We start from the raw sequence: 60,948 nt of genomic DNA, 5'->3' as shown, positions 1-60,948 counted from the left end.
AAAATTAAATCGTTTCTTAGAAGTAAGTAATTTAATTTACATTATTTGACATTTGATTTGACAAAAGTCGAGAAGTTGAAGTTTACAACAGTCAACACAACACAGCAGACAATTTTCTTGACTCGTGAGATCTTACAGACAGACTAAAAGCTAAAAACGACGTCGCTAATCTAAAAGGGAAACTTAACAAAATTATTCATATTTTGCTGTATGTATAGACTATCGATTTAATAAACAATTAAAACATTAAAAGTGTATACTGCCAAGCTCACAACTAGAATAAAACTCTGCTCTGAAGTAAAATAACAAAATGTGGAGTGATACAAAAAGTTTCAAATTTTGCAAATAAGGTTTACCTAAGCCATAGATTAAACATACTCTGTCTATGGTTATGTATGTTTTATCATGTTAAGTCAATATAATCAGTATGTTTTATCGGTTTTATCATAGATAAAACATACTCGTTTTATCTATGGTATGATTTAATTCTTCTGACATGTTATCTGGGACACTAATAATGAAATCTATTATTGTTAACGATTTTTGCATATTTTATGATCATAGCGATATTTACCTTGGACTGTAGTAGACTGGATCTAGTTAATTGATATTTATTAATTTTTCTTAAATGGAACTACCAAAATATGGTATATACGAATTGGTCTAATTTTCAGTATAGTACTATGCGGATAGTCGTAATTAATAACTTACTCACTGGTGCGTACGTTAATCCAAAAGCAGTGAATCAGTGGATCATGGATCGGCCAAAGCGCCTTGCAAAATTGAATTTTTTTTCAAAATCTTGAGAGAAATTAACTAATGTGTTATCTAAACAGGCATCGTTTCTTGTAAGGAATTTATTACTACATTTTAGGTAAAGTGATCGTAGTAGGTTCGTGAAATTAATTGAGATTTTGTTCCTCCATCTTGGCCATTTCAATGTTTAAGTCCCCACAGACTATTACTTTTTTCCCAAGGCGAAGAACATGACATAGCTCCACCAAAATTATTTAAAAAAAGTGGACATGTTGCCACCAACGAGCACTAACTATATAAACTATGGCTAACTATGGATCTATATAACTATGGTTTAACTATGGCTATTTAAACTAACTACTGTACAATCAGCTTTTCATTAACAAGATTAATACAACAAATAAAAAAAAAGAATTAAAAATTTAAACAAAAGTAGTCAGTTAAATCAGATTCTATTAATTAGCAACCAAACAAAACACTGTTAAGGTTTTTTCGATTACAATCCTAGTCATATTATGTTATGCTATTTTATTACATCACAAATTGTAACCAACACAATAATAATTTTTTTCACGTTTGTATCACTGTACTGTAAATTAATTGAAGCGATTCAACCAATGAGATAACAGGTTTTAAAATTACAGCAATAACCACTAACCAATCGGAATCAGAGTTTCTCCTCTCATAGGCCTACTTGCTCAACAATACTTTTCTAGCTAAGGATACGGTGTAACATGTTATCTTGGTGATATTAACGAGAAAATATATGTTTTAGCCGTATTTAGAAGCCAATCAATACATAAAAGCTATACAAGTACAATACAGGATACTGTAGAAGAATACATAAAAAGTAAACACCTGCCAGAAAGAAGTAAGTAAGTTAAAGCCCTAGATAAAACATACCTTCTTAGGGTTGGTTAGTCTATGGGTAAAGCCTTTAGGTTCTATTTTCTTTGGTAAAGCTAAGATCCTATTTAATTGAAATAAGCGTCTAGGCCTACTATTTTACTTACTACTAGCCTAACTTTTAACTAAAGTTCTTTCACTCATAGCATTTCTACCAAACACGTAAAGCTCTGATAGGCTAGTTGGCAAATACTAATTGTTATGACAAACCTAGGCCTAACTTACGGTACAGTTTTGCAGAGCACCTACAATATTATTACCGTAAGTTAGGCCTATTGAATGAAATACTATTTTGATATCTTTAAACGGAATCAGCCGTTTTTATCCAAAATATATAGGCCAATAAATTAAAATGTTTCTCTTAAATATTTTATAACATACTTTGTCCTAAAGGGCAGTTCAATCAATTTTCAAAATTAGCCCAAGAACTTCCTGTAAAGAATTTTCAGCTTTGAACTAGGTAATTGAACTTTGTCTTGCTTAAAGTTAAACATTCTTGAAACACTAAAAAAAAAGCTTCCCTACAAGCACAAGATTTTTCCCATAGCCTTTAGGCCTACCAAGTAATCAATAAATCAAGTATTTTATTGGTTGATGAATAATCACTGATTACAATAGAGTGGCTTGCAAGTAGTGCAAGGTCCGTCTCTAAACCAAAAATATTAAAAAAAAACTACCTAAGTTAGGTACATTACCGTACTTAAGGAATTCTATGTCCAATAATAGACTGAGAGATCTTACTTAGTTTAGTTAGTATAGAACATTAAAGAGCTTGTTCTTTAGAAGCATAAAAGTTAGCTAGACGGTTCCTAGAAACAAAAAGATGTAAGGTAGGGGCTCTGTCAGGGAATATAAATTGACGTACAGTGCTATCACTATGAGCTGCTGTAGGCAGCTGACTGCTGTAAAAATTGGATGATTGTACAACTTTCCATAGCGTAATATTGTTTTATTCGTTGTGCTATTGTCCACAAAGTTTATCTATGTGGAACTTAATACTACTCTTGTCTTAGCCTATTAAGTTTAATAAAAACTACATTGATGTCTGTTTTATGACATTGCGTGTTTTACGGACGAAATGTAGGCTGTTTAAATTTATTTTTCCAGGGTCCAAGGGGGACCTTAGCCCCTATAGCCCCCCCCCTTGGAACCACCACTGACTGCGAGAATGCATCATCTAGTAAAATTAATTAATTTTCTACAAACGGAATATGAACAATATATTGTAGCAGATATCATGGTATTCTGTATAGGGCACTGAATAAAAATAAAATGTTAAGTAAAGTAAGAAGTCGTCTAGATACTGTATTTGATTGTCCAAAAAAATAGGCTAGCCTACATTCATTAATTGTAAGTATGTAATGTGATCCTTACTTCAGTTATCTTATGGTGTTTGGAAATGTTTAGTAGGCCTAGCTTAATTTTATAATTTCAATAATTTTTATGAATTGTAACATAATTTTTTTTAAAGAATTACCTTAAAAATTATCGTAGGCCTACATGAAAAATTATATTTCTTTGAATAATCCTTCTCTAATTGGATAGAGCTTGTACAATGTCGTCTGTAGGTAGTGAAATAGTATCCGAAATGGCGTTGTTAGTTTTGTTGGAGGTGTTGTAGCAGGGGAGTATGAGTACAAATAGGGGCACACAGAGAATAGGCCTACTTTGCATTGGGGCGCAGTCTACCTAGTTACGCCACTGAATAGACCTCGTCAGAGACACATTACATATATAGGCTACTCAATAGCGATACATAAAAAAACACACACATAACAGTCACATTTTTTCATATAAAATAGATAGGCTAAATTACCTACGTTACAATTAAAGCCTAGTTCTACAGTTATATACTTATATTTAAATACATGCAAAGAGTTAAAAATAAATACACTAATATACATATATAATATATATATTTCGAAACAGCCTCAATCTCTAGATACCTAAGAACTCAACCGTTCCACAATAACAAAAATTCTGCTATAGGTCTACGTTTTTATAATAAGATTATGCTCTTCAATGCTTTTATCTAAAAATTAAGTCAAAACCGGTTATTTTTTAAAATAGATTATATCTAAATGCCATTACCATGTCAGAGTCTATTGCTGACGGGTAGTAATGGGCATAATGAGGGCATTTTCTAAGGAATGAAGTCCTACAGTCAATCCACGAGAGTCTGCAGTTAAGAGAGGAGCCTATTCACCGCATGTCTTCATAGAAGCTAATGAGGACAGTGCAGTGTTGCCAAATCTAATAACACCAGCTAATTTGAAAATATTTTGCTTAGCATATTTTAATTAGTGTCGGAAAGTAGTGAACGAGTGTTGCTGCAACGTAGCACTAGTCCAGTCCTGGTATTTGCTGCCGCCAACATCAGACTCTCGTGGTTCCTATTACATGTTAAAACACTGTAGCTTATGTGGAATAGAACACATAGAATTCATTTGATGTATTACTGTTATTATGGAGACAGGGCTGGTTTTAGACATTTTGTTATTGTATGCAAACAACATTCCGCCTCCCCGCCCCCATTAAACAACTATACGTTTTTATGAAGAGCACCAGTTCTTAGTAAAAACAGCTGATGCCACAGCTTTTTTACTAAGATAATTTATTAGAACAAATACTTAACCTACTTAAATTTTATAGAATTGTATAATTTACTAAGATTTCGGGCAACGATCTAGATGCTCTGCGATTGCAGGAGACATTCACGAGCAAATGCAGCGATGATGATGATGATGGCCCCGTGATTGCAGGGGAATTTTGCGATTTCACAGAAAATTGGCAATCGCAAGTGGCAATGATTGTTTCTTGATCATAGTCACGATGATCATGTTCACGATTTCATGTTGATCGCGGATAGTGATGATGATGATGTCCCCGTGATTGAGAGAGATTTTCATAATTTCATGGGTGGTGATGATGATGTCCACTTGACTTCCAGAGTTTTTCACAATTTCGCTGCGATCGCGGGGCTAATCAGGTCAATTTGGCCTAGATTTTGCAAGTAGGTCCTACCCTAAATACGAAACTGATATTACTAAGGACTAGAAATAATTTAGATGAATAAAAATGCTTAAGAATGTCCGACACGTTCAAACTTCTGCTGGACAATGTCCATTTGTTATTTTATTAATGTGGTTATTTTGGAAACAATAAATCAAGTACTGGGATTGTGCGTACATGTCTTACACCTTATAATATACGATTTACCATATCTACTTACTTCTACAGTCCTATTTGGCAATGTAAATCTACTTTTTATCTCTAGAACTGAATATATAACATATATATATATATTTATATCTTGACTCTAGTCTCCATCCTTAATACTGAACGTTGGAGAGTGCTCAGGCCCCCTTTTGCTTGGCTCCCTACCCTATACAGTTATGTGTCTGCATATTTCTCGCTTTATAGCTTATAGTGTTTTTGTATGGGAAACTGGTTGAACAAATGATTTATTGACTTAAGTTTGACATACAGTAGGCTAACTTATTTCAATTAATATTAACAATTAACAATTAATTAATTAAATTTACAATTAACAAATCATTGTTATTCCAAATTTTTCCAAATTTGTTTGGTAACCCTAAACTAAACAAATAGACCCTACCCTTCCTTTATTCAGTGTAAACGCCTTTTAGCGGATTTGACATTTAGCGAATAAGCTATTTGTTTTTTTATTTTTCCATTGCATATAGAAACGTTGATGGTCAAAATACAGTTAATGGTAAAAAAAAAATATATTATAGGCTATTTCAATTTTTCAGCTTTTAAACTAATTTGTGCCTCTTCATACAACGCAATAAATATTTTATAACATAATATGTAAATTTAACCCAAACATAATATTATCTGTTGGAATTATTAATACCTGCCATCATAAAAAAAGGGCATATTATATTGTCATAATGTAAACTGACTGTATTATATCCCTACAGGAATACTGTATTTAAATATTTTCAACATATTTTGAGGATTGCATTTAACAGAAAATAGAACGAAGGATACAGAAGAAAAATAAATAAAAATTCAAACTTGCCAGTAAGAGGTACCTACCGTAAGTAAAAATTATATGTTGTTACATGGAGCCGAAATTCATCCAAATCTGTAAGTATCTTAAGCCTAATTTTTAACTCTGATAACCTTTGTAACTGAAATTTTTCTTTGTTTATTAAGACATTAACACCTTTTAGGGAATTTGCATATAGTGAATAAGCTATTTGTTTTTATTTTTCCATTGCATTTAGGAACATTGATGGTCAAATACAGTTCTTAGTTCAAAAAAACTAATTATATCTCAATTTTTCAGCTGTTAAACTAATTTGTGCCTATTTATATAACTCAATAAATATTTTATAGTATAATTTGTAAATTTATCCTAACATAATATTGTCTATTGGAAATTATTTATACCTGCCATTATAAAACAAGGGCACATTATATTTTGTAATATCAATGATCAATATTTTAAAATTTAAGGTTTAAGAAATTAGTGTACAGTAAACTCTATGTTCCGTGCCTACATGTGTATTTAAGTTATTTTAAAACCTTAAACAGAAAAATGCCGAAACTTAAAAATAAAAGCAAAAATCAAAGACTTGCACAAACCAAATCTCTAATGCATACGCTTAGGTCTAATGATGTAGCAAAATGCATTTCAAAAGAGATTGATAAAAACTCTAAAGCAAGAAGGAGACAAGACCCCTTAGTACGCGCACATGATAATAACATAAACAAAATTTGTCAAAAAAAGAGATTGATCGATGAAGACAATGTAATTAAACAACGCAAAAGACTAAAAGCATGTCAGAAAAAGCGTTTGGTAAATCCTGAAATGAAAAAAATTCATCAACAGAGATCATTGATCTGTCTAAGAGAAAGAATGAAAATTAAAGAAAACAGACAAGTTCATAGACAAAGGTTAATACAATGTCAAGCAAAACGCTTAAAAATTCAGGGGAACCGAGAACACCATCGAGTGAGATTGTTAGCTTGTCAACAAAATCGTCTTAATAATGTTGTTAACAGAAAGATACATCAACAAAGATCGTTGCTCTGTCTTAGAAAACGTTTGAAAATTCAAGAATACAGAGAAATACATCGCCAACGATTAGTACAATGTCAAGCAAAACGCTTAACAATTAAGGAGAACCGAGAGATTCACAAACAAAGACTGACAGAATGTCAAGCAAAACGCTTGAAAACTCAGGAGAACCGAGAACGCCATCGAGTGAGAATGTTAGCATGTCAACAAAATCGTCTTAATAATGTTGTTAATAGAAAGATACATCAGCAAAGATCATTGATCTGTCTTAGAAAACGTTTAAAAATTCAAGAATACAGAGAAATACATAAGCAAAGGCTAATTAAGTGCCAAATGAATCGCCTCATGCTCAAACAACGCCGAGATGAACACTTGACGCGACTGAGCAACTGTCAAAAGAAACGTTTAAGTAATGAACTAATGCATAAGCTACACAGGAAAAGATTGTTGAAATCCCAAAACAAACGTTTGCAGGTTCCAGCATATCACAATCAGCACAAACAAAAGTGCAAACAATCTTACAATAAAAGAGTTACAAATAATAAAATAGAATCTCGAAAGAAGCTGTATAAAAAATATAATACCGAAATAAAAGATGGACCTTATTGGGAATGTGTGTCATGCTGTCGATTGTTCTTTAAATCTTCAGTTACGTTTTGCACAAGTGACATGTTTGGCAATGTACCTTCAACACATTTAGAGACATGTTGTCTGAAAATGATTTCAAACTCTGTTGTTGGATATTTGTGCTCAGCTTGTAAAAAAAGTTTAATGAAGAAGGAGAAACCACGGTTTTCCTTATGCCACAAGGGTTTGGTATTTCCAACCGTGTCAGAAGAAGTGAAAAAGCTGACTACTCTTGAAGAAAGGTTTCTTTGCCCTAGAATACCTTTTATGCAAATAAGAACATGTTTTGGGAACCAACAGTATTCTGTTAGAGGAAGAGTAGTAAATGTCCCCACTGATGTGTCAGAAAATATAGATGTTTTACCCCGATTACCACATCAAACAGATGTCATACCTGTTGTATTTAAAAAGAAAAAAACATACAAGAGTAATGTGTTGTTTCAAACGGTACGACCCAATGTGATTTTCCAAGCTTTGAAATGTTTAGAGAATTGTCCAGTTTATGAAAAGGCCGATGTAACAATAGATTATAATAAAATTAATGAACTGATAGAATTACAACAGCAAAATGAAAATGAAAATGATGAAAGTATATCAGATGTAAGTGATTCTGACTCTGATGCAGAAATAGAACCAATTAATGTTCCTGCAGATGAAACTGTGATAAGTTCAGAAGCTATTGTATTTACACCTGGAGAGAATTTCCAACCTATTCCATTATTTTTAGACACAGATGCTGAATCAATGAGCTTTATCAAAATATATGGTGGGGAAATCAAACAATACCCAAAGCATATGAGTTACCAAGAAATAACCAAGTCTGAAGTTATGAGATCTGATAAAAGAGTAGCGTCATCTATTGATAAACTATTTTTTTCTTGCACTTATTTAAGAGCTCAAAAAGTATCTAATAGTATTTCAATTTGCATGAGAAAAAGTAGTGGCAAGCATAATGCAACAGTGGGATCAGTGTTGGCAGACGATTTTATAAAAACTATTACAATACATGATAGTGGATATAAAATATTTGCTCCCGATAGAAACTCTCCTGCATATTGGGAACAAAAAAAGAAAGAACTTTTTGCTATGATAAGGCAACTTGGACCGCCAACTTTCTTTATAACACTCTCACCTGCTGAAACAAAGTGGGCAGAACTTTTAGTAATATTAAGTAAGGTTGTTGATGATATTGAAGTATCAGAAGAGGAGGCTTTGAATATGACTTATGAAGAAAAAGTCAGATTAATAAAACATGATCCTGTCACATGTAGTCTCTACTTTGATTACCGTATTCGAAAATTGTTCAATGTTTTGAAAACCAAAGATAGTGTTTTTCGAGAATACATACTTGTTGATAGTTACATTAGGATAGAATTCCAACAAAGGGGATCACCTCATGCTCATTGTTTAATTTGGTTGAAAGACGCTCCGAAGTTCAATCCTGACTGTTCTGAAAGCTACAAACAATGTGAGGATTTCATTGACCATTTTGTGTCATGTAGTAGCAACTGTTCAGGACTATCAAGTGAACTGATCAAGTTCCAAGAGCATAAACATACCTTCACATGTTGGAAGAAGAAAAAGAATGAAAAGAAATGTCGATTCGGCATTCCATCATTTCCAATGAAAGAAACCAAAATACTGGAGCCTTTGGATGAATCTGTACCAGAAAATGAACAAAATAAGCACAAGTCAAACTTTAAGAAGATTCGAGCATTACTGGATGAAATGTATCAAAAGGAACAAGATGGAACATTTGATGAGTTTCTTTTAAAGTTAAATTTATCAGAAAATGATTACATAATGTCTTTGAGGAGTTCGTTGAAAAGAGCTAAATGTTTCATCAAAAGGGAAATCAAAGACATTCAAATCAATGCATTTAACCCAGAAATACTATCCTTGCACAGATCAAACATGGACATTCAATTCATTACCGATGTATACTCCTGCGCCATGTACATCTTAAATTACATAAACAAGAGTACTAGTGGAATGTCAAAAATCATTCGTGATGCGGTAAAAGAAGTAAAAAAAGGAGATTTCACATTAAGAGAGAAACTTAAGTTCCTTGCAAATAAATTTCTAAATGCAAGTGAGTTTTCAGCACAAGAAGCAGTGTACTACCTACTTAGCTTACCTTTGTCAGTATGTTCACGTGGAACAATTTTTGTAAATACTTCGCCACCTGAAAAGCGAGTTTGCCTTCTTAAGTCAAAAAAAGAGCTGATTCAACTACCAAGTAACTCAACTGATGTATTCAAAAAAAGTGTCATAGATCACTATGCTCAAAGACCAGAGGAACTTAATGGCGTATGCCTTGCTGAATTTGCAGCTTCCTACACTATGTCAACTTGCAAAAAAGCCATAGGCATTGCAGAGGACAATGAATCAGACAACAATATTCTTAGTGAAACAGAATCAGTGGAGAATGAGCCAACATTTGAAACAAAATCTTTCAGTAGGCGAAAAAAACCAAAAATCTTAAGATATGTAAGATACAATGTTGAAAATGATGAGTGTAACTATTATCGAGAGCAGTTAATGCTATTTCTACCATGGAGAAATGAAGATGAAGAACTTATTAATGTAAACCACAAAAACAAATTTTCTAGTTTCAAGGACACTATTTTAAACAATAGATCTAAATTTATTTATGAAGACTCTGGAGATGATGTCCCAAATGATCCTATTGACACAGCAGTAATTGACCATGGTGCTGGTAATGAAAGTAGTGAAGATGAAACTGATGTAAATGGCAATGGTGACAATGAATTTGCAGTTTTAGATGGTGGTAATAATGAAGGTGATATCTTCTTTGATACCGGTATTGATGCAAATAAAAAGAAAACTGCAGATGAAATTTCTTTTCCAGTTCCACATTTAGTTGACGATGAGGATTATGAAAAAATGGTTCAATCATTGAATAGAGAGCAAAAGAAATATATGTTACACATTTTGAATTGTAATAAACTGCAAACAGGCCCTGTTTATGAATGTGTACTAGGAGGAGCAGGAGTTGGAAAGTCAAGACTGATAGAAACAATTCATCAAACACTTTTAAGACACTACAATGGTCAGGAAGGGACCAATCTAGAATCATTAAAAATTCTGATATGTGCTCCTACAGGAAAAGCAGCTTTTAATATCAAAGGTGTAACATTACATTCTGCATTTGTTCTACCTTTGAATCAATTTGGATCAGAAATGCCACCCCTAAGTAGTAGTGTTAGTAATTCTATACTGTCTAAACTACATGATTTAAAGCTCATCATCATTGATGAAATCAGTATGGTTGGCAGTAAAGTTCTTGGCCAAATAAACACCAGACTTCAACAAATTTATAGATCAAGTGAACCTTTTGCTGGTAAATCAATTATAATGTTTGGAGATTTTAACCAACTAGCACCAGTTGGTGATAAATATATTTTCAAACCAGACACAAGTAATGCATACAGTGAACTTGTTGGAAATCCACTTTGGGATAAATTTTCTTTCTTTCAACTAACAGAAATAATGAGACAAAAGGAAGATGCAAAATTTGCAGTAGCACTTAACAACTTAGCAGAAGGAACATTAACGGATGAAGAAGTTGCTATGTTTAATTCTAGAGTTAATGTCGCAGAACCTACTGATGTTATAAGACTCTTCAGAAGTAATGCCGAAGTTGATAGATTTAATGAGTCTGCATTTCAGAAGCAAACTGAAGTTGTGACTGTTAATGCATGTGACAAAGTTATTGGAAAAGTCCATGAAAATGTTAAAAAAGGTCTTCTTAAAGCAATTAAAGAATTTAAAGTGTCTGCTACGTATGGTTTGCCAAAATGTCTCAAAATCAGCATTGGGATCCATTATATGCTGACTAATAACATAAAAACTGATGATGGATTAGTAAATGGAGCTGTTGGGATATTGAAGTATGTTGAAAATAATGATGCAGGAAATGTGAAAAGGCTGTGGGTTTATTTCAGCGACCCAATTGTAGGAAAGAAAACTCGAACTGAACTCAAGCATGTTTCAATCGCTAAGAATATAGACTCAACGTTGACACCAATTGAAATGGTATCAAAAAATATTAAACCAAGACAAAATACATTAGCATTGGTTACAAGAAGACAGTTTCCTATGGTACCAGCAGAAGCCATAACTATATACAAAAGCCAAGGTGGCACATACGACTCTGCTGTAGTAAATTTAAAGCCTGGTATGAAACAAAATGAAATATATGTAGCCTTCAGTAGAGTAACTTCATTAAATGGCCTCTTTATTCGAGGAAATTTTGTAAAGCCTCAAAAAAGAAATGATGAAGTGAGCAGAGTAATCAAAAATGCTCTTAAAGAGAAACCAGTGACAATGGAATTGGTGTTTTTGGATACAATCTCATCTGATTTTTCTGTTGTCTTTCATAATATCCAATCATTAAGAAAGCACCACAAAGATTTAATAACTGATCACTTCTTAACTTGCGCAAGTGTAATAGCACTGGTTGAAACCTGGACATTGCCAAGTGATTGCATTGATATCAATGGCTACAAAGAAGTTTACCGAGTAGATGTTAACAAATCTGTTCGTCATGCTTATGGTTTAGTAGTATATTGCAAAACTGAACTTGAGAATCAAGCAGATGTACTATTTGAACATAATTGTGAAGAAAAAGGAAAAGCTTGCAACATGGTAACACTAGGAATTGGAGCATATAGTATTTGCATTACCTACAAACCCCCTTCAACTACTATTAAGACAATAAAATCAAAAGTTGAAGAAATGATTGATGCTGCCTTTGAAAACAGTGACAAAACAATAGTACTGGGGGATTTTAACATAAATTTAATGGATAAGAATGGAATGCACTTGGATAGATACCTAAATTCAAAATGTCTTCATAGTAAAATTAATAAGCAGCCATCTACTAATGGAATGACCCAAATAGACATTTGCTATTCTAACATAGAGTCTCTTTCCGCATCATATTTTGAGTCATACTTTAGCTACCATAAACCAATAATTGGTTTCATCAGTAAGGAAAAAGATACCAATCCAACAGAAAGTGATGTTGTTATTGGTGGTATAAACCCTTGCAGTTCTGAAGATATTGGAACAGAAACTAATGAAACTGAAAATACTATGATTGAACCAGTCGACAAAACCAATAAAGAAACTGTTAATGTTGTTGGCTTTAAAAATGTTGATGGTGTATCATGCTATGCAAATACTGTGTGTCAATGTATTCTTTTTATCCCAGTACTGCGAGAAGCAGTGGTAGCTCAACAAAATGATGTAATGATGGAATTATGTGAATCATATTTAAATCCCACTGGAAACCTCCTAAGTTCTTTGATGGTAAGACAATTAGTAGATACGATCAATGATATTGAACATTTTACCTTACCTGAACAACAAGATGTTCCTGAATTTATTGCTTACCTAATGAACTGTCTCCCAGAACTTGAGAAAATAGTTAAACATGAATTGACAATAGAATACAAATGTTTAAATTGCTCACATAATTACAAAGATGACAATGTTAATAAAAACTTGATTTTGCCAATTTATACATCACACAATACGAATTCTTTAAATCAATTATTTAAAAAATCTTATGGAAACTGGGAAAACATTACTAAAACATGTGGTATGTGTGGTTCCAACAACTCAATGACAAAAAGTACCGTTTCTCTAACTGAGCAATGCTCTGTTATTTTTGTACAACTAATGATTTTTGAAGTTAATGGAGGTAATTGGGTCAAAAATCTTAAAACCCTTACCAATCTACACAGTGAAACTGTTAAAATAGATGATGCTAATTTTAAAATATCTGGTATAATAGATCACCATGGAACAAATATTACTAGTGGCCACTACACATGTAAGCTTAGGTGTGGTAATACATGGTATCAAGCTGATGATAACAAAGTCACAAAATGTAACAAACCTGAAGTTGAAACTAACACTTATGTAATAGTACTGGAAAAATGTTAAAAAAATAAACAGAAAACAATGTTACAGAAATGTTACCTCACAATTATTAAACTGATACAATGCAATGTCCTCAACTGTTTATTACAAAAGGCAGTTAATTGTATATATGCTATGGCAATGTCACCTTACAAAGTTGAAATGATAAAAGGCAAGTCCTCGACTGTTCTTTACGAAAAACAGTTAATTAAATCTTTAAATACTGGCACAAAAGGTCAACATTACCCCCATATTTAAAATTTAAAAATATATACACATTTTTATATACATGTTCAGGTTTTTATGATTTCTTTGGTTACTTCGAACTTTTAAACTATTATTCATTACTTTCAATCACTTTTAAACAAATTTAAATATTCATTGTATATTTCTTTATTTGCGTAGTAATTTAAGTGTTTATATCCAATTTTCAATTCAAACATTCATCACAATTTGTTTCTTTTAAAATTTTGTGCCCAGAAAATAGCTCCGAAATCATAAAAACATTTAATACTATTGGAATTTAAACAATAGATATCATATATAATTTCTTAAGGTATTTTTTGTAAGAAAACAAAACCAAAATGAACCATGGACAACAACCTAGATACATAGATTTGTTAAATTTCCTAATTTGCACACCTTTACTAATATCCCCCAAAAGATATATGCTAGTTATGGCCTTGTTTACTCATAATTTAACTTCATTACTTTTATTAAAAAAAAACATTAAAAATTAAAAAAAATCACTTAAAAAATTAAATGTATGTAAAATGACAAAGTCACAAAATACTACTGGTTGTGCTAGAGTCAGGATGCACTAGGTCACTGAGCACTGTTGATTAACTGATATCTTAAATAGAAAACATAATGTACCAGTACTTAAAGGCTTACAAAAATGCTACAGCAATGTCACCTAGCGATTGGGTAGGTGAATCAAGGCAATTGGCCTTAACAAGTTCTTCATAAAAGACAGTTAATAAAAAAAGATGCTACGGCAATGTCACCTAGCGATTGGGTAGGTGAATCAAGGCAATTGGCCTTAACAAGTTCTTCATAAAAGACAGTTAATAAAAAAAGATGCTACGGCAATGTCACCTAGCGATTGGGTAGGTGAATCAAGGCAATTGGCCTTAACAGTTCTTCATAAAAGACAGTTAATAAAAAAAGATGCTACGGCAATGTCACCTAGCGATTGGGTAGGTGAATCATGGCAATTAGGCCTCAACTTCACAAAAGACAGTTAATAAAAAAAAGATGCTATGGCAATGTCACCTAGCGATTGGGTAGGTGAATCAAGGCAATTGGGCCTCACCTGTTCTTCACGAAAGACAATTAATAAAAAAAAAATTATTTCACCTAGCGATTGGGTAGGTGAATCAAGGCAATTGGCCTCAACTGTTCTTCACGAAAGACAGTTAATAAATAAAGATGCTACGGCAATGTCACCTAGCGATTGGGTAGGTGAATCAAGGCGATTGGCCTCAACTGTTCTTCACGAAAGACAGTTAATAAAAATAAAAAAAATGATTTCACCTAGCGATTGGGTAGGTGAATCAAGGCAATTGGCCTCAACTGTTCTTCACGAAAGACAGTTAAAAATATATATAAAAAAAATGCTACGGCAATGTCACCTAGCGATTGGGTAGGTGAATCAAGGCGATTGGCCTCAACTGTTCTTCACGAAAGACAGTTAATAAAAAAAGATGCTACGGCAATGTCACCTAGCGATTGGGTAGGTGAATCAAGGCGATTGGCCTCAACTGTTCTTCACGAAAGACAGTAAATAAAAAAAAATGATTTCACCTACCGATTGGGTAGGTGAATCAAGGCAATTGGCCTCAACTGTTCTTCACGAAAGACAGTTAATAAAAAAAGATGCTACGGCAATGTCACCTAGCGATTGGGTAGGTGAATCAAGGCGATTGGCCTCAACTGTTCTTCACGAAAGACAGTTAATAAAAAAAGATGCTACGGCAATGTCACCTAGCGATTGGGTAGGTGAAACAAGGCGATTGGCCTCAACTGTTCTTCACGAAAGACAGTTACGTGAACTGTCTTTTTCAAGACAGTTCTGTAGAAGGGTTTACTCCATACCACAGTCCTTGCTTGTGTGACCAAGGCTGTGGGAACCTCTTTCCCTTCAGTGGTTCTCAAAAATGATTAGGATTTTACAAACATTTAAATAGTATGACAACAACTTAAAATATTCCCAAATATTTTGAGTTATCAACTTCAATTTTTTCCCACTTAACTTTTTATTGTCTGCCTCTAAACAATAATCTATTAACTTAGTAGTTTATTTAACATCTAAATAGGACTGCAACAAAATTATACACATTTGGACATTGATGAGAATTTTAAAATATTGACTAGGAATATATCAAATATCTTGCATGAAATGGTAAAATAATAAAGGTACATATGAAAAATAAATAAAGGAACTTAATAAAATTAATAAATTCATTCTAATGTAATAGCATGAAACTTTTTATGAGAGTATTAAATAATTATTTTGTCATTTTCTCTAAACAATAATCTATTAACTTAATAGTTTATTTAACATCTAAATCATAATTGGACTGCAACAAAATTATAGACATTGGACATTGGTGAGAATGTAAAAATATTGACCAGGAAAATATAAAATGACTTGTATGAAATGCTAAAATAATAAAGGTTCGTATAAAAATAAATATCGCAACTTATTAAAATCTTTATAGGCTTACCTTCGTCAGTAGTCCAAAATTGTGTCTTAATTCAACTAATGTTGATCAAAGCTTTATTAAAATCACTAAATACTAATGTAATTGCATGGCACTTTTTATGTGAGTATTAAGTAATTATTTTGTCATTTTAAGATTTTTTCTATGGGTAAATTATTTTACTGAGAACCACTGTCTTAAAAAATAGAGTGACCTCCAAGATGGTGGAGAGGTTGACGTTCCTTTGGAGGCTTTTTTACTAACATCCACTAGTGACACATTAATCTACAACTTACTTATGTCGAAAGAAGTGCAAAATTATTTCTTTTAACAAAATCAAACAATAAATAAAAACTTAACTTCAATTTTAACCAGCTTCAAATAAACATAATCTGATATTGATGAAATTTCATAAAATTTTGAAAAATTTCATTTATTTAGGCGAACGAACATGACCGAACAATGGGAATGGTGTGAGATACTTAACTTAAATGAGGGTGAAAACATACTGTTATTAAATAAATACCAGAACTTGCCAATTCCCATCCAAATTGCCTACACCTGGGTCTAGGTGATAGCAATAGTTTAAACTTAACGAGCAATAGTGCAAAGTAACGAATACTCAAATACAATAAATTAAAAACACACTCCAACCATATTCATAACAGCACTTCAAGTCAATAAACCGACTAGATTATTTTACACTCCGAAATGATCAACTTATTTTACAAATATTTAATGGTTACAACATAAATATTAAATATAAAACATCACCCCCAAAAGCAATGTTTGTGGCCTCACAACGACTGGACCAAATTTTTTCGATAAGCTGTTAGCTAGTACTGTAGGCCTACTTTAATTCCCTGCGAGGAACGTGGAGGGTTTAATAAAAGCTATTTGTTTTGTGGTAGGATAAAAAAGCCAAGAATTTTCATTCCTACTCTGTCAAACAAGTTCAGGGACATCGTTATACGCTACTTACTCATCTCATGTATGTCGATCTTCAAAAATATATTCCAAAGTTTAATCCAATTCATAGTTTATGTTTGACTTTTACAAATTTCCCTATAGAGAAGTAGCTATTTCCGTAGGTGGCATGGTAAGACCTGGAGCCGGGACCAATATACTTTTTCATTTTAATGTCCCTAGAGGCCAAAAACACTATTCGTTCAAATTTCTATACATGTATGTGTACAAACGTCTGTGAACGTAAACGCGATAACTTGAGTAATTTTTGTCCGATTTTAATTAAATTTGGTTTGAAGGTGTAAGGGGGATAAACTTGAATGACTTCACGAACCAGCATGATCGGACCATGGGAACAGGGTTTAAGGGGGGGGGGGGGGGGGTTATGGGGTAAAATTTGTTTTTTCAAATTGTTGACCATCAAAACGCAAAGTTTCCCAATTTCTCTCTAGACCATTTTAAAGAACAAAAACAAATTATTTAGTATACCAAAGTGTTTTTGTACAGTTATTGGTTATGAGAAAAATTCAAATTCAAAATTCCCATGTTATTCTTAGAGAGTTTTGTAAAATGTTGTAGTTTTCTTGTTAGTGGAAATATTTTTGATAAAACTTGGCAAATTTATATATTTTATACTAAGCTACTAATATTTTACCGAAAACACTTTATATTAGCCTCCCTGTAGCAGCAAACCTAGGTACCCAATGGCTTAATGACTTAAAGTTTTTTTTTATAGATTTAATTAAAGACAATTCAGGCAAATGGAAATTCGCTTAGTCTGCAGGTTTGCTGCGGCGGGGGTATTTGTATTCCTAGGGTGAGTTTAAAACTAAATAAAAAGGCAAAGTTCTATTTTGAATAATTTATGGAGTTCAAATAGATCCATTTTGTCCAAGTTGAATTAGATCTATCAATTTTAAAAACACATTTTAACTTAAACAAGCAACAAGTTGGTTTAGTCTTGACACAATACAGATCAATGCATATGTGAACTATAAATGGTAAAGAATGTTAGACATTTTTAACTTTTACACTTCATAATCAGGACAACATCTAGGATATAAAAACAATGTTGTTGGCACACAAACATCTTTATTTCAAGATTTTCAAGATCAATCAAAGAATCACTGGTAAACATACAAAATCAGTTTCAGTCAAACTACTAGAAATCCTTAACGACGTTAGTTTTTCAAAAACTAGCTCCAAACTGCCCAAGACTTTTAGTCCTCATGATAAAAAAGCAGTTTTATAATGTTCGCTAAAAACGTAAGGCACACTTTAAAGTCTTATTTTCTTTGGAATGTTAGTGTACAGTTTAACAAATCAAAGGAACAATGTGATTTTCAACAAAGACAAACAACTAAATAAGTTAACTCACAAAGAGCATTAAAGCTAAGAAAATAAATAATAAGTTAATAACGAATAAATAATAACAAAATAAAGCACTAGCTACAAAATCAGATTGACTAAGAAAAACAAAAACCTATTCGTTCTTATTAAAAATTCGGTTGTTATTTTGTTTACTGTCATTTTACTCTTCCTAAACAGTTTCAGGAGTGTGATAAATTAATAAATATGTTGTGGTTGAGTTGAGCATAAAACCGTTTTGACACAAAAAATATAATCTTTAATAGGCAACACTGATCAAATTAGCATTAAATCAGTCAATTAGACTTCTCATCGCATTGTAAAGTCTGAGGCCTGTCTTATATGAGTAAAAACTGTAGGTTGAGATCTAATTCTCAATTCAACCAATTATCAATTGAGATGGGGACGCCACCTAGGTGCGTACTCTAACCCAAATATGAGTGAGGAAGAATGTACAGGGTGGTCGAAAAGTCCCTCTACACAATATTGCAGTATAGTACACTGTTGTTATAAACACAACTGATCAGCAAATATTCGTACAAGTAGTAAGGAAACAGTGGGGAAATAGAATAAAGCCTCTTTCTCCCTTACCCCACTGTCGCTTCGGCCCTAGAACACCAATTAAATTTATCTTTAGTGTAAAGGGACTTTTCGGCCACCCTGTAGAATGGTGTGAGATGCTGTGTAGCTTTGTTACTGACTAAGATCAGCTGATTCGTCAGTCTTGATCATTTATTTAAATCCCAAAGATCAGGAATTGTTTGGATTAAAACTACAGGATGTGTTATGAAACTAAAATTACTTACTGTATATCACTGGTAAAAAAATAAAAAATACATTTATTACTAGATTTTTTTTTTAAGGCACACTACATTATAAACAAATTCTAATCAGTTTGATCAGTCTTATTTGACATAAGTCTTTACAACATTCATCTTTAGCTTTCAAAAGAACAGCAGTGAGGAATCATATTCTTGCAACCAAATTATCCAACGAGCGACAAAATTAATCCTAAAACACAGACATACCCTCAACAATACACTAATGGATAAAGAGAACAACTAACAACATGCATGAATTATAATTGAGCAAAATTCACTTGCAACAATACAAATCAACAAATAAAGGCAAAAAATATCAGTCTTGTTCACTCAGTCATATAAATAACGTCAATGTAAAAAATCAAAACCACCAAATAGGAATAATCACAAAAAATACCTCTAAGCTATGAAATACCAAAACTTAACGATACTTAAGAATATTGTTTATCAAAAATAATCATAGACTTCATCGTTAAAATAGATCATTGTTAAAAGTGTATACATATTGATGTTTAACATTACATAGATTATAGAACTAGGCAATAAGAATACACGTTTGTCCAAATAGTTCAGATCATTAAAATTATAAAAAAATACCTATTTAAATTCATACGTATAAGTGAATTATCTACATTAAGGAAACATTCAATACAAATTTGAAAAAAGTGCGTCCAACCTTTCCAGAGTCTCATGCAAAAATATTTCTCTTTCAAAACTATGAATTTAACAATGTTTAAGAAACCTTTGGAGTATTGCCTCAGGACTGTTTTAACAAATAAATTAAGAAAGTCTGTATAGAACTAGAAAGTCAATATAACAAATAAGTTAAGAAAGAAAATTATGATGAAATCAGTCGAGAGGACGAATGTCAGATTCCACAGTCGATGGAGGATCCCAAGCATGAAGTTGGCGTCTCCATGCATGTATCATACCTAGAAAATCCAAAGATTTCTATTTTGATAAAAAAATCAAGAGAATGAACAGTTCAAATGCATGATGGGTAGTTGAATTGTTTGAACCTTGAAGTTTTGATTGTTTATGTACATCAGGTTAATCTATTACCTTTCTAAAACTTTATCAACAAATTTTATTTACATTGCGTTTTTAATTGTATATACTGTATCTTCAATAGACATATTTCTTGTAGACAGTATTGAATTTTTTTTAAAGAGGTAGGGCCGAGCCCAGAAATTTATTTTCAGGACGAGGGGTATTAATATTATTTTACGTTATTATTTTTTGCATCTTAACATACAGGAAAGTAAAGTCAGATTCAAAATACTACACCAAAAGGTTTTGAGCTTTCGGTTAAACATGTAATTTTCAAAACTTAATGGAGTGAAAACGGGAACAACTAATTGGCTTAAAAAGAGTGCTCTAAACAACAAAAAGGGAGTAATGAAGGTAAATCATTAGTGTTTACACAATTGGCTATTATTATAGGAGTTTAAGCACTTGTGGTTATGGAGTCTTTAAACCAGTACCTACATCAAAACAAAAATGAAGTTCATAGACAAATCGGCTAGATTTTTGGCATGTTATAAGGCCTAAGTGTAGAAATTCATATTTTTAACAGCTTTAACATTTTGAAGGGGGGGGGGTACACAAATTACCCATATTGGTTCCCCTGTGGAAGGATATTACCATAGAAGAATAAATACAAACTAAGAAAACATATCCACATAAAAAAATTCATTTCTCTCTTACAGAATGTCGATCAGTTCCCTTATATAAAAATACGAGACTAAAAATTACATTTTTTGCCATTAAAAACTCATTATTATATGTGCAGTTCATCTAATATCCTAATATTGGGTAAAGTTGAATTTTAGAAATCATAAGTAAAGTATGAGAGGGATAAATGCACTTAAATTTAATTTTAAAATGAAAACATGCATAACAAAATCTCTTTCCCGTTGTTTTGTTTTTTTGGAATCTGGAATTGATTGTCTTTACTCATTTATTTTTATGGTCTCAGTAAAAATGTAAAAATATGAATGTCTTTAAATGCCTTGTCAAGCTTTGTTACTGACTAAGATTCTGTCTTTCACACACTGTTTGCCAGCCTTAGAATGAAAATGAATGAATTCAAATACTTGAATACTTGTTTATCGAGGCGAACATTAGGACCACATGGTCTTTTCTTACAGTTAACCTCTTATGTGGATGGAGGAAGTTAAAGGAAGCTGTGAAAATGGAACTAGTAAGACAAGGTAAATCTTGGAAACCTTGAGAGAATACAAATGGAAAGCAGCACCTAGGTGTCTGACCTACCTTCCTAAAGTACCAGCATCTCATGATAGCATATGTGTTATGAGGAAAGCAAAACAGAACAAGGCCTCCCATTCCAATAAAATACAAAAGGTTGTACTAGAATGGTGCAGGAGAAAACACCGATTTTTTTGTGTGGAATCTCCACATACTTCAATTACGGACCCATCAGAGAGTCCAAAGAAAATCTTTTCCCTCCTACCGCAAAAAAAGTAAAAATTAAATAATCAAAAAGCTACTAACTTTTCTTAGGATCAAACCAGCTCTGATTTTTGGACAAGCACTCTAATAGCTCAGCCACCCTACAGTAGGCTATATACAGTGTGGCCAAAAAGTCCCTTTACACAATACTGCAGTAAGTTATGTATTACACTTGATCAGCAAGTTGATCAGCAAATATTTGTACGTGAGTAGTAAGGCAACAGTGAGGAAGAGAATGAAGCCTATCTCCCTTCCCAACCACCGCCACAGCCCTAGGACAAGACGACACCAAGTAGAAAGTAAGGGCGGCGTTTGCACTAGTCACCCCAGAAATGCTGAAACGAATGAGCCAACGAACTTGGCGTCGAGTCAAGCTTTGCTGAGACAATAGAGGCATGCATGCCGATGTTTTGGACAAAAAAATATGTTCACTTGGTGTATTCAACAATTAATTTCTGATTACAATAAATTGTTATCGGAAACAATTATTTTTAAAGGGACTTTTCGGCCACCCTGTACTTAAGAAAATGCACCAGAAAAATTTTGTTTAAGGAAAATCTATTAAATTTGTGTTTTAAAGCTTACCGTCCCAAGTACGCCGGCTACAACGGAGATGCCTAGGCGGTGTGACCGGATGGCCACAGCTTCTCTTGCGCCGAGGGACCAGACTGCAGTAGCGAGCGTATCCCGCTGTGTTCTTCCCGTACTCAATCTGTTTCTGTCGCCGCTTCAATACATCTTCACTAGTTTCCTCTTCAAACTTAACCAGACGGCCCCAACTGCCTACAGGCAGGGCTTTTGAGTTGTGGCTTTTTATTTTGTCACTGCCACCCTCAGAATCTTTTAAAGCCACGTTGTTGCTGTCTTCTTTGCCAAACACAAATACATTGTTTACTTTTCCTGTGATTGAATCTGCAATGGCCTAAAAAAATATACAAATATTTTTTAGATCTTGTGCTGCTACAAAAAATCAAATTGAAGTTGCACTGTTAGTCTTTTAATAAAATAAATAAACATTGGAGTAAATTTCTTACTTAATATTAAAAAAATAAAAGTTTGGATGAGTGCGAGTGTCACATGGTCAATCACATGAAAAGTACTAGACTAATTGAGTCAACAAATGTACACATCTGGAATAGAGCCAATAAAGGACAGATGGACATTATGAGTATATGGAATATTTTTTCATTCTACTGAGGTTATAAAATAAAAACCCCACTGGCTTCCAAAGTTGCCATGTTATTCTTATGAATAACCTTAATATTTTAATTATCTAATCTCATATATTAATAGGCAAGCATGTATCTTGGAAAACTTTTTTCTTAGCTCCTGTGCATCGTAGGAAAAATCTACGTATACGTAAACTGTTAAAAGAAAGATATTTTCCTGTAAATGTGTAAAATCCCTTTATAAACTAAAATAGGCTCAAAAATAAGCACACAAAATTAAATTTAAATTTAAAAAAAGTTAACATGGGTCTTATGGGTTGTCACGATAGTGACAAAATAACAACGAAATATAAACAGAAAACCAAAACAAATGGAAAGAAATTCCAATCACAAGTTTTATTTACAACATGGGGTGAAAATAGAGAAGTCTGTACATTACATATTTTTGTTGAGTTTTCGGCCACTGGACGACCTCTAGTTAGAAAATGTTTGAAAATGATTTTTTTGTAATGGCTAGAATTTACAATTTTACCAGGCCTATAACCACTTAGTGAATACCAAAATTGGTTGGATTGCAACTGGCTGACCAAATCAAGTGCAAGCAAAGGAACTTGAAACATTGAAAAATGGACTCCTTGAACGTGCGTTTTATAAAATAGAAGAATTGTATAACCATCCCTTGAGTTAATTTTTTCTTTTTAATTTTCTTAACTACCGTACTGTATTAACATTATTTGGCTAGGTATTTTTTTCCTGTTACTTTGTACTTTGTATTTTTCTAGTCTAGGCTCAATTTTGACAATGCACCTGTTCTATATGTTATCACATCTAAAAGAATGTTATGTGCAAATAAATAATGTCTAATGTCTTGAGTGAGGGCTTCTATTTCTGTGTTGCTTTCACACAAATCACATGGTTAAATTACAAACCTCACCTTTTATAGTCAAGAAAAAGGGGCCCAACACATTTGTGGCGGGATTGGTGCTACAGCAATGTCTGTGGACAGCTGTGGTTTGTCTTTGTTTGTATTTATTAGTATTTGGTTACTGAGGAAATCTATACTCATTTATGCCCAACTAATCCTCAGATTATTTATTACTGTTGAAGTATTTCTCAACACTCATTAGCGCAATTTACACACAATACAGTACAATACAACTAATCAACCACCTATGCGACCAAGACCATGGTCGGAACAATGAAAAGGGCAGATTTTTCGAGGAGTATTAAATGACCGAATTAGTTGATTAACTGACATTTAATGATCAAATGTGACATTTAATGAAGCGATTGTGGAAGACAATGACAATGTTCCTGTGACCGCGGGAGACGTTTAATGTTTTTCCTACAATCACGGGGACAACAACGACGTTTCCTTTACTGCAAGAGATATTCCACGATTGCAGATAGACCCCTAACAACGATGAAGTTTCCGTGATTGCTGGAAATGATGATATCACTGCAAGTTCAAGAGATATTTAATGTCTTGCCACGATCACCACAAAAGATGATGTTTTTACCATAACCTTGGGATTTGTCTAAGATTTTTCCACGATTGTGAAAGACGATTATAATATTACCGTGACTGTGGGAGACGTTTAATTTTTTGCCATCATCGCTAAAGGATGATAACTGATTCAAAAATAAGATTTTTGCTGCGATTGCGGAGACGATGATAATCTCCACTACGATGATAATCATGACAAAAACTCATAAATTACCGTGACTACATTGTCACCAATAGGCGATGGGACCAATAAAACGATGAAACGGACTAGCCAAGGTCAGGTTAGTGGAATTCTAATGTACTAAGTAGACTAGACATTTAAAGCCCTTACCTGAATTGAAAGAAAAAGAATTCCAAACCAAGCAATAAAATTAGCAGATCTAAAAAATCACGTTATTCTCTTTGGTGTCCTCTTCCTATTGCGAAGAACGAGTATTGTGGCAGTAATAGGTACATAGTAACAGACTATTAACTGTTCCTATGATTGGTTATCTCGTAAAATCTTACTTATCGTTCATTAGTAGCATTCTGTTATGATGGATATTGTGACTGAAGTTACACTGCATATGAGTTGTTGGGTAGCGAGTAGGCCTAAGTTTCAAATGACTTGGACAAGTTAGAACAACTTAACAACAACAAAAAGTTGTTTAGGTAACTGTCAGACTCAAGGGTATTTTGAGTTGTTACATGCTCATTTGTTGTATTAATAGATTCAACAGTTATTATAAGTTCCCATATAATTTGTTCATAAACAATTAACCGTTTTATAATTACGAAGCTATTACTAAATTTAAAACTGAAATTATTTAACTTACTTAAAAATCCTCCCCCCTTTTCTTCTTGAGGGAGTTTTTTTAATGACAAACAATAATAACAGTATCAAAAATATTTCTTTGAGTGAGTCTAGCGCTTAATAATATTTCCCATTCTTAACATTTTATGTGTTGTATGTTTATGTTAAAAACTATAGCTTCGTTGTTGATGAAAACTGTGAATAAAAACGAAGTATGTTATGAAATCAGTTTTGATTTAAATAAAATAAGGTGGGTGAGTTGTATTCATGTGTGAGTTAAATGAAAAAGAGAAAAAGACTTCCATTAATCTTTCAAAGTTGTTTAATCTCTGTAGTATTTTTACCTAAAGAATACAGTAAAATGTACATTAAGTGTTGATTTGAATAACTTTTCATTTTTATTATTAACATTAACATAAAAAAGTTAACAATTAATTTTTGAAAAACAAAATGTTAAAAATAAAAGTAGACCTACTTTTAAAATCTAAGTTTAGGAACATTTTTGAATTGGTCCTGTAGCTGACAAATAAACCTAAGTTAACATGGTTAAGGCACAATTAAATTAAAACTAATTAATAAATTATTTAAATTAATTCACATCACATTTTTGAATCTAAGACTTGAATTCTCTGCAGCTAGAAAAAAAAACAAATGATAAGGGTTTAGTAAAAAAAAAAAAACCAAAATTAAAATTGATTTTTTATTAAAGCTAGAGCTATAAAGTTTCCAAATTGACCAACGGCTAATGTAAAAATGGCTCTAAAATAAACTTAGCAAATCAAGAATAAAACAGATCAACATTTAAATGTAGGCTTAAATAAATATTGGTTCAACATTTGTAATCACATTATCATCAGGAAATACTTGGTCCAAAAGGTAAATGGACAGTTGGGTTTTATTAACTTTCAAGTCACTGAAATCAGACAAATAGAAATTCGTTTAGTTTGCAGGTTTGCTGCAGCAAGGGTATTTTCCAAGTTTCTAGGAAGTATACTGTAAATGGATTTTGTTTATAATATTCCAGAAATGCAATATAAAAAATACCCCCGCCGCAGCAAACCTGACGTCTAAGTGAATTTCCATTTGGCTGAATTGATTTTCCATTGATCTATTTAAATAACATTAGGTTTAACGAGTACCTAGGTTTGCTGCTACAAGGAAAATAATAAAGTGTATGTTTTAAGTAAAATAATTATTGCATAGTATAAAATGAATATATTTGCCAAGTTTGATCAAAAGATATCCATAAACAAGCAAACTACAACATTTTACAATATTCTCCATAAGAATAACATGGGAATTTTAAATTTACAATTTTTTTAGTTTTCTCCGTAACCAATAACCGTAAAAAAACACTTTGATATACTGAATTGTTTGTTTTTTAAAGCTCTTTAAGAAGGTTTAGGGAAAATTTGGGAAATTTGGTGTTTTGAGGGTCAAAAGTGAGAAAAACCAATTTTTACCCCATAAAACCCTGTTCCCATGGTCCGATCATGCTGGAACGCGAACTCATTCAAGTTTATCCCGCCTTACACCTTCAAACCAAATTTCATCAAAATCGGATAAAAATTACTCAAGTTATCGTGTTCACGGACACACACATATATATATATATATATATATATATATATACATATATAAAAATTTGAACGAATGGTGTTTTTGGCATCTGGAGACACCAAAATGAAAAAGTAAATCGGTCCCGGGCCTAAGTCTTACCATGAGACCTACGGTAAGAGCTACTTCCCTATAGGGAAATTCGCTAAAAGAAAAAGAAAAAAGAAAAGAAAAGAAACTAAAGGCTTTTTGTGTATGTGGGATATTAAAACAAATGGTGTGATTTTTCAGTACGTTTTAAAAGATAAATTTAACATAACATTTGCAAGTGTATTCATTATTATTGTTATATTATTTGTATATTATTATTATGAATATGATTTCATTAATAATAATGCATATACATGTGTTCTCGCATTAATTGTGACTAGGATTGGAAGGACAAGTAAACTGGGCCAAATATAAAAAAGATGGGGAGGAAAAGGCCTTAATAGACTGAAAAAAAAAACAAAAAAAAATTAGGCTAAATTATAAAAGTTGTTGACGATGGGGAAAAAAATAAATGTATGAAAAAAGAAGAATAAAATTATTAGTGTGTCTGAGTATGATTTTATGTTGTTAAAATTGAAGAAATAAGCACTTTTCAAAGGGTCAATTAGTAAAAATAAAAAAATTGAAATCGGCATTCGGAGGTTAGGAGATGTTTTGTTCACAACTACAGTATATCTTCTGGTTCAGCTGTCCCAAAGTTCTCGGAGTTCAGCTAAGGGCTTCATCGAAGCTACATCGCACTGACTAGCTGAAGATGTGGCTAGCAAAACATCATACATTGTGGCAAAACATGTCATAACCTCCAAATGCAAATAGTTTAACTGATCGACAGTTGGACATTGGAGATATTACTTCCTCCTATACTCACAGTTCAGGAGCCAAACCACACAGCTTATATCTTATCATTATACACATCTATAGATAAAATGAGACTAAGATCTCACCTCTTGTTTTTCATTCTGGCTGTCATTTTGATTCTGTCCTTCCTCAGATTTACTTCCAAGCACCTGCCCAAAAAGCATTGTGATAAAATTGTGGTAGTAAAGACATAAAGACAAGTAATGTTATGACCGAACACTTAGGTAAATTGTGGTGATCTTTGTCAATCAGTAAATCAATATATGACTTCCGCCCTTTTATTAGCAATGTATTGGGATTTTTTAGTAACGTGATTTGAAAAATGTTTAAAACACAAATAGTATGTTTAAACCCATAATAATAGACTTGATCATGACAGATCCTATAAACAACTTAATTGAAATTGAAGGAAGGTAAACTTTTTTGTTAGGTTAATTGTAGTAAAACTGTATATGTCAACCAGTAAATAATTACATGACTTCCATAACTATTATTTAACAATATATAGCAATATTTTCGGTTTTGTGATTTGAAAAATAAAAAACTAATAAAATGTGTTACACCATAATAATTGACTTGATGAGAACAGGTCTTATCATTAACTTAATTATTATTATTAGTTTTTTTTTTTTTTGTGTAGGCTTGGTATAAGGAGAGAACAAGTGAATGTGATGGGATTGTTAACAGAGATGACTAGATAAGAATACATAAAGTATATGGTTCAACACTTACATTCTCCTCACATGATTTTATTTCGTCTTCCGATGTTTTTTTCTCAGAATCCTTACTCATCAATCTTGAAAATTCATCAAAATTGAAGACTTTTGAATTTTTGGGCAACTTTTCCAAATTTTCCGGAAGCTCAAATAAAGATCTGGCGACATTAGGTGAAGTAGAAGCATCCTTTGTACTTTTTTGCTTCGTAGTGAAGCCTTCATGCCGTTTCCCCTTGAAGTGGTCCACTAAATTGTTTTCAAGAATATCCAGATCCAAAGACAATGGTATCAAGGTCTTGCATAGTTTACAGTAACAATGTTTTCCATCCACATTCTTGACGATGACTTTTTCATTGTTCTTAACCAATTGGTTTTCATCCAAAAGCAAAGAGTACAAATGATTGAGGACACTGGCCGGAATTGTTTCCATTCGACGACACTTGTATGTTCTAATACTGGTTGGTAGAGCTGTCAGAACTTTAAATGTGAAAGGATTTGTTGAAGAACAGCCCGGACAGTTTTTAAGCCATTCATTTTCTCTCTTCTTATGCTCACTGCTCATGAGATGCTCAGTCTCAAAACTATGACTGGGTCCTGAGAATTGACACAGCATACACATCACGGAAAAGTTATCCTTCTTCAAAACATAGCCAAACTTATTTGAAACAATAGATGCTATATTCATCGGCCTTGAAGGTACATTAGAGTTATGATCACCGTTTTTAGCTTCTAGTTTCGCGACTGGTCTAGATGCTTCAAACACAGCTTTGTTTGATTCTTTGTTTACTTTTGGAGCAGGTGCTCTCGTTTCCATGTTGGTTTTGTGTTTGCTTCCCAGAAGGTGTGTCCTGAGATTGTATGTGCTAGGAGGCACGACACGGTTACATATCAGACAAGTGACACTGCCCTTTTCATTTTCTATAACATAGTCAACGTCTCTAAGGGCAGGTGGCATGGTGCTAAGCAGTTCCTTCAGCCTACTACCCCCTAGCTTGGGTTGATCACCATCACCATCACCCTTATTTTTTAAAACAATAGATTTTGCTTCATTCATTATGTTTTCCTGCACAGTGCTCTTTTCTGAAACCTTGTTAAAATTTGAATTGATATTGAGCTTGAACAACACATTGGCTGCATGTTCCATTTCGTTCACATGAGATACCAACTGCTGCAAGTTGGTTTCAAACTCCTTATTGCAGTATGTACACATTATACTTCCGTTGACTACAACCCAGTTGTCTTTACCAGCGATGCTGGCTTCTCCGAATAGTCTGAGCACTTCAACAGCTTTTTGGTTCTTAATGTGACCCTGACTTTTCATGTGCATGACAAAGTTTTGGGATAGTACTTCTTGATTATCTTCAAACGGTATCTTTACTTTGCAAAGCTGGCATCTGAACTCTGGCACTACTCTGCTTTCAACAAAATGCAAATTTTCCTTGATGATATCAGAGGATGCAGAGAGTGCCTGTAAGACTGTCTCGGTACTGCTGCCTGTGTCATGGTTCACCTTCTTGCTGATGTGAGAGTCATCGTTGTTGTGAGCTATAATGTTCACAATCGTCTCATGTGGATTTAAGGACGACATAGGTATGTCGCAATGACATAAGTTACAGCATAAACTAGATCCATAAAAAGACACAAATTCCATGATATGATGGAGATGTGTGGGCATTTTAGTTTTAAAATACTCTATGGCTTTATCTTCGTGTTTCCTTGTTTTCAGATGATTCGAAAGGCTCAAAACAGAATCCAAATTCACCAAGCAGATGTTGCAATAGAACATTTTGTCATTAATAACAAAAAAACTCTTGTGGCTCTCAAAGCTTTTCGGGAAAGTTTTGAATATACAGTCAAAGATTTCTGAATTGTTTTCTACATTTTCTGAATTGTGATTGTCATTAACATCGAGATCGTTTGAATGTTGAACTTTCTTTTGAGCTTTGACAACAGATGCCCATCTTTTTACATCAGGTTTTTGTTTTTGCGATTTTGGTGTGACTGCTTGATCATTGATAACTTTTACGCCTATGTTGTCAGTGATGTTTAGAGATCCAATAAGATCTTTAGGTTTTAATTCATCTAATGCCTTACTCAACTTTTCCTGTAGGCCACAATTCTTTACTGGATTATCGGAGCTCGAAAACATAAGCCCAGGAAAACATTTTTCATATGATTTTTTACTTTCATCAATTTTGAAGACTAAGTGTCCAGGTGAGTTACTTAAAGCCATGTTTGTTTTTGTCAAATTCATTCCATTCCCAATCAAATAGCTTGAGCCGACCAATAGAATAAATAACCTGTAAAATAACACAAATAAGTAACTTTTAACTTACAATTATAATTGGAAAAAATATACTTAACTTAGACTAATAAGAATCAGTTGCATTTTACAGACTTCACTGTGTAAAGCTTCTGATCATTTATATGTAGGCCTACTTTACCTGTACATTTTACCTAAATATACAATTTTCCTTGAGGTTATAATAACAATTTTGGTTTTGTTACATGTAGGACTATAGTCGAATCCTTTAAAGATGCGCTCACAGCATTAGGGCCTACATCTATTCAGAGTGCTTAAAAATGCCTCTAAGGGCCGGTTTCGGAGCTCGGGACTAACGCCATTCCTGGACTAAAATCCAGTTCAAACCACTTTTTATTCTAGGACTAAAAAATCGGGTTTTGGAGCTCGAGGATTACGCTAGTCAACGACTAAGTCTATTCAGAGAGTTAACTAGTCCCGGACTTACTTTCATGGGTTTCGGAGTCACGGGTTACTTAATCCTCGAATTAAATTTTATTCGATCGGGTTTTGGAGCCAAATATTTTATCCACAACTGGGCAACAAAGACTAACTCGAGGAATAAGTATAATGAGCAATTTTTAGTCCAGGTGGAGGGTTAGAATCAGGGGTGCCCATCCCCCCTAAGGCTTATGACGCAAATTCCCCCCAAAAACTGATCAAGACAAACCTCCCCCAAATCAGTTGTAGGTTCACCCCATAAATCAAGTGACACTTTAACTGTTCAGTAGTTCACTGTTTGTACATTTACCCACTTACCTATACTATAAACGAGACATTATAGTAACAAACACATTGGCTAAATAAACTAAAAAATAGCATAACATTTTCAATTGATGCTAGAGATTAAAGTAAATTATAAAAAAATTCAGTTTTATAAAATTCTCTTTGGTTTAATTGAAGCAGGTGTTTAGTAAACACTTAATCGAGGAGAGGCAATGTCAATCGCAAAATGATTTAATTAAAAATATAAGAGTAAACATTTTTGCTCAGTGCATTTCAACGTAACCTTGCAAGAAACATAAGTAAAAAAAGGTTTACAAATTTGTTCAATAGGATGTGACGACTGCTTGCAATATCGAAAATCAATGATGACTATTGACTATTTTGTTGTTGCTACTTCTCAGAACTGATTGGTAGAAACTAAAAATCATGATTACAAAATTGTTCAACAAAGCAAATTATGTATAGCCTACCTACTGTAGTTGTGGAGTTTTCCAAAAATTGCATCTATGTGTATATTACATTGTTATAATAAACATGCATATTTTAAGGCCTAATCCCACCACATGTTAAAAGCAATTTAAAATCATGAAAACAACAATTTGTTAAAATATATTAAAACATTTTAATTTTACAGTTTCCAAAAAAGTCTATTAAGAGAATAATTCCCACAAGCTTGATGTTTACAACTAGAGGGAAGAGGTTAATACAGCAACAGTTATACAATATTACTTATTTCCTTTGATCAATAAACATTTTAGACCTACCACTTAGCTGTACAAAACATTCTTGTACAACTAAATCGGCTGCTAGAATATTTAAGAATTGAAATAGGATACATAGTATTTTATCATAAATCAGCCATCCTGTTACACCAAAGAAATAGGCCTAAACGTATTAATAGTTATGGCATTTACACATAGTATAAATAAATAAACTATACATAGGCCATGCCATTTTTATCTAAATGCTGAAAAGTGTTGCACACGCTGAATGTTTGCAGCTGTCAACTTCAATAAATGTACCTACCAAAAGCAATGCCTAGGCCTACCAAAAGCTAATCTAGAACGTTTGCGTCGTCTGCTAGACTTGTTAAAAACTAAAATCAACTTGAAACAAAATTGAGACCAAAAATTAAAATTGTCGCTTTGACATTCCCTTACTCTTAAAATTATCGTTATTTCAACAGAAGAATCAAGCGAATCTGTTGACTAATAACTCAGGATCTTGGAATAAAAAATCCGTGCATGCTTTGATATAATATGGTTTTAACTTGATTTATTTTGAATATATAAACATATTCCTTTCAAACTATTTAATGCATTTTCTGTTTCCTTGTAATTTTTAAACTTTAATGCAAAAGGTATTCACATGGAAATTAAGAGTTTTTAGTTACCGGTAGCGTATATACCAACGGCTACTATACCTGCTTCACCGAAAGAATGCAAAACGTTGGTGTTTGTGCAACAACAAACGGCAGTATTGGCGTCGCGCGAGGGCTGAGGACGAGGACGAAATGAACAGAATCAATTAATTACACTACCCACTACATGTAATAAATAGTTTACTTTTAACGTCCCATTCCATTAAATGTCAAATTCTTAATCAGCCCAAAATTTACATGCAATTTCATATCGTACCTTTTGATATTTTTTTGTATAATTTTCTCTTTAGTATTTAAGCAAAATCATCTTTGAATGAAACTTGTTTAGGCCTACTGTATTTACAATTTATGCTAAAGACTATAATAGGCCAAACGGTTCCTAAAATTAATTTTATAAGGTACTAAACGTAGATTTTAAATAATATAACGATAAAAGAAAGGAAAACTTAACTGTAATAATAAAATATAGGGCCTATCAAATCTAAATACGTATTTAATACGCTAGGTAGGCCTACCTACATAATGGTTTTTACCATTGGGCAAACGTGACGTCACAAACCAGGGGGTAAAATTCCGACCGCAAATTTTTGAGTTTCGCGACATCAGTTCAATGGATAAACGCGGAATCAAACCTATATTTTCAAGGTTGTGAATTTAATCAGAACACATAAAATTTTTAAAACCTATAAGCTTAGTGTACGGGCCGAAATTTTACCTCCGGACTTTTACCCCCTTCATGAGATCAGCTCAAAATGTACACCCCGGAATTTTACCCCCTGGCCAGATGTATAAATTAGTGGGAATGGTTAATTCTCTTCATTCGTTTTTAATTTAATAGTAGGCCTAAACATTTTATTGTTAAGTAGCCTATCTTAATTTATTTGTAACATCAACTAATCGAATAGGTTTTTAATTTTAATTTTGAGATTCGAGTATCAGGATTTGATCATTGAAGCCAACTGTTAATTTATATGATCAAAATTAAACAGCGAATTCTGTTTACATAGGTAGTTGAGATTATAAGATAAATAAATAAAGATAAGCGTATAAAATGTCTACAATGAAATAAAAATAGAAATGTGAAAATCAATCATTCTTAATCATTTCTATATCCGGCCAGGGGTAAAAATCCGGGGGTTAAATTCAGGGGGTTAAAAATCTGGCCCGTACATCTTCAGTTGTCCAAACGCTAGTTATATGGACAGGGGGTAAAATTCCAGCTTTTATTGCTAATCTGATTAATCACGCTCTGTCTATTTTCATTAGACTTCCAAATCCGCAGGGGTAAAAATCCGCCCGCGAACAAACTTTTGAGCTTTGCCCATGGGGTTAAATTCCAGGGGGATAAAATATAAAATTTCGGTGACCCTTTAAGGAAAGGTATTGGTCTGTAGATGAGCCAACAAAAGAGAAACGATGTAAATTCCCCCGGGGCTTTGTTCCGGTGGCCTTTTAAGTTTCCTTCCTATATATATATATATTTTTACTGATTAAATTAAGTTAAATATTCAAGATTTTAATAACTTCACTCTGTCTATTGTATAGCTGAATTTGCATGGAACCTTAAGAGTAACCGTTGATTTGGGCGGGTTTCACATAGTATTAATTAATAGCCTACAATGAAAAAAATTAATTTATTTGTTTTATTGACCTCGTGCAGGTCAATCTTTGTTTATGTGGTGATTGTGATACGAGTCTTGCTACAGATGACTTTAATAATGCTATATTTTACTAAAGAATACTTTTAATCAAAACTAACAGTATAGGCTAACAAAACAAGATTATATTAGCCTATTACAGTATTATTTTCAATTGAAACTCATAGTATAATAATTTAGAATTTGTGTAAAAAAACAAATATTTCAGCCTAGAGCTAACTCAGATAACCTGGAGTCACAGATAACCGGAGCTCAGATGATTGGGAGTTAACTGAAATTGCTTGGACACCTACTTATTCTCTACTACAGATTGTACTTCCAGGAATTGTTAAACAATCTGAGAACACAAATACATTCTATGCAGATAAATTATAACTATGTAGGGCCTACCCCTAGAGCGTTATGTTGTAATAATAATCATTTGTTATGGTTGATTTGCATACAAAAAATTATGAAATATTTCCCCCTATTTTTATCATCCCAAAATATTTATTTCAAAATAGTTGTAACACCTTAAATAGGCCTAGACAATTATTGGGGCTTGCATTAGGATTACAAAAGTCGCAACCAATCTCGAATAGCCTATATCTCTAATATCTACAGTTTTTAGATGCTCATAAAAAATAACTTGGACAAAGTAAACGCATAGGATAACACATTTGACACCTTATCCTTCAATCGGGAAGTTTTTTTTATCAAACTTAACAGCAATAAATTAAGTTAATCCTTCAGTTTTTTTTTTTTTTTATGATGGTTCACATAACTTAACTGGGTTTTTATTTCGGCATACGTTTTTGAACACAATAGGAAAGACAAAGCACGAAGGAGTCATTATCCCAACTGATAACAGATTATAACCAGAGAGACAGTAGACACTAGGGTCGCTATAAGCGCTGACCGTGAACAACTTTGATAAGTATTGTCTCAAATTTGTATGTCAGCTGCCCCTACCACCACTCAAAAACTAAAATTCCCCGTGATTCGAACCTTAGTCCTAGAATAAGTAGTCCAGAAGTTGACGAATAAAGGTAGTCGCCGAATAGACTAGTCCGCAGACTACGGAGTTGCGAGCTCTGACACCCGATTTTTTATTCGATGACTAACTTTATTCACTGACAGGGCTTGCCCATCTAGGCCTAACTTAGTTATTGAGGTTGAAAAAAATAAAAATTACCTTGAATAAACCCAAAATGACGCTAAACATTCCCAAAACCGGTGTTTTATTGGGATATATATGGGAAAATATGTAGGCAATAAAAATGACGTAGGATAATTTTGAACTAGGTAAGTGATCATCTAGGCTACTGAAGAGTGATCATCTCTTTATTTTAACTTATACAGAGAATGAGAGACTTACTCTCTAATAAACAGATTGGAGCGGAACATTTCTTAAAACGTCTAGGCCTAATGAAAATTTGAACTCAACATTCTGAACTAACTTAAGTTGGGATTAACTTAACATGTAAAATAATGCATATACTTGAGTTTTGATTGCTAGGTTAAAAATATTAGGCTACATGATGTTGGCCTCCGAATCACTTAAGTTAATTAAAAAATGGTTTATGCTTAAGTTAACTAACTGCAGTTTAAATGCACACGTCGCGCATCAATCAACCCATGAAAAATGTTCGTGACTCTTAGTATATGTAAACTTAAGTTATTAGTTTTTTTAATTTGTGTTCCTGTCCTTATTTGTGTTCTTGTAGCTAAGTCAGTTTAAATGTGACGAATTTGTACGAATGACAACTCTTGACTTCCTTTGACACCTGAAGAAAGCCCCTGAGGGCTGAAACTGCAGTAGTGTAATAGGCCTACTACTCCAAGGATCACCTGATTTAAACCATTTTTTTTTATAATTAGGCCTAATCCCAATTCCTACCTGTGCTGTAAGTTATTGAGGCATAGCTTAGGCCTAGTAAGTAGCTTACACTTTGAATCGAAAATTGATTGACAGACAAGGCCTAACATGAATGTAACTTAACTTTCAGTAAGTTAAGTTAAGTTTATTAATGTACAATATCCTAACTGAGTTTTATGTGCTATAATTTATATTGAAATGTCAACCATAAACTGAATAGGTTATGCCTACCTAGTAAAAGATAAAATGGTGTAACTTTAACTTACGTTATTACAACAACGTGGTTCTATTGTATTCGCCAAAAGCCCATTTGCGTTGCGAATGTGAATGTGAATTCAAATTATTGTGTTGTGCGGTGTGCCGGCGTGCCTGTTGTGTGGACTCTGGACTCTGGAATGGTGGACTGCGCCGCGGCGCCGCGGTCGCGGTAGTAGTGAGTGGTAGTAGTGGGGATGAAACGGAACGGAAGTCGGAACTCGCAGTCAGTCGCAATACTCGCAATAGTCGCAATTCGCAATCGCAGTTCCAGGTGGCGCCCGGCGGCCCAAGTTTTATTTCAGCTGCAGTTTTTTAATACGGACAAAATGAGAGTTTAAAAATTAGAAATTAAAAAAATATTATAAAACTAAAAAAATATAAAATTAGTTTTAGCGAATTTCCCTATAGGGAAGTAGCTATTACCGTAGGTCTCATGGTAAGACCTAAGCCCGGGACCGATTTACTTTTTCATTTTTATGTCCCCAGAGGCCAAAAACACCATTCGTTCAAATTTTTATATATCTATATATAGATATATATATATATGTGTGTCCATCCGCACGATAACTTGAGTAATTTTTGTCCGATTTTGATAAAATTTGGTTTGAAGGTGTAAGGCGGGATAAACTTTAATGAGTTCGCGAACCAGCATGATCGGACTATGGGAACGGGGGTTTATGGGGGGTTTTATGGGGTAAAAATAGGTTTTTCCCATTTTTGACCCTAAAAACACAAGATTTCACAATTTCTTTTTATACCATTTTGTAGAGCTTAAAAAACAAATAATTTAGTATATTGAAGCGTTATTATGCGCCTAATTGTTACGGAGGAAATTCAAAAACATTGTAATTTTAAAATTCCCATGTTATTCTTATGGAGAATAAGTCAACTGTTGTAGTTTGCTTGTTTATGAACATACTAGCAGAGTACCCGTCCTTCGTACGGGGTTGGAATCTATATAAATAAAATTAGAGTTTTGTCTGTACATTGCTTAGAATAATGAACTTTTTGGTTATTTTTACATTTCATAGGTCAGAGAAACCGAATCAAACCTTATCTCAATTTCTGTCTGTCTGTCTGTCTGTCTGTCTGTCTGTCTGTCTATCTGTCATTCTCTTGGTAACGCTAAAATACGCACTTTATTACAACTACTCCTCAATAACTATAGCACTGTCCCGCCTGAAACTTATTTTCCAAATACTATACATATATGAGATGGTTTTAGACGTATTTCATCGAATATGAGACAGTTAGATATTTAACAGTAAACCCTTGAAAATCAAGTTTTTGTCGATTTTTGACGTGGAATTTCTGGAAGCCCATGTTAACCTTATGAGAAATGAAATTATCCTATAATCTAATACGAGCAATGTTTGCTTGCTTGCTTGCTTGCAAATAAGATCTCGAAAACGGCTCCGACGATTTTCTTCAAATGTTGTAAATAGTTTATTTTTGGCTAAAAAACGAGTTTACTGCAGTTAGAACTGCCAACAAAAATCTAATTACGTAGAAAAATGAAACTGAAAATCACATTTTTTTAACATTAGTCTTATGGGTTGCTAGGTAACCATGTTGGATGAATTAAATAACAAGGATAAAGTAAACAAAAGACTTGAAGTTGTAGCATGTGTTCATAATAAGCCAACTACCCACAGTATACTAGCAAATTACAAATACAGTACAAAAGGAAAAACATCACTTGTTAATATTTAGCAAAGATTATACTGAAGATTACTCGATACATTGTAGTCAAGGGCAGCAGTGCGAAGTCTGGGATCTGTTTATGACGATTAGATTAAGGTATCTGCAATAATAAAATGCCATGGGAAGGGAAGGAAACAGGTCCGCGACATAGGAAGTGGTGAAGGAAGTAATAAAGGCAATCATAAAATGCTATGGGAATAGAGGGAAACAGGTCCGCGACGTAGGAAGTGGTGAAGGAAGTAGTCAAGGCGAGTAGTCCGGAGTGTGAGAACTGTTTATGACGATTAGATTGAGGTATCTGCAATCTTAAAATGATATGGGAAGGAAGGAAAACAGGTCCGCGACATAGGAAGTGGTGAAGGAAGTAGTCAAGGCGAGCTGTTGGAGTGTGGGAACTGTTTATGACGATTATATAAGGGTATGGGCAATCCTAAAATGCTATGGGAAGGGAGGGAAACAGGTCCGTGACGTAGGAAGTGGTGATGGAAGTAGTCAAGGCGAGCTGTCTGGAGCGTAGGAACTGTTTATGACGATTAGATTAAGGTATTTGCAATCCTAAAATGCTATGGAAAGTGAGGAAAACAGGTCCGCTACGTAGGAAGTGGTGAAGGAAGTAGTCAAGGCGAGCTGTTGGAGTGTGGGAACTGTTTATGACGATTATATAAGGGTATGGGCAATCCTAAAATGCTATGGGAAGGGAGGGAAACAGGTCCGTGACGTAGGAAGTGGTGATGGAAGTAGTCAAGGCGAGCTGTCTGGAGCGTAGGAACTGTTTATGACGATTAGATTAAGGTATTTGCAATCCTAAAATGCTATGGAAAGTGAGGAAAACAGGTCCGCTACGTAGGAAGTGGTGAAGGAAGTAGTCTAGGCGAGTTGTCCGGAGTGTTGGAACTGTTTATGACGATTAGATTAAGGTATCAGCAAACCTAAAATGCTATGGGAAGGGAGAAAAACAGGTCCGCGACGTAGGAAGTGGTGAAGGAAGTAGTCAAGGCGAGCTGTCCGGAGTGAGGGAACTGTTTATGGTGATTAGTTAAGGGTATGGGCAATCCTAAAATGCTATGGGAAGGGAGGGAAACAGGTCCGCGACGTAGGAAGTGGTGAAGGAAGTAGCCAAGGCGAGTTGTCCGGAGTGTTGGAACTGTTTATGACGATTAGATTAAGGTATCTGCAATCATTAAATGCAATGGGAATGGAGGGAAACAGGTAAATTACGTAGGAAATGATGTAGGGAGTAGTAAAGGCGAGCCGTGTGGAGTTTGGGAATGGATTTATGTATCTCCAATACTAAGGTGCTTTCAGAGTGAACTAATGATTTTCCCCGAGCAAAGCTTGGTCCCCAGGTACTTGAATCTTAACAGCTGTTTCAATTAAACAAGTTGGTTCTGTTCTGTGATGTTCAATAGCATTAAAGTTACAAGGATTACCAACAGGGTGCAGCACTAGCACTATTATTTCTTTTACATTTATGACAACAGCTAATTTGCAACCTGGAGGCGAGTGAGCGTAGCGAACGAGCTAACCTGAAGGCAAGTGAGCGTAGCGAACGAGCTAACCTGAAGGAAAGTGAGCGCAGCGAACGAGCTCCAACATACAGGTGAGTGAGCGTAGCGAACGAACTTCAACCAGGACGTGATTGAGCCATGCAAACGAGATCAGATAGTAAAAATAAAAGTAAGCCTACCGTTATAGGATCGACCGGCAGACACAGAGGTAATTTAACCTTTTATTGATTGTCATACCGATCCGGAACAACAAAAAACAACATAAAATGAAGCTATGTATAATAGTTTGGCCAGCATATCTTAAAATATGCAAACCAACTGCTGTTCGTTATATAAGAAGGTTTCAACTGAATATTATAAGATCCCCGTGCGTAGAACGGGTACACAGCTAGTATAAGTATAAAATGCTTATTGCAGTTATACTCAAGCTTTGCGATTGCAATGGGTGGAGGACACAGTTTGATAAAATTTGCTTTTTTAAATTTACAGTATTCTATAGTATTACACATCTACCATAGCCATAATGTTCTACCATCCCAGATAGCAGAGAAAGCTTTCAGTTAGTTCATAATAAACTTTCAGAGGCAACCCAAGATGGTTGCAGCAACTATGCATTGCAAACATTTTAATTTGTAACACGTTTGCTGCAAGTATAAAAGTAACCCCATCTCAGACTTTCTGGAAAGTTTCACCGTGTGTTTGAAGCAAGGTTGCAAGGAATAGTTGCGAACCACTTGCAGGGAATGATTGCAGATCACTTGCAAAGATACCGTGCTGCAAACATACAATGGATGTTTTTATCAGGCTACCAAAGAATGCTTGTTAAACACTTGCATTGAATGAATGCAGATGACTTGCAAAGATATCTTGCTGCAAACATGCACTGAATGTTTTACTCAAGCTAGCAAAGAATGCTTGTAAAACACGTGCAGGGAATGAATGCAGATTACTTGCAAAGAAATCTTGCTGCAATGATGCACTGCATGTTTTTTCTCGAGTTAGCAAAGAATGCTTGTAAAACACTTGCAAGTAATCTTTGTACATGACTTGCAAAGAGTACTTGCTGCAATTATGCTCTGGGTTTATTTCTCAGATTAGAAAATAATGTTAGTCAAACATTTACAGGGAATCCTTCTGCTTCGCATTTGCTTTTCAATGACGTGTACGAAGATGAATTGCAAAGATAATTTACTGTAAATATGCACTGAATGTTGAATATAAATATGAAAAGAATGTTTGTTAGATAATTACAGGAAATCTTTGTAGCTGATTTGCTAACTGATACCAATGTGCACTAAATCTCATAATAATATATAAATAAATATAAATATAAATATAATATATATATAACTTCACATTACATTAAAGAGATTGTGTATAGAAAAACATAAAATGTATTATTGTAAACAAAAATGTACGGGGTTTATTTAGGTTTTTTCACAACACAGAGAAAATTTAACTGTTCTGAAGTTACAATTTCAAATTTGGTGTGATTTTCATAATATTGCAAATATGCATGAGTAAAATTCATCTTAAAAAGTATGTAAAAATATGTCAAAGATCGTGCATACTGACTGATGGATATATGACCATTATTACAATCAAAAATGTTTGTGAAAAAAACTCTGAATATGTTGGACAGGCAATAAATTCACAGATTTTTTTTTAAATAAATATATTTTGGGGAACTTCAATAAAGAATACATTTTATAAAAATCAACCATAGTAAAATATTAATTGCTAAGGTGTTTGTCCAGCCAAGAGTGCTCACAAGGGCAATGTTTATCCTCCAGTGCTAGCTTTGATTCCCTGAAACAGCAATACAACAATTACAATAAAATACTGTAATGTTCAAAAGTTTTAACTTTTCTGGCTCAAAAATATGTTGTATTTTATCAAAACTGCCAACAAAAATCTTATTACGTGAGAAAATTAAAAAGAAAGTCATGAGAATTTAACTGACCTTATGAGGTGCCACGTTGGAAACATATTAACAAAAAACCCTTAACATAGGCATAAGTTATATAATGTAATGTATGTCTATCTGCAGTCACGTTTTGGGTACTTTCCTTTTAAAGAGAACATTCGTGGTTATCGATGATTACTTTACGATTTATCGATATTTTGGGCTTCCTTTACTATCCATATTCCTTCGCTTCTGTTTGATTTATTCAAACGCATTTAAACTACGAATTGAGAACTGCTGACTGTATTTGAATGAAAAAATGAAACTATATTTCAAACTAACCCAACATACTATTGCTGTAGGCTAAGTTTAAGTTACCATTTAAAAATTCAATTTAATACGATAAATCTTAAACTACAAATAAATAGCTATTGAACTTTTATTATCTACTGCATGCACCCGCGTTTTTCGTTTTAAACGTTACAAGTACTTCTCTCCACATATTTATAAATTATTTGCTACACTTTTTAGTTCGTTTGAAAACGTGGCATTTTAAAAAGTTTTTTTTTATTCTGGCCTATAAATTATTTTCTACTTTCTAGTTTTTAATGTAAATATATTAAATTTATTTTATAAGGCCAATACATAACCAACCCCTTCAACTCTAATTCGATGTTTTTGCTATTCTCATAGTCATAAACTTTAGAATCTTCCGGCAGCAGAAACTTTACCTCTCAACCTCTACTCTTTAAACAAACTGTCAAATGAATCTATTTACAGCTTACTTAAATTGATATATTTACATTCTTCCAAAATTTAAACATTAAAAATTCGGTGGCCCATGTGGCGTAGTTCAAGGGTAATATGAAAATAAAATCATTGAATATGATGCCAAAGATTACACATGCTACGCAAAACCATCGATCTCTAATAATAGAGATCGATGCGCAAAACACACCCTTATCATTGCATTGTTATCCATTTGTGAGCTATGTTTCAAGTATTAACTCTCTAGCTCATCAGGAACAGAAAGATTGTTTAAAATTGATTGTAAAATTTGTACCGTACAAGAAAACGAGCTAGTAAACATTTTAAAATTGCTGAATAGAGAAAGATAATGGGTCAAGTTTAAAACAAAAGCAATTAGTTGAATACAAATCTCTATACTGTATAAAATGATTCCACATTTTATGCATCATATTCACGCCAAATTTTGAGGGTTGGGTTCTATCTCAAGGATCAGTTTATTTATGTTTTATTGGTCCATTCAAGGCATAAAAATGAGAAGGGCCTAGCTTAATTTATATTGCAATCTTTAAATGAATGTCTCTTTAGTAGACAGTTATAATAATCTAATTAGGCCAATACAAATAAAGGGGAATCCGTACAATTATTTTTCGTCATACTGCAGCAAAACACCTGTTTTTAACGCATGCGTTGCTGGTCTAAAGTAGCATTTTTACTCCCTGTCGGTTTTAGCCCCCAATTGAGTAAATATCAGCGGTTGTTGTCAACTCAGATGTGCATTTCTATTGTAAACTATTGCATCTGCATGTATCGAAAGTGTGTATCGATTTTTTAACCGATTGCAGTTACAGTAATTGTTGCCTTTTTGTAAATAGTTCAACATATCGATAATATAATGTACAACACAATCGTAATAGCAATAGGCAAGACGATTAAAACAGCTGTTGGTTTCAATTAGCAAATTAAACTGAAAACAAGCTAGAATTAGTTTTGAGAGGTTATCTTAAAATGAAAACTACAGTATTTCAGTTTTGTAACAGTTTGCTCAAACATTGGTGCAATATGACGAAAAATATATAGTTTATCACGCGGGGAAAATGTGTCTTTTTAACCCTCGCTACTCGATCGTTAAATTTGAGCTCGGGTCGAAAGCTAGAGGAGGTCACTTACCCCCATAAATTGTTGTGGCTCTGATCCTGTAGGCTGCGCTCGGGAAGCCAGGGGTTGTGGTCAGTGGTCACTCCTGACACGTCGCCTCCGATCGACAAAGTTTGGCCTCCTTCAGAGTTGACGCAGTGGATGGACAAAGGCAGTGGACTTGAAGAGGGTTGGTTGACTGACAGGCAATAAAACAGGCATCCCTATAGCAGCTTTCTCCGTGTCGACGAGTCCGATTTCAGATCAAAAACTGGTCACTGTATTCACACTTAACACTTATCCGCTGTATGCGCGATCCAATGACGCAAGAACCAAATTTAACTGAATGCACTGTAGGCACTGTAGACGCACCATGAAAATATATTTATGTAATTGAGCTTGAGTTATATTGATGAAGCTTTAATGTCAGTAATAATGCACACTAAGAAAATACTCCTTATTGAAAAGACTATGCTGTTAATAACGCTGATGTTTCGGTAAAAATTAAATTAATGTTTCAAAGAATAATATAAACAACTTGAATAACAATTTTTTTAACATGAAGAACGCCCGAGTGATGCACAACGGAGACGTTTGGACGCTGGTGCAAGACTGACCTCTCTAGTCCTCTACACACACACACTAGACTAGACACTATTCACCCCCGCCCGTGCCAGTCTCAGGGGTGGAGTGGCACGTTGATCAGTCTTTTAAGCTATAATGACTTAAAACACTGTCATTATACTACAGAGTGATATTTGATCAAGCTCTGACCAAATTCTTCAATTTTGATCAATCCTGAACAACTAGTTAGTTCGTCAACTAAGTCAACATTTGATCAAGAAATTATTCTTGTTCTAATATGCTGACCAAACTTGATCAAATTTGGTCTACTTTGAACCAAAATGATCAAGTTTATACGAATCTTTATCAAACATGTTCAAATGTCGTTAATGAGTGGAAGCACCGATTGTAGGTTTTTGGCACCGATGATTAAAAAAATGTAAGTTTCCCAGACCTGTACAACACTGATCCCGGTTATCAAAACTCATGTACAACTTGATACACACAGAATCTCCGGTTCCCGACCTGGATGATGGCTAGATATTTTATTTAATTTACAGCTACTTATTATGGTATTGCGATCAATCAAATACGTTATATAAGCCATGCGGTTATCAATCCCACTTGGTTTTGGATATGAATACAAACGTGATCGGAAATGGTTACACAGTACTGTAATGTAATAGTAAACAACATTTTAAATGTTTAAACATATCAGTGACAGCTAGAAACAAGAACCTTGATCCAAACAGCTGTTCGAAATTTTATAGATGACGTATTCTTTTAACAGATGATTATCGCAAATGGGATTTTCCCTTTTTTGACCCTAAAAACATAAAATTTAGCAATTTCTTTCCGAACCATTTTGTAGAACTTAAAAAAAAGAAATGGTATATTGAAGTATAATTGTTGTATGCCTAATGGTTACGGAAAAAATTCAAAAAAAGTGTAAATTTAAAATTCCCAAGTTATTCTTATGGAGAAAAGTAAAACTGTTGTAGTTTTCCTTGTGTTGTTAAAATTAGGCAAATTTTTTATTTAATCTTATACTATTGACTTTTGGTAAAAACCCATTTTTGACTTCCCTGTAGCAGCAAACCAAACCTAAGCACTCGTTAAATCTAATGTTATTTAAATTGGGAATATATATGTCTTATTTATGGAAACGTTTTAGTAAAAATGTAATGAAACAAATTGAAATTCGCTTAGTCTTTGGCTTAGCTTAGGTTTGCTGAAGCGGGGGTATCTTTACTCAATACATAACATACAAAAATAGAGTCAAAATCTCTATAAACCATAGACAATAATACATAAATCCACGCAACTGTCTATTATGAAAAGTAAATGGAAATTCAAATTAAATATTTCTTTTTATTTACAAATTTGTGTAATGAATAAAAATGATTTTTTTAAAGAAATATTTTAAACGTTTTTTGATTCTTTTGAAATTTTGTTCCTGCCGGATGCTTATTGGTGAATATTGTAATAATTTCACTTCTGCGTAAGTAGTTTTCTTTGAATAGTATTCTAAGATATGCTGGGGCAATTGGAGGGGTGATGTATTGCTTTTTAGTAAACATAGGTAGAAAACGGGACGAAAATCACACAAAATTGGAATTTTGATTGTCCGTTATTCTATTTACAAAATCAGAGAGGCAGGCTGAAACTAGTTGATGGCTAAAGACTCCCATTCCTGTGAATACAATTAAACAATTAGAATCATTATTGGTAGCGGTACACTCTAGTTTTCTTGGAGTTGCAGAATATTTTGTTTTACTTTAATGCTAGTGGGTAAAAAAATTTTTTTAATTCGATTTCTAACACAGAATATAAGTTTTAGGCGTCCCAACACGTGAGCACGCAACATACAGCTTGCCAAATGAAAATCATTCATTTTCGAAATTAAAACCGGAGGTAATACCATTAGTGCCTTATTAATTGTGATTGCGCAAGCAAAACACCGAGAAAAATTTTTAGTCGCTTAAATTCAACGGGTAATTTGGATTAAATTATCGGCATTCTTGGAATTAAGAAAATTTCACCTTTGAACTGATGATTGTTGCTTCGATCAAGTTTGGTGTAATTTTATCCATCAGTCTGGTTCCGTGCACAGTTTGGGTGGATTTAAGTTTCGCTAGTATAGTTGGAGTTCCTTCTTTTAATGAAAATACGTGTGGCTGCTGTGTATATTGATCTATATTATAGAAAAACTCTCCTGGCAATTTCAATTAAATTTGTTGATTTAGCTCGTTAACATATTCATTTTTAGGGACCAAAATTGCACGGTCGCAAAGCCACTCTGGATCTTTGAAATTGGTTGACAAGTCTGGGAATACTGTACATTTTCCCAGATTGAATATTTGGTTGTAGTTTACATAAGTATGAAAAATAAAAAATCTTTTGTGGTTTGGTCAATTTCAGTTTTGCCATTCCCAATGTCCAAAGGCTGTTTAGTTTAGAGAATGTTTCTGCAACCGTTTCTTTCGGGCAAAATGTACTCATGCTCGTTAAAAGAGTAACTTTTAACCGTAGTACCATAAGATGCTTTTAGGCATGCGTGAACCTCGTTGGCAGGGATTCACAGTAAAAATAGGCCACTAAAGGTAGACCAACACCTTAAGTTTAGTCAACGATTGTTCAAATATGAAATAACGGCAAACAATATTTATATTCGATCTTTGATCATCCAAACAACACTAAATTGTTGATTTAAAATTGAGTAAAAAACCTAATTGAGTGAAAAAAAAACTAAATTGGTTACTTAAATTGTCAGCACTTGACTTATGAAGTTTAAGTTCGGAAAATTACAAGGGCAGAAATAGATTTGACCATATCATTGTAACATATTATATAGTGGCGCAAAAGCGAAAAATCGCTGTCACGAGCCGTTTCGAAACTAATGTGGTTTCGTTTGTACAGTATGTTACAAAATTATCTGCTGTCGATGTTTACAAATAATTCTGAGTTTAAAGTTATGAGCAAAATCATATAAAAGTGTATCTTATTTTTCTTTAATTGCATACTTTACATTACAGAGTTCTTATTATTTCAGGGATCAAATTTGTATGGTTTGTAGTAAAATGTTTTTTCATAAATTATAAAATACAACTAACATTCGAGAATGTCTTTTATAATGTCGATTAGACGCAATTAACCACAACCGAGCAGGGCTATCGGTACCGTATTGTAATCAACGAGCACAATATGACATTTAAATTTTTTTCGCTGATTGTAATGGTTTCAATTATCGAACACGTCTGTTTTCGCAGGAGAAGGGCCTATACAGAATATAAAGAAAAGGTTGTTTTCAATTTGCTAAAAGTTAAAACCAGTTACATTTTACCTCAATGCATTATGCAATCATTCCTATAAAAATTAACTCACGGATATGAGCCTACAGAATTATTAAAAACCACTACAATATTATTCTACCATTAGCTTCTAAAAATTAGCAGGTATACTGATGAAAATTTATGGGAAAACAGTTTCTAAATTTTGAACCATATCTTAATTATTTAAATAAGTAAAAAAAAACGTTGCAAGGGCAACGGGTCACATCGAAATGATAACACAAATTAAATATATTTTGTTATAACCTTAGTTACGTTACGAATAAGGAAAGTGGGCCCTATTATTGGCGATTTTGGGGTGGGTTGCCTAATTCCCGTTTCTACAAGGACGGGCGTGCATTGTTCCCTCTGTGACCTCAATACACAGTCCATTCTTAGAATGACGTTAGGAGCCTTGGCAGGAAAGGGGTTTCTCCCAGATTCTGTGAATCCGAGAAATTAATCGTTCGTGCTCTGCTAACCACGAAACCCTTCCAAGTTTGAAAAAGTCTTTGTAACAATAATAGTGGATATTCAATTTACTTGTACTGTATATAAGGAATAATTAAGAGAGTTATTGAAAAAAGCAGCGCTAATTTCTCCTTCACTTTTCAGTGGCGAAACTAAAAAAAATACGTCCCATTACTTATTATATAAATTAACTTCAGTTAATTTAATTGGAGTGTATATATAATACTATTGTCTTACTATTTGTTCAATACATTTGAAAGTAAAATAGTAAAGATCCAAATACAAAACATGATTCAGAATTTGTTTATTTATTTTTTTTTACAATGTTTTCACTTCTAAACTAAAACAATCATTTAACGATGAGTATATCCAAAGTTGTTCCTATCCTGCGCCTAATAAAGTCGAATGTCAGTAATGACGGTTAGTCTCTCCACAAAGTGCAGCCGTTAAATAAAAGAAAAATCCCCGTCGGCATCCATGCGTTTGGAGGGTTTTTCGATCGTTATTGAAAATATGCATTGGAAGTTTGGCGTAAAGACGTTTTTTGTTTCCCGTGAAAGTCTTCTGGAGTTTATTTGCCACAGGTTTGCGGAAACGATGCCTGTTGCCGCATAGCGCTACACGAACAGGTGCGGAGCCATCGTGAACTACTTGAAGCGTTTCACTTTTATCCCGCAACTGGTCGTAGCGCTAGGCGGCAACAGGCAACGTTACCGCAAACTTACAGCAAGTAAGCTTCAGAAGACTTTCAAGGGAAGCAAAAACAAGTTTTCGCCAAACTTCCAATGCATACTTTCAATAACGAACGAAAAACACACCAAACGCATGTTTACAGAAAGCGTGCATGCTATCTGGGATTTTACCTAAACAATAGAGAAAAATAAATTATCAATTCGCAAAATATCACAAATTATTCATGAAATGAAAAACATATACAAAACTGTAAACAATCCTACTTTGACAGTTCTCATTGCGAATCACAGTTTTTTGTTGCTGCTTAGTTCAAATTAGCTGTTTTCATAAATGCAAAAAAAAATATAGTGCTGCACCCTGTTGGTAAATCTTATAACTTTTTAATGCTTTTCCATATCATAGAACCAACTTTTTTAGTTGAAACAGCTGACTAAATTCTTTAATTCCCTTTAAATATGAATACTCATAAGGTTAACATGGGGAATTACAGAGCCACTGGGGCGGAGCCCGAAAGGATTTTTGAGATAAGAATATGCCTATATGTTAATCGGGAATGTAAGCTATCATCATGCCAAATTTCAGCCCAATCCGTCCAGTGGTTTATGCGTGATTGAACTTCAAACAAACAAACAAACAAACAAACAAACAAACAAACACACAAACTTTCACATTTATAATATTAGTAAGATTTTGATTGATTTTGGAAAATACTTTTATTTTTTACTAAACTATTATCATTTTATATAAAAAAAATCTTTTTTACCTTCCCTGTTGCAGCAAACCTAAGTACTCGTTAAACTAACTCTATTCAAATAGGAAATAAATGTGCTATTTTTATGGAGGCATTTTAGTGTAAATCCAATCAGGTTAATGGAAATTCGCTTAGTCTGCAGGTTTGCTGCGGCGGGGGTATTTTAATTATAAAATTAAACTGTCATAACCTAACCTAACTAACACAACTTGCTGATAATGATAAAATTGAATGAAGGTTCACTAATCGAAAAAATAGTTATGTTCATGAAATAAAACTATAAATGCCTCAAATTCAGTTTTATAATTTTATAATTATAAAATTAAGCTGTTATAACCTAACCAAACTTGCTGATAATAAAAAAATTGAATGAATGTTACTAATCGAAAAAAAAGTTCTGTTCATAAAATAAAACTGGACCGCTTTTAGCAGAAAGGAACCAACCCACACTGGGTCAATTTTGAGTTAGAAGCCTATAAATTTGATTGATTACTATAAATCACTGTTTTAACCAAGAGATACAGGAATTGTGTTGATGAATTACTATTTTTCTAGTTTTTTTTATGTGTAAAGGTTATACATTTAGGTACCTATTGTAATTTAATTTGTTATTCTATGTTTTTGTGGGTTGGTTCCGTTCAGCTTTTTAAAAAAATTCCTAGGAATAAATTAGCAGAAAAGGTCTAGAGGGTTGATTCCTTTCTCTGAAATTCTTTTGACACATTTTGTTTTAAAGCCAGTTGTTCTTTAAGACACATTCTCTATCTTCTATCTATGAAGCCTCGATTATCATTAACTTTTGAGAAAACCATAAGTCTGACATTCATCAACCTTATACTTAGATGAAAGGTCTCAATGAGAAAATTGGAGGTAACATATTCGTTTTTCGAACTAGTTTTTCCTAAGGACCCAAATATAAATAAAAGGGAAGAGTTGAACATACATAAAGGTGTTTAATTTCCATCAGCTGATAAACAATTTATTATTTTTACTATACTTTTTGAATTTTGTCTGCTAATGTAAATCGAAAGCTGTAATTTCTTATTTAATTTAATGACAGCTGGTCATGTTGTGTTGTGAAAATCAAGAATTTAATTATGTGAGTTACTTTCACTTTAATTCTCGGTAAGAATTTCACAGGACTTTTTATATTCTGTTAATACGATCCTTTTGGTCATTAGTGTTTAATCTTTCATTAAAAACTGAATAGTTTTGTGTTTTAATAAGGAAGATTTATGTATTAGTTTCCATAACCTCAATCTTTCAATTTGTTATTTGATTTGTGTTTACCTTTGTTACCTTTGTTTCGTGCTTTGAATTGTTCCTGCTAGTCAGCTAATACTATGTTGGACCATGACTATGGTATTGACGCTGATGGTGATTCAAAAAACGGTGATGTGATCTGTAATCGTGAAAGTCCAGCGAATGAACAACTTTTTTTGTCGTCCGCTCAAACCAGTGACGTCCAATCGAATACTAATATTGTAACCACGCGTCATGATGGTTTTTGGCAAACTGTCCCGGGTAATAAGAGGGGAAATGTTAATCTGAAAACCAGTCATTCTAAAAAACCTCGACAATCGACCTCAAACAATGTGGTTCAATGAAGAATATACGGGAAACATGTTTGATGCTCTTAGTGACTCAAGTGACATGGAAGAAACTGTTATTTCTGACAATAAGGAGAAGGAGATTAAACCTCCACCCATATTCATCCCGAACGTGTCTAATATCAAGCAAATGATGACATCAATAGAGTCAGTGATCCCTAGACATGAATACACTTACAGGTGCATAAACGGTAATAAGGTCAAAATTTGTCCATTATCCATTGACTCATATCGAAAACTAGTTCATAAATTGACTGAGCTAAAAGTTCCGTTTCATACATTTCAAGTAAAACAAGACAGGTCTTTCAGAGTGGTCCTGAAGAATATGCATTTCTCAACTGACATAGATGATATCAAATTATCAATTGAGGAAAAAGGCCATAAAGTACGTAATGTATCAAATATAAGGGACTTTAAAACTAAATCACCACTTTCACTGTTCTTTGTGGACTTAGAGCCTAGCCAAAATAACAAAGACATATATAATATTCAATATTTGTTGAATGCCAAAATCGTGTTTGAACCACCAAGAAAAAGATCAGAAATTGTCCAGTGTAAAAAGTGTCAACAATATGGGCACACAAAGGGTTACTGCTGGTATCCTTTTCGCTGTGTGAAATTTGGTCAAAACCATGATACCTTGATTTGTACAAAACCTGTCGCTGAACCACCAAAGTGTGCTTTGTGTGAAGGGAACCATCCAGCGAACTACAAGGGCTGTGCAATTTACCAAGAAATCAAACGTAAAATCAACCCTTCGCAAAAGTTTTTGAAGGAGTCGAGAACTGCAACTGGGTCAGCTCGTGCCGAAGTGTCAAGTAGATCCATCACTGCTGATAAACCTGATGTTACACATCAAACTTATGCTCAAGCTGCTGCCACTCCTAAATCAGCACCAAATGTGAGTGGTGAACGATCTAGCTCCAACAATCTTGAGCATACAGTTACCTGTTTTATTGAAAAATTTGAGAAGCTAATATTACAACAAACCCAACAAATAGGTACTCTCATGAACCTACTAACAGCTGTCATTAACAAATTGAAATGAACTCCCTCCTAAGAATATCACTTTGGAATGCTAATGGCTTGGCAAACCACAGCCAAGAACTTAAGTTATTTATCACTCAACAAAAAATAGATGTATGCCTCATTTCTGAAACCCATTTCACTGATAGAAGTTTCTTCAAAATTCCTGGTTATATTGTCTACTTTACTAACCATCCAAATAATAGAGCTCATGGAGGAACTGCTGTACTAGTGCACAAAAAACTAAAACACTATGAGCTTCCTGAATTTGGATTGTGTATCTTCAGGTTTACCTACTTACTGGCCAACTGACCGAAATAAAATACCGGACCTACTGGACTTTTTTGTAGTTAAAGGTATACAATTGAACTACACGAATATCGAATCATCCCTTGATCTTTCTTCAGACCACTCCCCTGTAATCATAACTTACAGTACTAGTATATGCTTGAAGGAAAAATCCCCGTCGTTGTGTAATAAGAATACAAACTGGGATTACTTTAGGACCCTTGTAAATAGCAGTATTGATCTTAAAATCCCGTTACGGAATGAACATGATGTGGAAGAATCAATAAATTACTTCAACACTACCATACAGAAATCAGCCTGGGAAGCAACTCCAAAATCTAAAATCTGTGTCTCAAAATCAAATAACTACCCAATTTATATTAAGAAGAAAGTAGCAGAAAAACGTAGACTACGGAGAATTTGGCAAAATTCACGCGACCCTCTTGATAAAACTCGTCTAAATCGTGCAGCTCAGAAATTAAAACGATGTTTAGTGGAACTGAAAAATACATGGTTTGACGATTTTACGAAAAATCTAACCCCAACTGAAGCAACCGAGTATTCTCTTTGGAAGTCTACTAAATATATTAAACGTCCAGTTCAACATGTACCTCCAATTCGGAAACCTGACGGGTCCTGGGCTAAAACCCCTGAAGAAAAAGCGACGGTTTTTGAAGATTACTTTTCTGATGTATTTAAGCCTATTACTCCGAATCCCCCCAATGACGAAAGTGAAATTTACGAATTTTTGGATGCACCAAATCAGTTGTCACTGCCTATAAAATCTTGCACTCCTTCAGAGGTTTCAAGAATAATTTTTAAGGAAATTAACCCCGTGAAAAGTCCTGGGTACGACCTCATCACTGGAAAAATTTTAAGAGAACTACCTCGTAAAGCCATTATGTTGTTGACATTTATATTTAATGCTATGCTACGATTGGAATATTTTTCTGTTCAACTGAAAATTGCACAAATAGTTGTTATCCCAAAACCAGGCAAACCACCTAATGACGCATCTTCTTACAGACCCATAAGCTTGCTTCCTATAGTATCAAAGTTGTTTGAAAAGGTAATACTTAAAAGGTTAACCCCCACTGTTGATGAATTAAACTTAATACCAGATCATCAGTTCGGCTTCCGCAAACAACATTCTACCATTCAACAAACCCACCGATTAGTGGATATTATAAAAAACACATTTGAGAAAAAACAGTACTGTTCTGCTGCATTTTTGGATGTCCAACAGGCGTTTGACAAGGTGTGGCATGTCGGACTTCTGTTTAAACTCAAAACGGCTCTCCCTCACTCTTTGTACAACCTTCTAAAATCATATCTGACAAATCGATCTTTTCAAATAAAATTCGAAAATTCGTTATCTGATCTGAAGCCGATAAAGTCTGGAGTACCTCAGGGGAGTGTTCTTGGTCCCTTGCTATATTTGATATATACAGCAGACATCCCTATGGTCCCCAACGTCACAGTTGCTACGTTTGCTGATGACACCGCAATGTTGTCGAGTCATGTGGACCCTCAAGTCGCTTACATAAATCTACAAGCTGCCTTGACTGAACTCCAGTATTGGCTTAAAAAGTGGAGGATAAAAGTCAACGAAAACAAGTCCAAACATATTGTTTTTACTCTGAGAACAGGGTACAATCCTCCTGTAACCATTAATAATGTAGCCTTAACGGAGGCAGACAGTGTAAAATATTTAGGTCTAACTCTTGACAAAAAATTAAATTGGAAATCTCATATCTGGTGCAAGAGACAGCAAATGGAATTAAAACTTCGTAAACTCAATTGGCTACTAGGTACGAATTCAAAATTATCATTGGCTAACAAAATTTTACTGTATAAAGTTATGATCAAACCAATTTGGACATACGGAATTCAACTTTGGGGGACCTCGAGCAAATCCAACATCGAAATTCTTGAACGATTTCAGGCTAAGGCACTGAGAAGAATTATTGGCGCACCCTGGTTCGTATCCAACACTACAATTAGGAATGACTTCAAAATTAAATCAGTGAAAGAAGAAATTACAGACCTTAGCAAAAATTATCAAGAAAAATTAGAATATCATCCGAACAGTCTTGCTGTTAATCTGCTGGACAATAGTCAGTGCATTACCAGGTTAAAAAGTGTTGTGCATGTGCTGGACCTAAGCTACAGATTTCTGTAAATGTTTAAATGACTGATCAAATTTTTGTCAAGACTTGTTGATGAACAGGTGCTTGCTTCCTGACATTGTTTGTTATATGTTTTACTTATTGTTCTCATATTTGAAGTTTGAACAGATTGTAAAATAAATTCTGATAAAAAAAAAAAATTTAAATACCCAGCGAAGCGGATTACGTCAGCTATATCACTATTTTAAGACAGGGACCTCACTTAGTGGGTATTTTAACCTGAATATGAATGAAGGATGAGTGTGATGATTGTCATGATTGTTGCGCGATCTTATAGCCTTGTTACTGACTATGGCTGGCACAATAACAACATTTTTGCAATTTTTCCCAAAACAAATAAAAATTCAACAAATTGGTCAATAATATAAAAAGTTCTTGCTGTTTTTATAATTTTGGTTAATGTATTCTTACTGGTACTGGTAAAAGATACTGGTAACAGTATTTTTTAAAGGTTCAAATTCAAGAAACAATTACGATAAAAAATAAATATTTTATTACATAATATTTATTAAATGCAATTTTGCCATTTTTAAATTAGTTTCACAAGCATCACAATAGGCTTGGTACTTACAACTACAAAAGTTAAATAAACAAACTATGCACATAACACATTTGCCAACGGATCAATAATCATTCTGTTGTAAGGCCTACATAACAACAACTTTATGTTTGAATTAAACTATTGTTCTTCACAAACACAAAACATCAGCTGTTCTAGTAGCAGCTGGTTTTAGGGTTGGTTTCTTTCTGCTGAAATAGATATATGGGTAAGGATGTAACATGTAAGGTAAATGCACCAGTAGCTGACAGTGCTCCAGAAGCTGACAGTTTGAGTTTCTTTACATTATAATGTGGTCTCTTAAAAATATGTACACATGATTGCATTGTTATAAGAACATATGTTTATTCTTGATTTGTTTACAAACAAGTCAGTGAAATTTAGCCCATACTCGCTGAATGGTGGTGGTTTGAAAGCGACCCTGTCTGTACACATCACATTTAGTCGATTCCCTTAATAAAATTGTTAAGAAGGTAAGTTTGGTTTTTTGTCATTTCGCTAAATTTCTTAAATAGTATTAATGATTAGGCTCATTATTTTTATCAATTATACCTTTGTTGACAAATTCATGATACAATTGGGGTGTTAGGGGTTTTTGACAGGCCCACTTTTATAAACGGGCAGACTGGGCATATGCCCAGGGGCACTGGTGGTTGGGGGGCGCCCGAGGGGCGCCCTGAACCACCACCCGCAGTAGGAAAAATAGGGTTTTATCAGCCGGGATTTCAAAAATAAAATGGACGATTTCAACTTGTAGTTAAGTTATTTTTACTTATTGCAAAAGTAAATAAATACAACAATATTGAAAATACACGAGCTTCAGGTTATACCTCGTGTAGTGAGGGAAAGGCAGGCAGCAGTGTGAACCGGGCGCACTCACTATTCTATCAGAGGCAGGGAGGCTTGCATGGTGGAAGGAAAATACATAGGTGTGCTATTCCCGTCATATGCTGACGTCACTCAAAATTGCAAACACCATTTTACCATTGTGAAAAATTATAAAAACAATAACAATCAAATCAAAACAAATGTATACTTATATGGCAATACATCAGCAGATGTTTTGTTTGCAATTTGGGTGACGTCAGCAAATTACAGGAATAGCACGTAGGCCAGCTGTAGTCTACAGGTCTAAGGTTTACTTACCCCTCGTCTCCCTCCCAGTCCCACCCTCCATCCCCACAAGTCACAACTAGGCCTAACTACTACCATCTACCGACTACCGCGCGGCGCCAGTCCAGTACAGTAGTACTCCTCCCTCAGTAGTCAGTAGGTTGTGTTCGTGTTGTGCCTGCTGCACAGTCACAACACAACCTAAACTGTGACAGTCACTAGTCAGCGTTGACACTCACACTGTAGTTAGTGAACCAGTAATAAATAAATAGAGAAGTGTTGATACAAGTAAGTTAAGTAACACAACAAGGCAACAGTGAAAAATGCATATAAAACCTAGTGGAGCCGAGAGCCGCAAGCGGTTGGCTCAAAGAAAACAAACTCAAGAAGCAGTTTTAAAGAAAGTGAAATGTATTAACCAGTATTTCCAGTTTCACTGATACGGAATTGAAAACTCCCTCCCGAAACTAAACTGGTAAAAAAAACAGGCTAATGTATAAATATAATATATACGCATAGGCCTATAGTAGAACCATGGAAAAAACATACTCCTTAGTAAAATCTCGTTCAATATGTGTGTAATGCAATGAACAGCACACTGTACTGTACTGAACAGTAATCAAATCACTGCGTAGTGCACTAAGCTATTGGCGCAGGGCAAGAGGCATTCGCATAGCAACTACTGTCAAGTTCATTGCACTCACTGCTGTGTGTCAAAACCTTTATAGTTATATATATATATATATATATATATATATATATATATATATATATATAAGGGGGCGCTGCTTTTGGGTTTGCCCAGGGCGCCACTGACCCTTAACGCGGCCCTGGTTTTTGATTTAAAATTATATCAATCCGCCGGTTTTAAATTCTGTATGTTTTATTTTCAATATTTTAATAAATTTATGTTCATAAATATAAGTTTAAATCAATAAAGTGCGAATTAATGAGCTGATGTCACCTGTCTGCCATGTTATTTTATGGGACGTCTGCCACTGAACAACGCCACTTGCGACGTTGCCAATTCTACCAGGCCGCGGCCTGTAGTTTAAAAGGCGGCCGTGATTCGGGCCAACAACATCATTTGTTTATGTAAGATGATCCATACCGGTATTTTTCTAGTATTCGTGGGGAACACTATTACCGTAACGAGGCCGAGACGATATGTCCATCGGAATTCGTGGCGTAGTTGATAGCGTTTCAGACTGGTGTTCTGGAGGTCTTCAATTCAATGATTCAATGATTTATTAGGCCATTAAGCAGAGCAATAGGCTAAGTCACTTACAATACAAATAAGTAAAGAATAAATAGTCCATCTCTTAATTGATTCACAAATAAATGCAAGTTAGATATAGGCTAATACAGGAAACAAACAAAACCATGCAAAACAAAACTGAAGCAAAACCATGCAAATAAAAAACAGGCAAGAAAATAGCCATACAAGGCAGTGCATGAGCATTACAAAACTGTTAGTCCTACTTTAAAAAATTCAGACAGGTCATAAAAAGGGTTTTCTATCAACCAGTCCTTCATTACTGCCTTGAACCTTGAAATAGGCAAGTCCCTTACGGCTACTGTTAGATGGTTGAAAAATCTGTAACCTGAAACAGGGAAGCATTTAATTGTTCTGCTCAGCCTGTGTCTATGCGCAAAAACATTTAAACAATTTCTTGTGGTATAGTTATGTACTTGGTTGTTTCTTAAAAGGTGCACTTCATTTGCCTTAATTTCTAAAAGACATTGAAAGATATATACATTATGACAGTCATGATGCGGTTTTGTTGGAACAGAGGAAGGCAGTGTTTCAGGTACTGGGCTCCACTCAGCACCCTGACAGCCTCCTTTTGCAACACTAGAATTTTACTTACACCAGAAGAATGGCCCCAGAGCCTGGTTCCGTAAATAATGATGGAGTGGAAACAATTCGAATCCCGCCGGCGAGTGGCGACACTACATAACTTTTTGTCAAAGATTACGCTCGGAATGCGAATACTTCTTAACTGTACAACTTTTGTTAGAATTTGAGTCATTTATGATTTTATTTATGAACAGAACATTTTTTTTAGATTACTAAACATTCATTCGATTTTTCTCTTGTACCTTTTAATGTTATCAGCAAGTTTGGTTGGTTAAGTTATGACAGTTTAATTTTACGATAAAAAAATTTAAATTATTTTATGATTATAAAAATAATGTTATAATTAAGGGGAGTCCTAGGTCATATCTTTAGTAATGTTAACTAAATGTCACTTTTCTCAGGAGTTAGAACAGGTAGGATAGCGAAACTTGGTATACTTTCATATTAACTAATAAACTAGTCACAGACACAATATTTTTCATTTAAAATAAAAAAAATAATTATTTTATGGGTTTTTATAGATTTTAAAAATATTTGTTTCCAAAATAAATCGAATTGTTTTACAGGCTCCTACAATTAAAGCTCCTACTAAAGATATTATGAAATCCTTATATCTCTGTGTTTAGAATAAGTCACTAAGACTACATGGTAAAAATTTCACAGCGTGTATGTATTACCAGTCCTGAAAAAATGACATTAAAGTTCTTTTCTAAAAGAAAAGTTGCGGGAATCGAAATCGAATCGGTAAGAAAAGCCTCCAAGGTTCTACCATAGATAAAACATACTAAGGTCTACGAGTTTACCTTTAAAACGTCATAAATGAAAGAACGATGAAACAATAATATGTTCACTTGTGAATAGATTTCATACGTCATCACTATTTTATGCACATACCCTTCGAGTCTTTACCTACATCCAATAGCGACGATACCCCAGCGTTAAGGTGACACAGTACTCCCTATCCCGCCCATGTTAAAATAACAGTTTTTAGGTACACATAACTTTTACAAATATTAACCTATCAACTTGAAATTGTTGTACTATGTTTAATACATTATTACCAACAATAAAATGAAGCAAAAAAAGTTTTTGTGCAAAATTAAATTGTTAGTATGATTTTTAAAATTGTATAAAATATTTTATAATTTTTTAACATAAAATATTTTTTTATTTCAAAGGTTTTTGGTTGTCATGGAAACTGATTCGTATTGTTGTTCCTTATCATATGAGGAACACACACACCAATTTTTTAGCGAATTTCCCTATAGGGAAGTAGCTATTACCGTAGGTCTCATGGTAAGACTTAGGCCCGGGACCGATTTACTTTTTCATTTTGGTGTCCCAAGAGGCCAAAAACACCATTCGTTCAAATTTTTATATATGTATATATATATATGTATATATATATATATATATATATATATATATATAGATTTATATATACATATGTGTCCGTGAACACGATAACTTGAGTAATTTTGATCCGATTTTGATGAAATTTGGTTTGAAGGTGTAAGGCGGGATAAACTTGAATGAATTCGCGATCCAGCATGATCGGACTATGGGAACAGGGTTTTATGGGGTAAAAATTGGGTTTTCTCACTTTTGACCCTCAAAAATCAAAATTTACCAAATTTTCTCTAAACCTTCTTAAAGAGCTTTAAAAAACAAACAATTCAGTATATCAAAGTGTTTTTGTACGGTTATTGGTTGCGGAGAAAACTAAAAAAAAATGGTACATTTAAAATTCCCATATTATTCTTATGGAGAATGTTGTAAAATGTTGTAGTTTGCTTGTTTATGGATATCTTTTGATCAAACTTGGCAAATATATTCATTATATACTAAGCAATAATTATTTTACTTAAAACACACACTTTATTAGTTTCCTTGTAGCAGCAAACCTAGGTACTCGTTAAACCTAATGTTATTTAAATAGATCAATTGAAAATCTATTCAGCCAAATGGAAATTCGCTTAGACGGCAGGTTTGCTCTGCGGCGGGGGTATTATTGAAATTGGATTATAATTGAGGAAGAAAAGTGTACCTGACTAAAAACCACTTGACTTTCGGAAAACGACAAAAGTACCCCCGTCCGGGTAGTAGTAGGACGCTTGGGCATGCTAAAGTAAGAGTGTATAAAAGTCGCTGTATAGCTTAAAATAATTCTTTCTCCCATAATATTTGGTATGTACGTGTTCAGGAAAGTGTGTTCTACAAAACTAAATAATAAAAAATGTTAAAAAAAAAAATAATATTTGACTGCGTACCCTCTGCGTCTTGATTAGTAGTAGGACCTTTGACATGCTAAATTAGGCTGCAATAGTTTATAAAAGTAGCTGAAAATTTTAAAAATAATTTTTTTATTCCTTAATTTTTATTATCTACGTGTTAAGAAAAGTCTGTTCTACAAAACTAAATAATAAAAAAAAAATTATATTTGAGTACTGTGTTTCCTTAAGTAAGTCAACAAGTCATAACACCGTTTTATTTTAGTTTGTTGATCACTGAGCTAACTGGAGTAACGAGTAACCCACGAGGGCCACTCTGTGTTTAAAAAACGTACCACGTACCACTGTTTTTGCTGGTTTTGTTTCGGAGTTTCGTGTTGTTAGGTTGGCCATGTGATCGGTTGGTGGGACTTGTCAAAAAATTTGAGGCTTTTTTTTAGCATTAGCAGCTCAAAGTTAGCAGCGTTAGCACAATAGCACTCTAGCACTCTAGCAGTTGCATGTTATTGTTGATTTTTGAAATTGCACCTGCAGAGTGCAGACTGCAGCGCAGCCGATGGTTGATTGAATCATGCTCTTCAGCTCTTGTGTTGTGGTCGGTTAGTTACGTTTTACATAAAAGATGATGTCAGTGAAACTATGAGATAATCTGTGGTAAGATTCTTTCTGTACCTAAAGCTAAAAAATTATCACTCTAACTTCAACAATATAAATTTAACTCACACAACCGAGCTAGCCCAAATCATTCCAGCCTAGGCCTACTTAGTAGTACTTTTGCTACATCGACAAATTTTGTATGTC

General features: G+C 33.8%; 2 protein-coding genes across 4 annotated transcripts in view; one reads left to right on the top strand and one right to left on the bottom strand.

Moving 5' to 3' along the window:
• Positions 1–19,399: 19,399 nt before the first annotated feature.
• Positions 19,400–36,588, bottom strand: LOC128986662 (uncharacterized). 2 transcript variants are annotated; one of them, XM_054407139.1, is made up of 5 exons: positions 36,469–36,588; positions 28,294–30,577; positions 27,648–27,710; positions 22,212–22,548; positions 19,400–20,086 (listed from the first exon to the last, which is right to left on the bottom strand). In XM_054407139.1, exons 2-5 carry the CDS (start codon positions 30,529–30,531, stop codon positions 20,004–20,006), a joined length of 2,721 nt encoding a protein of 906 aa, XP_054263114.1. In that variant the 5' UTR covers positions 30,532–30,577; positions 36,469–36,588; the 3' UTR covers positions 19,400–20,003. The 2 variants fall into 2 exon arrangements, with proteins under 2 accessions (XP_054263114.1, XP_054263115.1); XM_054407140.1 differs by lacking the exons at positions 19,400–20,086; positions 22,212–22,548 and adding an exon at positions 25,560–25,730.
• Positions 36,589–60,687: 24,099 nt separating this feature from the next.
• The window catches only part of LOC128986692 (UDP-galactose transporter senju-like), a 19,560-nt gene continuing 19,299 nt past the window's right edge, over positions 60,688–60,948 (top strand). For both annotated transcript variants that reach the window (XM_054407180.1, XM_054407182.1), the window contains exon 1: positions 60,688–60,801. The gene's annotated coding sequence lies outside the window, so the exon portion shown is untranslated. The remainder of the gene's footprint in view (positions 60,802–60,948) is intronic.

This window comes from Macrosteles quadrilineatus, unplaced genomic scaffold (assembly GCF_028750875.1).
Source record: "Macrosteles quadrilineatus isolate MER2022 unplaced genomic scaffold, UCM_ALF_1.0 Scaffold_2__2_contigs__length_208266976, whole genome shotgun sequence".
NCBI classification, from domain to species: Eukaryota; Metazoa; Arthropoda; class Insecta; order Hemiptera; family Cicadellidae; genus Macrosteles; species Macrosteles quadrilineatus.
The sequence above is the reverse complement of the archived record's forward strand: the minus strand, read 5'-3'. Positions and strand labels throughout refer to the sequence as shown.

Excerpts from the sequence above, each read along its gene's own strand:
- LOC128986662 (XM_054407139.1), bottom strand. The coding sequence starts at position 30,531 with ATGAATTTGACAAAAACAAACATGGCTTTAAGTAACTCACCTGGACAC. Across the intron at positions 22,549-27,647 it reads GCCAGAATGAAAAACAAGAG|GCCATTGCAGATTCAATCAC; the intron begins GTGAGATCTTAG and ends ATATTTTTTTAG. Across the intron at positions 20,087-22,211 it reads TAGCCGGCGTACTTGGGACG|GTATGATACATGCATGGAGA; the intron begins GTAAGCTTTAAA and ends TGGATTTTCTAG.